Here is a 66,757-nt window from a genome sequence, read left to right as displayed (position 1 = left end):
AGTGCTGGAGACTGAAAAACGGTGGGGGCAACTATACTTCTTTTCTACGTTTAGTATTCATTTCTAGGTTTGGTGTTCCTTTAACCAATACCAAGCCCTAGCCGCTATACAATGAACAGCGCTGTGCTTGGTATGCTGAGGAGGCCACGGTGCTCACTATCCTGAGGATAGGTCATCGATATCTTAATCTCAGAAAACCCCTTTAACTTAAAGGGAACATGTCACCTCGAAGTGCAATGTAATTTGCAGGCAGCGTGTTACAGAACAGCCTTCCCTGTATACTCCCTCATGCAGCTAGGCTACATGCACACGTGAAAATAACATCCATTAAAAACGGATAAACTGTCCAACGGACGATTTTTTTCACTAATGCCTTTCTGTGAAATGGACGTTAAAAACGGATCCATTCAATTGTATGGGGGCAGTCGGTCAGTGAAAAACGGACAAGATAGAACATATTCTATTTTTTGAAGTCCATTGTTCACTGGCCGTCAAAAAAACTGCTGCGTGAATTACCCCATAGACATTGGTCTTAAAATGGCCGTTAAAAAAACGTCTATCACATGTCCGTTTTTCACTGTCGTGTACATGTAGCCTTAGCTGTCAATCACTGAGTAAGACCGCCCTCATGACTCCCATGCATAAAAAGAGCAGAAGTTTAAATGAATAAATTGCAAGCTTTTCACACAAAATTGCATATCAATCTGCTCAGCTCCTCCTGGTTTATAACATGCGCTTTAAAAGGTAGCAGCACTTGCAGTAGCGCCGCTGCCTTCTTTATGCTCATCAAGGACAGCGCTATACATTGTACAGCGGCTGTGCTTGGTATCGCACTCAGCTCTATTCACTTCTATGGGGTTGAGCAGCGCCTAGGCCATGTGTCCAATGAAAAAGTCGTCAAATGGTCTAGGAAAAGCTGGAGGCCGTGGTGCTACTGGGAATGGTTAGGAAGTGTACATACTCTTTAATTTCAAGATCTAAATAAAATAAAGACAACTTTTTAAATAGTATACAGACCTAGGCCTCTCCATGGTTACAGACTACAAACACATTTGTGTAGTCTGATCCATAGAATTTGTTAGCAGTCGTCATAGAGGCACATCTGCATATAAGATGTTGACACTTTCATTATTTTCTTCTTGGAGAAATAGCAAAAAAATATAAATAAAGGTTGCAAAAGTAAACCTAGCTAACTGTAGGCAAATGACAACGCAATACATTAGGAATGGTCAGCACAGCACTACTCAATGGATGATAAATACAAAATAATTTGCATGAGGAGGAAGTGAGGAAAAACAAAAGTGCATTACTGATATAATAGATCACAGGCAATCAATGATCTGTGGGCAGGGAATGTAATGAATGCAAATAATGTGGCTGATCAGACCATGGCAAAATCTTATATAATGTGTCACTTCCTTCACAGACAGATCATTCTGCAGTTTTTAGCTTTGTTTCTACCATATACTAGAGAAAAATGCCTTGTTCTAGACTAGAGCTATCAGTGGTTTTCTTCCTTTTCAAAAAGAACATTCTCTCTGAAATGAATGAGAATTAGGCCTCCTGCACACGAACGTGTGCGCTCCGTGGCCATATTGCGGATCCGCAATACACGGGCACCGTTCCGTGTGCGTTCCGCATCACGGATGCGGACCCATTTACATCAATGGGTCTGCAAATCCGGAGATGCGGAATGGTGCGGAGTGGAAGCACGGAAACGGAACCCTACGGGAGCACTGCAGAGTGCTTCCGTGGGGTTTCGTCCAGGACTTCCGTTCCGCAAAAAGATAGAACATGTCTATCATGTCTTATCTTTCGATTCCTGTCCATTGTGATCTTTCAGCATGCTAAAAAATTATCGCTCCTCATTAATGGATTGGTTTGTATAATATGGAGTCCTTTACTCACTAACGATCTCATACATGCCTTTTGACCAAGTATCTGTTCCCCTCCACCATCTTTATATGTAATAACTAGGAATGATTTAAAAGCGAACGAGCAATGACCGCAAGTACAAACGATTATCTATGAGTATAATAAGCAAAACTTTCGTCGTTAGCGAGTCGCTACATCCTCCATCGTTTTTTGTGATCTGTATGACATCTGCTGGTGTGATAGTACCTTAAGAGGCTGTTTAGACAGTAAAATCTTCGCTTCGCTCATTAATCGGGTAATCAGTAGCACCTTTTGACCAGCAGATAATCACTTACAAGTGTTTCGACAAATGTTTGTTAGCGATTATCTGGCCAATTCTTGGCCAGTGTAAAGGGGCCTTAAGACAGGCTGCCTGCTCACTGAAGAAATACACTACAACATTCTATAGCAGTCTATGGAGAGAGGAGGAGGAGGAGGAGGGAGGTATAGGTACAGAGACCAGGGAGCACAAGCATGACTAGGAGCTGATTCACACGACTCTGCTCAGTCCGGAAAAACATGTCCTGTATCTCCCGGATCGACTGTGGCAACCCTGACCTGAACTGACTGCCTCATAGTTATTTCTGATGTGAGCACAATACAATATATCCACGATAGAATAGAAACTGACCGTATTATAAATCACTACGATGCACTCAGTTAAGGTCTGGGTTGCCGCAGTTGGTCCGGGAGATGCGGCCAACACACGGGTCATGCTTCCCAAACCAAGCACGGTCACGTGAATCAGCCCTCAGCCAGTGTTAGGCCTCTTTTACACGAGCGTGTCCGGATGCGTCCCGATGCATTGCGGCAAACCCGCGCGAGTAGGTACGCAATTGCAGTCAGTTTTGACTGCGGTTGCGTTGTTCAGTTTTTATCGCCTGGGTGCAATGTGTTTTGCACACGCGTGATAAAAAACTTAATGTGGTACCCAGACCCGAAGTTCAGGTTTGGGTTCAAGGTTGTGTAGATTGTATTATTTTCCCTTATAACATGGTTATAAGGGAAAATAATAGCATTCTGAATACAGAATGCATAGTAAAATAGGGCTGGAGGGGTTAAAAAAAAAAAAAAATAATATATATATATATATATATATATATATATATATATATATATAGTTTCCAAAGATGAGGCAGCACTCCAATAGACGTAAAAAATGGATCCTTTATTCCCCTCTGTGCAACGTTTCAACCGTCTCAATGCGGTCTTTCTCAAGCATATATATATTTTAACTCACCTTAATCCACTTGTTCGCGCAGCCGGCATCTCTTCTGTCTTCATCTATGAGGAAAAGGACCTTTGATGACGTCACTACGCTCATCACATGGTCATTCACATGATCCATCACCATGGTGATAGATCATGTGATGAGCGTAGTGACGTCATCAAAGGTCCTTTTCCTCACAGATGAAGACAGAAGAGATGCCCGAACAAGTGGATTAAGGGGAGTTAAAAATAATTTTTTTTTTAACCCCTCCAGCCCTATTTTACTATGCATTCTGTATTCATGTTATAAGGGAAAATAATAATGATCGGGTCCCCAGATCGTCACCTAGCAACTGTGCGTGAAAATCGCACCGCATCCGCACTTGCTTGCGATTTTCACGCAACCCCATTCATTTCTATGGGGCCTGCGTTACGTGAAAAACGCACAAAGAGGAGCATGCTGCGATATTGACGCAACACACAAGTGATGCGTGAAAATCACCGCTCATGTGCACAGTCCTATAGAAAGGAATGGGTCCGGATTCAGTGCGGGTGCAATGCGTTCACCTTACGCATTGCACCAGCGCGGAAATCTTGCCCGTGTGAAAGGGGCTTTAAAAGTAGCTTTATTCACATCTATACTAATCAACACTTCTCTATAATGTCCTACACGGTGCTTCTGACTCTGTAAGAGAGAAAATTAGGGAGCAGAAAATGCTGTCTCTATGTATAGTCTATGGTCAGACATGATAGACTGTCTCCACCCACCAACTCAGAGACAACTGAGAATTATTAATGTAGCCGTCTCAGAAAAAATACCCCAGATACAAGTTATATAATGGTTAGATATAGTGCACTTATATGCATACATTACAGCTTATTCTGAAAAGCTATCTGAAAGTGTATGTGCCCTTTTAAAGGCTATGTACACCTTTGGCTATGCTTTTTTTTTAATCATTGCATTGTACTCATTTTGAGCTAAAAATATCTATTTTTTTCAGTTGGTCTTTATTAAGCATATTGAGCCCCTTTCTCTGTGCAGCCTTGAGTTTCTCTAGTAGCAGGCTCTGTATTTTTATTCTTTCCATCAGGCAGCCCAGCTGATGGCTCCTTATGTCTGACCTTATAAACACTCATTATAGCTCAAATCTTATCTTAATGATAAGAATGTGGTTTAAATAAGTGTTTATGACATTTTAGTAATTTGGAGATAAGATAGATGGGCATAGTGAGTTCATGGAAGTTTTTATTTTTTGTCACAAGTTAGTGGAATATGAGACTTTGTAAGAAAATAAAAAAATAAAAAAATCATCATTTTCCGCTAACTTGTGACAAAAAATAAAATATTCTAAGAACTCGCCATGCCCCTCACGGAATACCTTGGGGTGTCTTCTTTCCAAAATGGGGTCACTTGTGGGGTAGTTATACTGCCCTGGCATTCTAGGGGCCCTAATGTGTGGTAAGTAGTTTGAAATCAAAATGTGTAAAAAATGACCTGTGAAATCCTAAAGGTGCTCTTTGGAATGTGGGCCCCTTTGCCCACCTAGGCTGCAAAAAAGTGTCACACATGTGGTATTACCGTACTCAGGAGAAGTTGGGGAATGTGTTTTGGGGTGTCATTTTACATATACCCATGCTGGGTGAGAGAAATATCTTGGCAAAAGACAACTTTTCCCTTTTTTTATACAAAGTTGGCATTTGACCGAGATATTTATCTCACCCAGCATGGGTATATGTAAAATGACACCCCAAAACACATTCCCCAACTTCTCCTGAGTACGGCAATACCACATGTGTGACACTTTTTTGCAGCCTAGATGCGCAAAGGGGCCCACATTCCTTTTAGGAGGGCAATTTTAGACATTTGGATCCCAGACTTCTTCTCATGCTTTAGGGCCCCTAAAATGCCAGGGCAGTATAAATACCCCACATGTGACCCCATTTTGGAAAGAAGACACCCCAAGGTATTCAATGAGGGGCATGGCGAGTTCATAGAATTATTTTTTTTTTTTGCCACAAGTTAGCGGAAATTGATTTTTTTTTGTTTTTTCTCACAAAGTCTCCCTTTCCGCTAACTTGGGACAAAAATTTCAATCTTTCATGGACTCAATATCCCCCTCAGTGAATACCTTGGGGTGTCTTCTTTCCAAAATGGGGTCATTTGTGGGGTGTTTGTACTGCCCTGGCATTTGAGGGTCTCCGCAATCATTTCATGTATGGCCAGCATTAGGAGTTTCTGCTATTCTCCTTATATTGAGCATACGGGTAATGAGATTTTTTTTTTCCGTTCAGCCTCTGGGCTGAAAGAAAAAATGAACGGCACAGATTTCTTCATTCGCATCGATCAATGTGGATGAAAAAATCTCTGCCAAAAAAAGAAAAGGAGGGGAAAGGCGTCTGCCAGGACATAGGAGCTCCGCCCAACATCCATACCCACTTAGCCCGTAGGCCCTGGCAAACCAGATTTCTCCATTCAATCAATGTGAATGAATAAATCATTGCCGGGATTATTTTTTTATTTTTTTATATACAAAGTGTTTGCCAAAGTATATGAACACCGCCGCCTCCTCAGCTCATATGCCTCGGCAAACTTATCTTTTACTGCAGAGGAGAAATCTCGTCTTGCAGCGCCGCATACACTGACTTTTGTGTAATCTGACAGCAGCGCAATGCTTCTGTCAGAATGCACATCAGTGCTGCAGCTAGTCGATCGGTTGGTCCACCTGAAAGGTAAAAAAAACAAAACAAAAAAGAAAAAACCAGGCCGCAACGCAATAAATTTCTTAACTTTTGAATAGAACATATAAACTTTATTTAACTTTTTGAACTGAACGTTAACTTTTTTGCTTACCGGTGTTTTTTTTTTTTTTTACCTTTATAGGACAAACCTCTCCTTCCCCATGGGACAATGTGCAAAGCGCCCAGAGATGTGGCGAAGTACATTATGCACTTTATCCCAGGTGAAAGGAGAGGTTTGCAGCAGCTGTGAGTAAAAGGGCCCTAATAGCCCTGTGTGCCTGTCCTGTGAAACGCAATCCCTATGCTAAGTGTACCTGTGTGTGGTACTTCCGGAAACACTCCCCTAAGCATAGGGCAGGGTGGTCAGGGCAGTCAGGACAGAAATAGCGGGTGTCACGCCTTATTCCACTCCTGCTACAGACAACATTTTTTTCGGGATGACGGTTGGGTTGAGGTACCAGCAACGACATTGGGGAAATGTCGCTCGTGTAGACGGCTCACTACACTGGTGGTTGGGGCCACGGAACCTCCTGGATACAGGAGGTTCTCGATGATCTCTTCCTGAAATTTGAGTAGGATCCTGTTCTCCCAGCCTTACTGTAGAGAACAAAACTATTATATGCAGCCAATTGAATCAAATATACAGACACCTTCTTATACCAGCGTCTGGTGCGTTGGGAAACTAAATATGGAGCCAACATCTGGTCATTGAAGTCCACCCCTCCCATGAGCGCATTATAGTCGTGGACTAAGAGGGGCTTTTCAATGACACGGGTTGCCCGTTCAATTTGGATAGTCGTGTCTGCGTGAATGGAGGAGAGCATGTAAACGTCACGCTTGTCTCTCCATTTCACCGCGAGCAGTTCTTCGTTACACAAAGCAGCCCTCTCCCCCCTTGCAAGACGGGTGGTAACGAGCCGTTGGGGTAAGCCCTGGCGACTAGGTCGCACGGTGCCACAGCAGCCAATCTGTTCTAGGAACAAATGCCTGAAGAGGGGCACACTTGTGTAAAAATTGTCCACATAAAGATGGTACCCCTTGCCAAATAAGGGTGACACCAAGTCCCAGACTGTCTTCCCACTGGTCTCCAGGTAGTCAGGGCAACCGACCGGCTCCAGGGTCTGATCTTTTCCCTCATAGATCCGAAATTTGTGGGTATAGCCTGTGGCCCTTTCACAGAGCTTATACAATTTGACCCCATACCGGGCGCGCTTGCTTTGGATGTATTGTTTGAAGCCAAGGTGCCCGGTAAAATGTATAAGGGACTCGTCTACGCAGATGTTTTGCTCAGGGGTATACAAATCTGCAAATTTCTGGTTGAAGTGGTCTATGAGGGGCCAAATTTTATGGAACCGGTCAAAAGCTGGGTGGCCTCTGGGACGAGAGGTGCTGTTGTCGCTAAAGTGCAGGAAACGCAGGATGGTCTCAAAACGTGTCCTGGACATAGCAGCAGAGAACATGGGAATGTGATGAATCGGGTTCGTGGACCAATATGACCGCAATTCATGCTTTTTGGTTAGACCCATGTTCAGGAGAAGGCCCAGAAAATTTTTAATTTCGGAAACTTGGACTGGTTTCCACTGGAAAGGCTGGGCATAAAAGCTTCCCGGGTTGGCGGCTATAAATTGAGTGGCATACAGATTTGTTTCTGCCACGACTAAGTCCAAGAGCTCCGCAGTCAAGAACAGCTCAAAAAATCCCAGTGCCGAACCGATCTGAGCTGTTTCAACCCGAACTCCAGACTGGGCGGTGAAAGGGGGACTGCCAATCAGGGTTTGCCAGCACCTCAGGGACTCTAGGGGCTCTACGGGCCTGTCTGTGCGGTGGCTGCGACGGGGTAACTATTGCACGTGCCACCGTACCAGCTTCAACTGCCCTTCTGGTGCTCGCCACTTCACCATGTCATACGGCAGTGCTGGTACTAGGTCCAGTATGGGCTGCGCTGCTGGTGTATGCCTCGCCACGGACTACTGTTAACCTGATGAAGGGGACATTTTGAGCCCCGAAACGCGTTGTTCTATACATTTTATGCAATTAAAGAAGATTCACCTATAAAAGACGGATTGGAGCCTGTGTGTTTGCGCCTGATCAGAAACCTTTTTCTCTCACCGCGTAATCCGACAGCGCCAGCCCCACTCTGCTGCCCTTGAAACGGATCCTGCACAACCTGTGGTCTAGCGACACGGGGCCGGGTACGCCTGGTGCTATCAGGGACCTCAACCTCCTCGTCCGAACTTTGGGTCAGACTGCCACTGCTTCATATTCTGACCCGCTAGATTCGTCAGATGAGGGTTCCCACTCCTCATCCGACTGGGTCAGAATCCTGTAGGCCTCTTCAGAAGAATATCCCCTGTTTGACATTTGGACTACTAAATTTAGGGTTATTCCCTGAGACTACCCAAGAAAAAAAAGCAAGCCTGTCTTACAAATGGGAGGCTAGCCAAGTACCGGAGGCCGCTGCGATTGATAAAAAAATATCAAAACTGATTTTTTTATCGCCGCAGAGCTTGTAAAGTGATTGTGCAGTGATAAAAAAATATATATTTTTTGTCACTGCGGCGGGGCGGGCGTGGGGGAACGCACGTGTGGGCGACCGATCAGGCCTGATCGGGCAAACACTGCGTTTTGGGTGGAGGGCGAGCTAAGGTGACACTAATACTATTATAGATCTGACTGTGATCAGTTTTGATCACTTACAGATACTATAAAAGTACAAATACTGATTAGCGATACGCTAATCAGCGAATAAGTGACTGCGGTGCGGTGGGCTGGGCGCTAACCGACGCTAACTACCTAACGAAGGGACCTAAACTATCCCTAAAACCTAACAGCCAATAGTAGTGAAAAAAAAAAAAAGTGACAGTTTACACTGATCACTTTTTTCCCTTTCACTAGGTGATTGACAGGGGGACGATCAAGGGGTTAATTGGGGTGATGGAGGGTGATCTGGGGCTAAGTGTGGTGTTGGTGGGTACTCACAGTGATGTCTGCTCCTCTGCTGGAACCAACTGACCAAAAGGACCAGCAGAGGAGCAGAGAAGCCATTTAACACCTTATATTTATAAATATATGGTGTTAGGTGGCTTCTGAATCGATTTTTTAAAAATCAGCAACCTGCCAGCACCGATCATTGGCTGGCAGGTTGCTGACGAAATACTTCTTTAACTTTTGCCGGCCCGCGATGCGCATGCGCGGGCCGGCTCTGACCGAAATCTCGCGTCTCGCGAGAGGACGCGTATATGCGTCCAGGAGGAATGGATCGACCGCCTCCAGGACGCGTCCCTGCGTTCGGCGGTTATTTTCCCTTAACATGGTTATAAGGGAAAATAATAGCATTCTGAATACAGAATGCATAGTAAAATAGCGCTGGAGGGGTTAAAAAAATTTTTCAAATAATTTAACTCACCTTAATCCACTTGCTCGCGCAGCCCGGCTTCTCGTCTGTCTCCTTCTTTCCTGAACAAGACCTGTGGTGAGCATTCATTCCAGGACCTGTGGTGACGTCACTCCGGTCATCACATGATCCATCACCATGGTGATGGGTTATGTGATGGATCATGTGATGACCGGAGTGACGTCACCACAGGTCCTGGAATGAATGCTCACCACAGGTCCTGTTCAGCAAAGGAGACAGACGAGATGCCGGCAGCGCCAGCAAGTGGATTAAGGGGAGTTAAATATACATATTTATTTTTAACCCCTCCAGCGCTATTTTACTATGCATTCTGTATTCAGAATGCTATTATTTTCTCTTATAACCATGTTATAAGGGAAAATAATACAATCTACAGAACACCGATCCCAAGCCCGAACTTCTGTGAAGAAGTTCAGGTTTGGGTACCAAACATGCGCGATTGTTCTCACGCGCGTGCAAAATGCATTACAATGTTTTGCACTCGCGCGGAAAAATCGCGGGTGTTCCCGTAACGCACCCGCACATTTTCCCGCAACGCCCGTCTGAAAGAGGCCTTACAGTTCATGCCATACAAAGTCTGTGCACACAGCAATAATTTATGCATGGATCGTAAATTTGATGTAGGCCAATGAAATATCACAAATTAGGCCTCGTTCAGATGGCCATAATGTGGGAACATATTAGGGTCCACATTACAGGTGCAAATCCTGGCCAACTGTGGATCTAATGACCCAAAGTAACAGAATAATATGAATCTGCGATGCTGTAAGCTTGGATCATTAGACTGCGGCCGGGATTTGCAACTGTAATATGGATGCTAAAATGCCATGCATTACGGCCGTCTTACTGAGGCCTAATATCACATGTATGATTGCCTGGGCACTGCAGTATGGCCCCATTTACACGAAAGAGGTGGTTTGCAAGTTCCCTAGAACACCATGTAGATAGGAGCACTTATATACAGGGAATCAGCACTGTGGTCCCTCCATTCTCACAATTAGTGATGGTCCTATAGACTGGAAACCATGATCAAAGTGTGGTATATCCTAGCGATCCAGATCCAGTTTTAGGATGTAATCACATTTTATACTGCGCGTCCTTTTAAAGGCTAGTGATGAGCGGCATAGACAATATTCAAATTCGCAATATATCGCAAATTTTTGCCCGAATATTCGCCATAAATTTGCAAATTCGAGAATTCGCAATCTCCAGTCATTATTTACTTGATTGCGAAAATCGGTAATGTAATATATTCGCGATAAAAATTCGTCATTAGAATATTCGCGATCAACACTAAGGGGTAGGCAACTTTCCTATTGGTTGCTAGGGATGTTTCTAAATGCTGATATTCGCGATAAATTCCTGAAAAATTTGCGATTAGAATATTCACGATCAACACGAATACGAATATATAGCACTATATTCTAAGAATTCGCGAATTCTCGAAGTGGCGATATTCACGCTTAAAATTCGCTATGCGAATATTCACGCTCAACACTATTAAAGGCATGAAACAGAAAAAACAACAAAAAAACATACACTGCTTAAAGCGAAGCCACAAACTGTATCCACTTCAACCATAAGGACCACTGTGAGATACTGCCATAAGGTGTGCTTGTAGGCCACCGCCAGCACCTGCAGGAAAGCCGTGAAAACTTTGATTTCCATGCAGTCATAGTACAGATCTATTCGGAAATTTAGAACTTTATTTCAACAATAAAAAGAGAACTAAAAGAAAAGTTAAAAGGCACTTCCAGAAGACAAGAAATATTACTAAATTACAGTCAAAGTAAAAATAAAGGCACAAGGGGAAAAATATACAAACTTTGGCAGAACAGAAATTTGATCACTTCAATTGGAGAGAACAGTGATAACCTTTAGGCTGGGTTCACACAGTGAATACTTGACGCAGTTTTGATGCGTTTCTTTTTTTAGCCAAATCAGAATTGGATCCCAAAGAAGGAACAGTGCACATATTTCTATTATAAGTTTATTCACTTTAGTATTAAGACACAGAAGTGGTAAAAACCAAAGGCACTGTGTGAACCTGGCCCAAGCTGCGTAAAGGTCCAGGTTAGTGGAAAAGTGACAAAACAATGGAGTGAATGCACTCGGCTTTCTCCGCCAGTCCCATAGAGATGCATAAAGAGTTGCTGTGCATGCTCGACTAACGCTCCCTCCAAATCGGGGTCACGGATTCTGGTGATCGGTGAGGTTGATGGATGGACCCATATAGAGAGGATAATTTACATCTGTTGATTTATCACCCAATATAGGAGTGTGGTCAAAACGTTTAACACTATACGGTATGTTATAATGCACTACTGTGTCTATATACTGCATACTGTATGTCACGTAGAATGCATTGAGCAGCATTTCTAAAGTGTCTTCAGCCCTTCATCTAAGGTCGCATTCGCCCAGACTTAAAGGGGGTTTGCAGGGGCGTAACATTGATGCCCTATCCTCAAGATAGGTCATCAATATCAGATTGGTGGGGGTCCGACTCCTGGCACCCCCACTAATCAGCTGTTTGAAGGGCTCCTGGTGCTCATACGAGCGCTGCATCCTCTTCAAAGTTTACTTGCGCATTGTCTCGTTCGCAGTAGGGGCGCAGGGTAATTATAACCGCTAGTCCCAGTCACTTGAAGATGGAGCAGTTGTATTTACACTGCAGCGCCGTTATAAAAGGAGAAGATATACAGGTAAAGCTTGAAGAGAGCGACGCAGGCCCCTCACCAATCTGATATTGATGAAAGGTCATTAGTGTTTTACGCCACTGCGCAACCCCTTTAACATGGCCTCATTCAGGGATGAGAAGCGGCCAGGAACGGCGGAGTGGTGGGATCGAGGTCAGGTGACTGGGCTTTTTTGTTAAGGGGCACAGATTAGGACCCAGTGGGTTGTTGGCTCCAAGGTTGGGCAACCCTTAGGGCTCATGCACATGACCATATGTATTTTGCCATTACACAGATTCGCAAAAAAAACTGATGACATCTGTGTGACATCCGTTTTGTTTTTGCGGATCCATTGTCACAAAGCCTGTCCTTGTCCACAAAACGGACAATAGGACATGTTCTATTTTTTTGCTGAACGGACTAGCGGACATACGGATACAGAAGGTGCGCAGAGTCATTTCCGTTTTTTTTTGGATGGTCTCGCATATAGGCTGCAAAAAAAAAAAAGGAATGGACAAAAAATAAGTGTGTGCATAAGCCCTTATAAAGGGGTTGTCCAGGATGAGAACATGGTGAATTTCTAAGAAACAGCACCACATCTCTCCATAGGCAGCATGTGGTATTGCAGCTCAGCGTTATTGAAGTGAACAGGACCAAGCTCCAGCACCACACACAACCTGTGAAAAGGTGTGGCGCTGCTAACCTGTCGGCATTGTGTGATGTTCTTTCAGTCACGAGTTCCAATATTTTTCAGATGGAGCAGCAGTTAAAAATAACCAGAACCTTGACAGAGCTCTTAAGAAGTCCAAATGTGGGATCCGTCAGGATACGTTGTAGCTTTTCTCAAAGCATATCCCACCATTATAAATGGAAGCTGCAAGACTAGTGTGAACACAGAGATACCATGCAGTTTTAGAATTTCTTCCTGAAGGTCCTCTACTCTTGGGCCTCATTTGGATGGCCGTGGACATGTATTAGGGTACCTGCACATGTTGCGGATTATGTTCATTTTTCCCACACGGAAAAACTGCAGGGTAATACAGTAGCAGCAAAGTACTATTCTCATGTATCATTTGTGTGGAAATTCACCTGCAGGACGGATTTAGAAATCCGCAGCATGCCGACTGTTATAGCATTCTTAATACAGAATGCTTAGTAAAATAGGGCTGGAGGGGTTAAACAATAAAATAATTTTTTTTAACTCACCTTAATCCACTTGTTCGCGCAGCCCGGATTCTCTTCTTTCTTCTTCGAGGAAAAGGACCTGTGGTGACGTCACTGCGCTCATCACATGGTCAGTCACATGATCCATCACAATGGTGATGGATCATGTGACAGACCATGTGATGGGCGCAGTGACATCACCACAGGTCCTTTTCCTCCTGATCAACAAAGAAGAAGAAAGAAGTTGGGCTGCGTGAACAAGTGGATGAGGCGAGTTAAATATTTTTTTTTTTAACCCCTCCATCCCTATTTTACTAAGCATTCTGTATTAAGAATGCTATTATTTTCCCTTATAACCATGTTATAAGGGAAAATAATAAAGATCGGGACCCCATCCGATCGTCTCCTAGCAACAATGCGTGAAAAATCGCACCGCATCCGCACTTGTTTGCGGATGCTTGCGATTTTCACGCAGCCCCATTCACTTCTATGAGGCCTGCGTTGCGTGAAAAACGCACAAAATAGAACATGCTGCGATTTTCACACAACGCACAAGTGATGCGTGAAAATCACCGCTCATGTGCACAGCCCCATAGAAATGAATAAGTCCGAATTCAGTGCGGGTGCAACACGTTCACCTCATGCATTTCGCCCGTGTGAAAGAGGCCTTAGAGTCCATATTACTGTCACAAATCCTGGCCCGACTGTAGGTCTAATGATCCAGACCGCATCTTAGGGTTCTATGCTACTGTCGGTCCAGATGCTTAGACCTGCAGGGTTAATAGCCGTAACGTGTCCACGTTAAGGCCTTCGCAAAGACAGAGCACACAGACCCTAAATTGCACCCGTCTGAATGAGGCCATCTTCACTAAAGCAGAGCATTGGTATCCATCAGGTCCCACTGACTCTGGATTACGGATCTACACACAGTCACTCTAAATGTCAACCTCAATAAATGGAATGAAAACTATTATCCCGGTAGGGGACATGTGAGGCGCACAGCCGCCTGCGAATGGACTAAAGCTCTGTCCGCTGATATGAAAGGAGTCAGAGAAATGCTAGGAGGACGGCAGAGAGCCGCACTTTCATGCCACCATTGTACAGCGGTATGTAAATGTACTGCACATCTGAATGTGCACAGTTTGCGAGTTCTCCTACATCCAAACTTTTTAATGAGTTTTCCTGCACTTTGCTGCCTTTTAATCTGCAGCTCTCCAGAGAGCATTAATTTAACACCGGGGGAATTCGGCGCATATTCCATTCTTTCCAGACGCGGGAACCTGTGCTGCCCTTGGCTAACAGCATAAAACAATTTCCCAGATGGTAATAAAATCAGAGCGTTGAGATGTGAGCTGCTGAGCCGCCCCTCGGTGCCACATTCCTCCTAGAGGATCTACTGCCTTTTATTCTGACACTAGGGGTTTAAAAGTTCCAATGAAATCCTATCCGAAACGTTATCCAATTTACTGATGAAAACAGAGTCGAGGCACCAACAGTGCACTTAGAGCTGGAAAGGACAGCGAGGCCAAGTGGTAAGAACCGTCATAGCATGTCTCCATAGACCTGCCCGGGACATGATACACATCGGGATGTGGCTGGTCTATACGACGACATTTGTCACACAACAGATAGGGCACAACTACACTGCAACATTTGTCGTGCAACATTTTGTTGTAGCAATGTCGCGCGACAATTTTTATAATGGCAGTCTATGGTGTCGCACTGCAACATGCTGCGACGCTCGCAGAAAAATCCATCTCGAATGGATTTTCTGCGACTGTGGCGTCTCAGTCGCAGCATGTTGCAGTGCGACACCATAGACTGCCATTATAAAAATTGTCGCGTGACATTGGTCGTGTAGACCTAGCCTTAAGGTGCCCATACACATTAGATGGTTTAGCAGGACCACTTGATGGAGGGTGAGGGCTGTGATCTCGACCCTTCCCCAAGGGCATATATATTGGAAAAGAAGGGTCGGGCATGTTGGATGTCAATATGCCTGATGCGTTGTTCTCAGGGCAGATACGTATGAGGGTGTGGGGTCATGAGGAACAGCTTGGAGCTGAGGGAGCATACAGCCAGCAGCTATCTAGTTAAAAGGATTATCCAATATCCTTCTTCCCCAATGCCAGGACCCCTTGTATGGATTATACCTACCTGCTCCCCGGCCACCGCGGTCTGGTACTGGCTGCTGCCCCCGTCGCCGGATGTTTTGATCCGAGCGATGGGGAGATGCAGGTGCTTCCGCATGTAGTTTGTCCCCTTCCGCTTTTCTGCACTGTTGCATTTTTTGCTGCAGAAACACCAGCTTCAGATGTCAGCTGACCGTCTCTGGGAAATATGAAACAACGGACACACAGGCGGTTTTTTTGCTACTGGCGTTTTTGTACATTAGTTGGCATTTTTGGTCTTTCTTGGTTCTTTTCAAATACGCATTTGGCATTTTTCCAGGTGTTTGACAAACCTTCTCTATAGGGGAAAAACAACAACAAAAAAAACATGAAAAACCACGAGGGACATTTATCAAGACTGGCACTCACATATGTCGGTCTTGATCCCTTAGTGGGGTAAATGCCCCTCATAGGGAGAGAGTTATCAAAACTAGTGCAAATGAAAATTGACTTTGTTGCCCCCTAGCAACCAATCAGATTGATTCTTTTATTTTCCAAATGAGCTCTGAAAAATGAAATCTGATTCGTTGTTGGGGGCAACTAAGCCAGGTTTTCCTTTGCACCAGAAATGCACCTGCAAAAATTGCACGAAGCCAAAATAAAAAACGCCAGCGCTTATTCTGGTGGTTATTGTTTTTACAGGTGAAAATGTCAAATTCATATGTGCAGGACCCCTTAGGAAAGGGCGTAGATTTTTCCGCGTTTATGATTTAAAGGGGGTTGTCTTTTTCCTTTTTTTTTTATACAGGTCATCAATATCCGATCGGATGAGCAATCTCATTGAAGTGAATGGGGACGGCGTAGTTGTAATGACACTGCTCACCGTTGCGAGCAGTTAAACCGTGCGGGGAACACAGCGCTCGTATGAGCACTGCGTTCTCTTCAAACCGCTGAGCAGCGGAAGTGCCGGGATCTGGACATCCCCCCCCTATCTGATATTGATGACCTATCCTGAGGATAGGTTATCAATATAGAAAAAAACAGAGAACCCCTTTAAAAGCCTTGGATGAATGCGAGAGCAATATTGGTCAGCAAAGAATCCAGCTGTAATCCAGACATTCAGACTCGATGCTAAGTAAAATCGTCATTTCCAGTTGTACAAAGATTTTTAATGAATAATGAATGGATAAAAATGAAGCTGAATGGATAACAGAGCCAACATCTGAAATGCAGCATTTAACCATTTAGAAGCATACTACTGTTAATAATTACACTGTGATCATTTATGAAGTGTTTACTGGCAAAGTAAAAGATGGGAGATGACTAGGAGTTTTAAGGCTTGTGCTAAAAACAGGTCCAGGTGACAGTGGAGGGAAAGAGATGGAGTTTTTTCGCCCTTTTTGGATCGAAAAAATAAAAATAAACTCTCAGTACGTTTTACTTACTTGTCCTAAAATCTGCCAAAAAAAATAGTCCCTAATAGTCCTCCCTGTCCTCGAATGTCCCCTGTACCTGCTTTAATACACATATGGTATGGAAGCATAAGGATATAATGAGAACAATTCCTTCAAGGGTGTGCTATCAATGTCTGACCGGTGGAGATTCAATTACTGGGACCTCCGCCTCCCAACCAGACAAAGGAGCCACAGCACGAAGCAGAGTGCCGCAGCCTGGAAGGCTAAACCCTCTCCGATTAAACATTGACGATATTGCCTATTCTTATACTATAGTAGTTAAAGGGGTTTCCTTTGATATTGACGACCTATCCACAGGATAGGCAAAAATAAAGCTGAATGACAGGATAGATCATCAATAACAGATTGGTGGGGGCCCAACGCCTAGCACCCACACACCGATCAGATGTTCTGGGTGCCCGCTGATGCTGGAAACTATACAGTGGATGGAAGGATCTGTCTACTGTAGAGTTTGCAGCTCAGTTCCCATCCACTTGAATCAGAGCCGAGCTCCAGTACCCCGGCATGGCCGCTGCACAGTGGACCGAACCTTGTGCTTACAATACCATCCCCGGGGCTGGCCCGAAACAGCGGATCGGTGGGGATCCTTGATTCCCACAGATCTGATATTGAGGACCTATCCTGAGGATAGGCTATCCATAACTAAAAGCCCTTTAAAGAGGTGCCCGGTAAATAAATTATATATATAATTTTATATTATGTCTCAGTAAGGTCAGAATAAAGTATAAAAAAAAAAAGAAAGTTATACACACCTGAATAACCCCTCACTGCTCTTGGAACAGGGGCGGTGAAGGGATCGTGACTAGCTTTTTTTTTTGTTATTTTGACACCCCCCATAGATGATTTTTTTTTATATGTATAATTCCCCTCCCCCCCGGAAAAACCCCTTTAAACCAGAAGAAGGATAAATGATTATATATCATATGAACACACATATACACGAGCGCAGCAGACGCTGCAATTACACCATAAAAGACCAGCTAACTATGGTGCGCGTTGATTTAAATAGTGGGAGCAACTACTTTACCCCAATATAAAATCGGCTGCCTATGGTGTTTGATGAGATTATACATATATCCCCCATCTTCTACGAGTGCAAAATTAAAGAAAAAAAAACAAAAAAAAAAAAATACATTTCGCTCCCCTCTGCCCACGGCGTAAAATATACATGACCAGTCAGGTTCTCTCACTGTATAAATACATTACTTTTGCATTTGGTACATCTAGTCTTGGATTGAGTCTTTAAAATATTGGAAATTCACACAGCTCCGTCTTTAAATAAAAGCAGGCGTTATTTGGAGATATGCAGGGTTGCGATTGTGCTGACAAACCGTATGGTGCCGGTCTTACCCGTCATGTCTGTGCAGAGACTCTGCTTTATTCAGACAGCGGCACACGCACTGGGTTTAGGCAATCGCTATGACAGAGAATTGCCGGGCGCCAGGTGCGTCTCCTATGAATCACTCTAATAATACATCCTATGGTCAGGTTCGGTTATTTGCGGCTTTTTCTTCTGAGCTGCTTTTGATAAAAATAAACTGTTGGCAACGTCCACGGCACTGAACAATTGCTTCACGGGTGTACAAAAATACAGAAATCAAGTCTTGGCAAAGCGGAACATGCCCTTGTGACACTGGTGAGAATAGTGACAATTTCTACAAAAGTGCTTGAGACAGTGCTGCAATCAGATACAGCTAGGCCATTACTGGTATATGGAGAGTACGCGAGTTGTCAGATGGGCCTCAGTTCTAAGACTCCGGCCTATTAGATCCTTAGGTAGGTCAGCCGTCTCCACCAGACTGGTCAATTAGCAGCAAGGACCGCACATCCTTCTCTAGAACTTGATTGTGTAAACTATTTGTGTGGGTCCCCGATAAAGGCCCAGGTATGTAAGGGTCCACAAAACTCAGGCACATCAGACTTCTTCATCGGGGTCTGCCACCTCTGCTACTTCAATCTCCGGCAGGGACTCATTCCAGCAGATCTCATGGTTCTCTTTAAAGGAGCTGAAAACCAGGGTGACAGAAGAGGTCATGGGTTAGATACATACCAACAGAACTTGTCGGCATCCAAAGGTTTCAAGAATTCATCACAATCATACGGCGGAGCACTTCATAGGGAATTTAGCTATGTCCTTTAAACATTAAAAGGTATTGGCCCATCTGGGACACTGATGGCATATCGCTAGGATAGGCCATCAATGTCAGATAGGTGCAAGTCCCAACTCTGGGACCAACACCTATATATAGAACGGGACCAGAAGTGAAGGACAGTGCATCACGCATACACGGCGTCCTCTCCTTTCATCGCTATGGGAGTTCCAAAAATGTGCACAAGCTTGGCTATTTTCGTAAGTCCCATATCGGTGAATGAAGAGTGCACTGTGTAAGCACAGCCATCTCTCCATTCACCGCTATCTCCTTGAAAGTTTATGGCACTACTGAAACACTAGCCTGTCTCAGCAACTCACATAACGCACAATAGCGAGAGAGACACTTTCTGGAGTGCGAAATTAGGAGAAGGGGACCCCAGATGGGAGTCCTGGAGGTGGAGCCACCACCTATCAGTTATTAATGGCATATACTTTACATATGCCATTAATGTAACAGATGGTAAAACCTCTAAGTTTTATCGTGACCCTCCCTTGGGAATGGTTCAATCTGGGAAAGAGGTCCTTGGACAAGAGAAGGTGGTCATTGCCCAACATGAACGATACAGAACTTACATTCTGGTGATACTAATCAGCCCTAACTAATATCCCTGGAGGTACATGTGGCTCCAGAGATTTATAGGATCGCTATGCCTGGAATGTATATAATGGTGTCCATGTAACATGAGCAGGGGGTATAAAAATCTGCATAGGAAAAAGTCAAAAAGTGAAAGCAATCATAAAAAATTCCTCCAAGGTGTCCACAGCCTTTAAATATCCCACATGAAGTCATAAATTCCCCATCAGAAAAATTCCGAATGTGAATAGAATTAGTCCAAAGGTGCAAGACAAGTGCCCATTTTCAAGACAGCTGATCCATAAGTAAACATGATGGATGTGAATCAAGCTTGACCACATGCAGATGCAAAGTTTTGGGATCCAACCGCTTCCTCAAGATGGTGGACTCAGAAAAGTATCTGTGTGCGATCATGCTCGAATTCACCTCCATTGTGCCTTCCTGTGGAATACCAGTCTTTAAAATTGGCACCTGTATAGCACCTTTGTACTCTATTCACATTCAGAATTTTTCCAATGTGGAATTTATAACTTTGTTGTTATGTGGGATATTTAAAGGCTATGGACACCTTTGAGGAATTTTTAGGATTGCATTCTACTAATTTTGGGCTAGAAATGTCCATACAATCCATTGAAAATGTAACAGGACGTTTTGAAATATTTCTTCACTTCTTTATTAAGATGCCGCCCCCCCCCCCCATATGCCCGGGCCCCTCACAGCCGTGTGGGCGTCAGAAGCGACAAGGGTGCTGGGGAGCCAGGCAAGTACAATCTGTGTGAGGGGCCCGGGCGTATGGGGAGGCATTTTAGGGGTTGGATAACCCCTTTAAAGGCTATGGACACCTTGGTGGCAATTTACTCATTTTGGGCTAAAAATCTTTTTTTCAATTGGTCTTTATTAAATATTGTCAGCAGGTTTTGTGATACATGCAGTTTATTAGACTGTCCCTCCTTAGTTCTGTCAGCTGACCTCTCATGTGAAGCCTTATCTCTGATCTCGTTTTTTTTAATAACAGCCAATTGAAAAAAGAATTAGCCCAAGATGAGTAAATTGCTCATAAGGTGTCCATATCTTCACAGCTAAGACGATATCCCGTCAGAGGGAGTGATAACCACAGGTGGTGTATATGTAATAAATTAATCACAGGAAGCAACCTGTTTAAAACGTAGCCTTTAATCTAATATCAACATAAAATAAGAAACTCCCACAGACACACATAGAAACGAACAAAAAAAAAGAAAGATATATCCTTGATGACATAAGAGATAATACTGCAATCGTCCAGTGGCACGGGTCAATGATAGACGAAGTGGACAGTCATGGATACTGATCTGTCCCTAAAGCTGACCCTAGACTTGATAGCCCTGCCTAAAGACGGAATAGCCGTCCTGATAAGGACGATCCCGTACACAGGAACCTCCTTATGATACCTGGATAGACCCTATAATCCCGGTGAGTCTCTATTAAGGGGCCTGCTCTAGGCGCACAGAAAAAAACTAAACGGATATAGATTGACAGTATGGGGAGCAATGAACCACCCACACTCATGGATGCTGCGTCTTGTGGGTGGACAGTTGCTCACACAGATATGTCATTTAAGGTACACAGACAACCACAGGTGTGATCATCTGTGAGTATGCATCATCAAGTAGGCAATATCGGTGCGTGCCCCCCACACATCAGAAATGTGTGATGTTCATACGCCGATAATCGCCGTTCACATTTGTACAAGCAAGTGTATAGTTGAGATGTGTATACACTCTAGGCACCAGGACCACTGCCTGTAGTGGCATGTATTGTCCCCATTCTATTCATGTATATTAAACCGGTTCATGGACTGTGCATCTATACTGCACAAATTGTCTTTTACCCTGAATCATGGCCCAGGTATTCACATTGGGTCCTCACAATTGTATCATAATGATGATGTTTTATCCATCTCACTGGACCCGATTTTGATCACAACATGATCTGTGTATCACAAGCATTTGATTGCTTTAAACTGTACTTGCCGAGCCACGTGATCGGAGGTGACTGGCAACGTCATCAGGCAGCGTCCTGACACTATGCTGATGACGCAACGTCTGCTGGGCCATGTGACCGGGTGCCGCCAGTGACGTCATTAGCGACGTCTGGGATGCCGGCTGCACATTGTAGGACACGAGTAGGATTAGGTCCGCCCATAGCAGTAGGGTACACCCCCTGTGGGTGTAACGGGGCGGCATCGGCACATAATACATAGCAGATGTGGGGGTGGCCTCAGCCACTCAGTATGACAGACACGCCCACTAGAGGCGTGATTGAGTCATAGGCTCACCCCCAACATTACTCACTAAGCGCGGGCTATTTAAACCAGACAGGCTTCCCTGCATGGCGACCTCACACGCAGGACCAGTGAGGCACCGTTACCTGTGAGTTCCACGGAGGGCTTCTCTTCCTACTTACTAAAGGTTGGTGTGCATGGCCTTATCTGGCTATTAACTATGATTTCTTCTGCCCTAAACAGTGTATACACGGGCTATGGTTGGAGTGACAGAGAACTTACTAACTCCATAGACAGCCTGGGGCCTATTAGACTGCATCCGGACACGCAAGTAGTATCTGGTTACTTGTTTGCCATGCTTTTCATACATGTTATCACACATATGTGGCCGCCTCTATAGGTCGTTACTCTGTTTACCTATGTGGGAACTATACTTGCATGAGCCTGTATATCTGTGTGGTAATCTGCAACTCATGCTCTATACACACTAAGGCAAGTGATTTACTCATGTAATGTCCCCATGGTCCTCTAATATGGTCCTTGTATCTGACCGCTTAATAGCTATCTACTAACTGAACTTAATGAGACCAGTAAATGATCTGGTCTAATCGTGTCATCATAATTGAGGACTCTGCTGACTGCTCCGTTACCTCTTATTGATGCCAAAAATAGCATTGTACTTATATATGTCCCCTGAGGAACCCGAAAATCAATTAGGGTGAAACGCGTTGGGACACTGGCACATGATTGCATGCCACTACAGGCAGTGGTCCTGGTGCCTAGAGTGTATACACATCTCAACTATACACTTGCTTGTACAAATGTGAACGGCGATTATCGGCGTATGAACATCACACATTTCTGATGTGTGGGGGGCACGCACCGATATTGCCTACTTGATGATGCATACTCACAGATGATCACACCTGTGGTTGTCTGTGTACCTTAAATGACATATCTGTGTGAGCAACTGTCCACCCACAAGACGCAGCATCCATGAGTGTGGGTGGTTCATTGCTCCCCATACTGTCAATCTATATCCGTTTAGTTTTTTTCTGTGCGCCTAGAGCAGGCCCCTTAATAGAGACTCACCGGGATTATAGGGTCTATCCAGGTATCATAAGGAGGTTCCTGTGTACGGGATCGTCCTTATCAGGACGGCTATTCCGTCTTTAGGCAGGGCTATCAAGTCTAGGGTCAGCTTTAGGGACAGATCAGTATCCATGACTGTCCACTTCGTCTATCATTGACCCGTGCCACTGGACGATTGCAGTATTATCTCTTATGTCATCAAGGATATATCTTTCTTTTTTTTTTTTTGTTCGTTTCTATGTGTGTCTGTGGGAGTTTCTTATTTTATGTTGATATTAGATTAAAGGCTACGTTTTAAACAGGTTGCTTCCTGTGATTAAATCATAAGGTGTCCATAGCCTTTAAAGAAGGACTTAATAAAGAAGTGAAGCAATATTTGGAAGCCTCCTGTTGCATCGTCTTTTATTTAATTTATTGGGGACATGAAAACAGCGCATAAAAAAATCTATGGCATTGTAAGGGTACATTCATAGGTGGAAAGTCTAATGCACAAATGTCTGTCTGTAGCTTGTAAAACAAAACAAAAAAAAAAAAAAAACACAACGACGACGAATAGAACAGATTTTCAGTTGCAGAAATTTCTCAAAAAAAAAAAAAAATCTGACATATGTGAATACACCAAGATGCATTTGACTAAGTGCAGATCTATAAATTCTATTGCCAAGGCTACTTTAATATTAGCGTTTTTTTGCGACCAAGTCGTGGATCTGCAAAAACGCTTCCGTTACCATAATACAACCGCCTGCATCCGTCATGAACGGATGTGGTAGTATTATGTCTTCTATAGCCATGACAGATTCGTCATGAACTCCACTGAAAGTCAATGGGGGACGGATCCGTTTTCTATTGTGTCAGAGAAAACGGATCCGTCCCAATTGACTTACATTGCGTGTCAGGACAGGACAGATCCGTTTTTCTCTGCACCACAACGCGGACAGAAAAACACGGACAAAAAAAGGCATTTTCTATTATAGTGCCGGAGATGTGCGATTCGCAAATTGCCGGTGTCCGTGTTTTGCGGATCCGCAAAACACTTAATGGATGTGCGAATGGACCCCAAGACGGATCTTAATATTGGAATTAAAACCGCTAATGTGAAAGTAGCTTAAACGTACTTGTCTGCAGAGGCGATATAATGCACTTCTTCCTTTATGAGAGCTAGCTGTACAGTTCTCCCTATGAAGGGTCAGGGACCCAGGACAAAAAGCAGCTTAGCAGCAACAGATCTGTTTCTACGCATCAAAACATCTTACCCATTGTCTGCGGAGGCCACCTGATCCGCTTCTATGGCGGAGGACTCCACCTCGCCACTGCACTCGCTCTCTTCTCTTGAAGGTCTGCGCGCCTCACCAGGCCCTGTGCTCGATTCCCTAAGAAGAAACGATTTATGTACTCTATGCGGAATTATTTAGGACAGACAAATCGAGGTAATAGAATATTACAATATTAGGTAGACTCTACTACAAGTATTCTTACTTCCATGAAATATTCAATATGTTTACTAATGGAATTTCTACCATTAAAACCAGAACGGACGCAAAATAAATAATTTCGGCTCCAAGCAGGCTACAGACAACCTAACGGTACATGGACCTAGTAGATTCATTTCTATATGTATGTTTTATAATGGTTGAGGCTCTATTTTCGCATACAAAGGTCTACATTCCCTAAATAGACACAGTTAAATGATGAATAGGAGCTGAAATTCTGGGGAAGCTTACCGTATACGTTTTTTATTATTCAGTTAAATGTATAAACAGTATGCAGTAAGCGCCCTCTAGTGGTCGCAGCAGGCACATCTTATTCCTACTGTCTCTCGAGAACGCGGTGTCCCCGCTATATTCCGCTAAACTCTGCCCCCTCTGTTTTTTTGTTTAAAAGAACAGCAGAATGAGGCAAATATTCACATATATATGTGGAATAAAACATTTGTGCAAAAATTGGCAGCTTTTGTATGGCAAATAAATGACTGTATTTAACAATTTGGGCTTTTCATAGATTAGAAAGACAAATCACTTTTGCATTCAACAAAAGACAGTAGATGGATTTAAAGGGGATATCTAGTTCGTATATCCTGTAGCTACTTATTTTGGGCCACTAATGGCTTTGGGTCCTCATATCAGCAATTCAGTATTAGATTGAAATTTAAAGGGAATGTGTCATCAGAAAATGATCTGCTGTTTAAATCACTTTATGTTTGACATATTTTAAACAATTTTTTATGTTATTTTTAATTTTCCATGTCACTTTTTATATTTAAAACTAAAACCAAAAATCCTGAAGTTTTCGCACTGGCCACTACGTCTAATAATTGGCGCCACTTCTTGGATTGTACAGATCACTTTACTGCAGTTAACTCATTCTAATCCTGCCTGTAATGATATCACCTCTGTGTATAGATAAGAGAGGGTCCTCACAATACAGGTGAAACTCGAAAAACTAGAATATCGTGCAAAGTTCATTTATTTCAGTAATGCAACTTAAAAGGTGAAACTAACATATGAGACTCATTATATGCAAAGTGAGATATTTCAAGCCTTTATTTGTTATAATTTGGATGATTATGGCTTACAGCTTATGAAACCCCAGTCTCAATTTTGAGGTCCCCTTTGCTCAGGGGGTATGGGTTAATTAGCTGACTAGAGTGTGACACTTTGAGCCTAGAATATTGAACCTTTTCACAATATTATAATTTTAAGCTGCATTAATGCAATTCCTTTAATTTGCATTACTGAAATAATTGGACTTTTGCACGATATTCAAATTTTTCAAGTTTCACCTGTAAGTGATTGTCAGAGCTCATCTTTCCTTGTACAATGACCTCTGACAGGTCACAGAGCATGCCCAGAAAACTCTCCATGGAAGTCAGTGAGGTCCCCTCCTGACCATTGTGTCTATGGCCCATGGGGCTGCTGCCATAAAGCAATTTTAATGCTGTGTAAATGCAGCTCAGGCAAGATGGCCGCTCCCATAATCATGTTCAGGAAAGAAAAGTAAAAAAAAACTACAACCAGAAAATAAAAACAGATAAAAAAAAAAAAAAAAAAAAAAAGAGATTTGTTACTATCTGGGTGTAACTGGCATATAACATTTTTGGTGACACATTTCCTTTAAATCAGTCGGTCTTTGTAATGTATTCGCATGCTGGATCCACCACAGAGAGAGCTACTGTACCAAACCTTTTCAGTTTCATTTTCATATTTCCGGCTTGATATGAAATTGCTTACTGATCAGTTGCTGGGGACTCACCATTATACCAGTTTTTAAAGGGATTTCCCGAGTGTTCATAAGGGTTCTCTAGGAATGATTTAAAGTGGCCACCAACGACCTGTCCTACAATGTCAGCAGGGCTGGTTTCCACGACTTGCAGTGCTGTCTAGGGGGGTGAGAAGGCTGGGCCTCACTATAGATGGTAATGGTGTGATCCTGCCTACGATATGCCATCATGGCTGAGCAGCCTGACAGGGCCAGAGCGTGCAGCGAGGCCCTGCCCCCTTACCTCCTAGGCAGGTATGGAAGTGAAGGCAACTAGTCCTGCTCACATTCTAGGATATGTTGCTGGCGGGCATTTTAAATAATTCCAGAAGAACCCCTTTAATATTGACGACCTATCCTCAGGATAGGTTCTCAGTATGTGTTTGGTGGGATTTTGACACCCAGGAACCCCGCCAGTCAGCTGTTTGAAGAGGCCAACCACCGATCAGATACTGGTGACCTAGCATGAAGGCAGACCATCATTATTAAACACTTGAACAACTCCTTTAAGTAATATTTAGATCCAGGGGGCATGTATTTTTCAGACTGCTTCATTTCCAATTCCTCCATACAGGAGGAAAACGGCATGTAAAACTAACTAAGGCTACTGTCACATCTGAGTTGTGCTGTCCGGTTTTGAGATCCGGCAGAGGCTCTCAAGACCGCAGCACAACGCTTCAGTTGTCCCCATTCATTGTCAATGGGGACAAAATGAACAAACCGGAACAGTGTGCACCAGAATGCATACCGTTCCGGTTTGTTGCATTTCCATGCAGCGTTCTTTTTGTGGGGCATGGGAAACGGAAGAAGCGTATCAGACACTAAAAACCATGTAAGTCAATGGTGCCGGATCGGTTTTTTTCGGACATGAAAAAAAAAACTGATCCGGAACCCATTGAGTTACAATGGTTTTAATGCCGGATCCGGTTTTCTTCATTTTCGATATAATACAACCGCATCAGTTTAGAATTAATGCAGCCGGTTGTATTATTATAACAGAAGCGTTTTGCTGTGGTTTTGAGATCCCACGCCGGATGTGAAATCCAGACAGCAAAAGCGCAGTTGAGAAAGTAGCCTGAACATTTTCAAATGTGGGATTGAAAAACTTGCTATACTCACTGGATCCGGCTTTCTAGCGTCTGGATGTGCAGCTGCTTTTCATTTAAAAGCTTTTTCAAGGCTTCAAGCTCCTTCTGCTTCTCAGCAAGATCCCTTTGAAGTCTGTAATTCGTTTCTTCTAAAGTCTCACAAAAAGCCTGGACACAAACAGATACACAAACACATGGTCAAACTTTGCAACGAGCCTCCGGCTGCCTTCACATCTGCGTCAGAGGCCTCCGCTGTAGATTACGCCAAAGAGGTCACAAAAATAGCGCCACATGATGGAAACCCGTGGGACCCCGGTATAGTCAATGGGATACATCAGGTGCTGTTTGTGACATGATGCGTCAAATATTTTCATTGCCGAACCACCAAAATAAGAAAGCAGATGTGAACACAGCCTAAAGCTGATAAAAAAATAAAGTACTTAGAGGAGCTTGTTGCTAATGCCAGGGGGGTAAAAAAAAAAAAGAAGACAAAAACAACTAAGAAGAACAATGGAACACACAAACGTGTATTTTCATTTCCTCACCCTGCTCTCTTCCAGGCTATCAAAAGGTCCAGGCGGCTCATCCAGACACAGAAATAATCTCACAGGGGCGCTGAAATCAAAATATGCTCTTTAAGAAGCTTTCCAGACAGTTCAGACAGTATATATTTATCTCCGAGCTCATTCTTACACTTAACCCCTTCAGGACCGGGCGATTTTCCATTTTTGCGGTTTCGTTTTTTACTCCCTGCCTTCCCAGTGCCACAACTTTTTATTTTTCCGTTCACATAGACCTACGGGCTTGTTTTTTGCAGGACAAGCTGCATAGGATGTAATGGGAAGCTGGACGGAAATGGGGAAAAAAATGCAATTCTGCCACAGTTTTATGGGTTTTGTTTTTTGTTACAACGATAACATTTGCATAGTTTTCCATGCGTTTTAATACTGAAAATAAATAAATAAAAAATTTGGGAAAATATTTTTCTTTTTATTGCCATATTCTGACCATATAACTTTATATTTATGTCTACGGAGCGGTTTGAGTGCATTTTTGCGGGGCGATCTGTACTTTTCAGTGATACCTCTTTGGGATGTGTATGACTTTTTGATCACTTTTTATTACTTTTTTGGGGGAGGTGCAGTGACGGAAAAAAATTGCCAATTCTTTTTTTTCCATTGCGCCATTTGCAATATATATTTTTATAATGCTGTTCTGTCACCTGCAGGCATGTATTGGAAAATACCAGTGATAGACCAGAGCCTGCCTGGCCTATCACTTCAAATTTAACAGATTCCCCGATCTCAGTACACCGGAACATGGCTCCTGCATTTTTGACGACTGACAGTCTGCATTATAGTCCAGAGCTGCATTCACAATTCTGCAGGCTTACAGCAAAAAAAAAAAACCACACCATTCCTTGCTGTAAATAGTCAGCACATATCCTGTTCAAGTAATTTTCATTCTGTTAAAGGGGTTGTCTCACTTCAGTAAGTGGCATTTATTATGTAGAGAAAGTTAATACAAGACACTTTCTAGTGTATTGCGATTGTCCATATTGCCTCCTTTGGTAGCTGGATTAAATTTTTTCCAGCACATTATACAGTGCTGGTTTCCATAGTTACGACCACCCTGCAATCCAGTAGTGGTGGCCATGCTTGCACAATATAAAAAAAAAAAAGCTCCAGCCTATGTGAGCTCCCACGGTCCCGGCCACCAGAGAGGCCGGCGCTTTTTCCTATATTGTTAAAGGGCTTCTGTCACCCCACAAAACTCATTTTTTTTTTTGGGATAGTTATATTCCTTATAGCGCGATATAGGAGAATATAATAGTCTTACTTACTTTCATGCGGCCGATTCTTTAGAAAACAAAGTTTTATAATATGTAAATCAGGGCTCTACCAGCAAGTAGGGCATCTACTTGCTGGTAGCCGCAGCAGAAAACCGCCCCCTCGCCGTGTTGATTGACAGGGCCAGCCGGGATCTCCTCCTCCGGCCAGCCCTGTCAGTATTTCAAAAATCGCGTGCCTCTGGTCATTCGGCGCAGGCGCTCTGAGATGGAGGCTCGTCTCCTCAGCACTCCCTCAGTGCGCCTGCGCCGATGACGTCTTCTCTTTCGGTGATGTCATCGGCGCAGGCGCACTGAGGGAGTTCAGAGGAGACAAGCCTCCTCATCTCAGAGCGCCTGCGCCGAATGAACAGAGGCGCGCAATTTTTGAAATACTGACAGGGCCGGCCGGCGGAGGAGATCACGGCTGGCCCTGTCAATCAACACGGCGAGGGGGCGGATTTCTGCTGCGGCTACCAGCAAGTAGACGCCCTACTTGCTGGTAGAGCCCTGATTTACATATTATAAAACTTCGTTTTCTAAAGAATCGGCCGCATGAAAGTAAGTAAGACTATTATATTCTCCTATATCGCGCTATAAGGAATGTAACTATCCAAAAAAAAAAAAAAAAAGAGTTTTGTGGGGTGACAGAAACCCTTTAAAGCACGGCCGCCGCTGCTGGATTTCACGGTGGCCGTAACCATGGAAACGAGCAGTGTATAATGTGATGGAAAATCGAATCCAGCCAGCAAAGGCGACAATATGGATAATCACAATACATTAGTAAGTGCCTTGGATTAACCTTCTCTACATGATAAAAGCCAAAATACTAAACACAGCCAACTTCTTTTCAAACGATAATGTTCTGTCATTGGTCAGCTAAAATGATTGTTCATTGTTAAGAGTTTTCTGAGACTTTTATCCTCTGTAAAGGTCATCAGTATTTGGTCGGTGGGGGTCCAACACGCAGCATACCCGCCGATCAGCCGTTTGAGAAGGCACCCCCACCGATTAGAAGTGATTACCTATATCTTCAGGATAGGCCATCAGTATCTGAAGTCTCGGAAAACTCCTTTAAATTTCACCTTTGATCAACTTTAGACTAATGTGTATGGCCGCCTTAATGGAGTGCGTGACCACCAGCTTTCTGACAGTCTCCAAAATCAGCCAGCAGAATGGGGAGTGCCTGTCTGCACCTTTAGCAGCAGGTCTGCTCGGTGTTACAATTCAGTCCCATTCACTGATAGCGGGAACAATGACTACTAAGAGTACCGTACATAGCTGTGCCTGGTAGACGGTGAAGGTTGCGCCCCCTTCAAAGGGATGGCAGCTTAAACCCACTGATCTAATATTGATATTGATCCCATATGGACAGACCATAGATTTTAAAGAAATGTAAAATCCCTTTAAGAATAAGGAAGCACAAAGACTATGGGCGCCGGTTTCTAACACATCCATAGTTTAATATGTCCACATTTCCAGACCACGTCTTCACACATCACGGCCTTTATTTTGGGCACTAACGCACAGCGATTATTTTAACCATGTATCTCCGCCTGACTGTCCCCTTTTTAATACAGTAACAGGAGCTGGTGCCACTTTGTAAGTGAACATCCCTGTGAACACTTTTTGGAGGTGCGCTGACGTCCACTTGCTTCCACGGCAGATAAAACTAAACTTCACTTTTCTGCTCGAGCAGTAAACATTCCAGATTCCTGCTCTAAATATAAACCAAACAGCAAAGCCATAAAGGACAGAAGGGATGGGGTCCAGACGTGCAGGCTTTCTGCTGGCGAGGACGGCCGGCACATGTGACGGAGCGGACACTGTACACACATTGTTCAGGGAGAGCGATTCCCACAGAAATCTGCATTTTCTACAATATACGCTGCCAAACGTGTACTGCATCCTTCCCAGTCAGTTACAGAGAGGGAGGCTAGCCCACAGGTCAGGAGAAAGAGCAATTATTCTTAATATAAAGCTCTATTATACCGCCAGGACCACTGAGCGGCATTGTTCTCCACCCAGACAATTCCAAGTGACCTCCTTCACCCTCCGCTGGTGGAGGCCATGCTCCAAACATCAAGCAGGCTGTCGCATAAGCACAGCTAGAAAGACTGGGGCACTGGGCGGCACATGAATCATAGGATCTTCTGATGGGATAGATTGTCAGTGTATTATTTCTTGGTGTTTCTGGTACGTTTTATACTTTTCAGTGCATTTGACCCATGTAGCATCAGGCTGTATGTGATTTCAATGAGGGGTCTGGGTAGCGACACTTATTATGGCATTTACGCCACTGTATATATTTTGGCCACTTTAAGTGTATTTAAAAAGGTCTTTTGTCAGCAGTTTTGTACCTATGACACTGGCTGACCTGTTACATGTGCACTTGGCAGCTGAAGACATCTGTGTTGGTCCCATGTTCATATGTGCCCGCATTGCTGAGAAATATGATGTTTTATTATATGCAAATGAGCCTCTAGGAGCAACGGGGGCGTTACCATTACACCTAGAGGCTCTGCAACTGCCGTGTCCTCTGCACTTTGAATGACATAGCAGGAAGGCGTGATGACTTTTATAATGGCTGGCCCTGTCGATCAAAGTGCAGGGGACATGGCGGTGGCAGGAGTAAAGGCAACGCCCCGGTTGCTCCTAGAGGCTCATTTGCATAAAACATCATTTTTCTCAGCAATGCGGGCACATATGAACATGGGACCAACACAGACGCCTTCAGCTGCCAAGTGCACATGTAACAGGTCAACCAGTGTCTTAGGCACAAAACTGCTGACAGATGCCCTTTAATCTGCCTGTTTTTGTCCATTTGAATAAAGTCATCATTTGCGTTATCTAATTTATTAAAACCGCAGTAGGAGAGAGCAGTGGCCTTGAAATACCAGATGTCGCTCATGGGTAAGAGTATTAAAAAATAAAATAAAAATAAAATAAAAAAAGTCAGCAATGACTACCAGTGGTTAAATGAGGCAGCCTTGTACTGGGTGGATAGGTTTACATTGTTGTGTAGGTCTTATGATCAGCGATTATCCCTAGAGCAGAACCTGTCCAACAACTCCCAAATTAAACAGGATCTGCAAGGCGTGATATGTAATTAAAGTGGCGACAGGAGTAATGGGGGAGAGTTTTCAGTACAGCAGTATATTGTACGGTGTGCTAGTTTCTCTCCAAGGGAACGTTGGGTAAATGGGGCGACTAATTTCTCACCAGGATGCAACGATTGCAATCCTTCTTGATAAATCTGCTGCTATTGTTTTACGACACTCTTCTAGTTTTGTTTACAAAGGGTTTACAATTATTGGGAACAAACTGTTTGTTCCAGATAATTGCGGGCTCGGAGGAGGTGAAAGATGCATCTTTATGCAGCAATCCTCTCCTCTCTAGAGGGACTAGATATGGCTACTGGGATCGCCCATCTCCATAGAGAATCATTGTTTCTGGGTAGCAGAGCGCTCTTCACACAGAAAGATCTCCTGCACCGAAATTATGATTTTGGTGCCATCTGGTGAAACCACGCTTTCACCAGATGAATGAAGGTTTGCTCATTCATCAGGTGGTCGGGGGCACCTTTACACAGGCTAGTTATCAGGACCACCTGTTTGTTCAAAGAATCATAAAATTGTGTCCTTTTGGGCACCCTGGGGGTGGTGTCTGCCGTGAATATTGGTTTTTAACCGTATGGAGCAAAACCATGCAGAGGCATCTAGCAAAGAAATAAAGTCCTCCCGAGGGAAACCTCAGATGGACCCTGCATGTGAAGAACCTTAGATAGTGGAGACAAATTTGGTGCAACTCTGAATCCCTATCCACAAAAAAAAAAAAAAAAAAAAAATTATATATATATATATATATATATATATATATATATATATTAATAAATAATAATAATGGCCTCAGGCGATGAAAAATAAAATGACAGTCAACCTCGTGACCGTCTCATGATGTGCGCTGTCAAGAGAAATAAATGTTTGACAACTCTTATATCGCACAGGAAGGGTGTTCTCACCGAGATCTGTAGGGGGCTACTTTCTGTGCAATGTATGGGTGGCCCATGGGGAGCGGTGTACCGTAGGTGTACTGACCTGAGCAGAGCTATAATGTTTCCACGCAGCTCCTGTACTAACATTATAGTTGTGGTTGTACTGTAAAACACCTATGCCATGAAAGAAGATGGGGGTTAATGTTTTCCTCCCGTCCTCAGAGGTTGAGGGTATCTGCTAGCCCGCCAAACCGATTATGCCATAAATGCCTTCTCTTAGGAGACCAGACGTGACTGGACAATTAAGACGTCTCTAAAAGGGAATTTTAGCATTTGACAAAGTATCAGCGGCATTCTGCCCGTCATTATGAAGAAACGGACACCCTACAATTGCTGGAATGAGGTCCCACATGGCTTCCCTGAGCACTGGATTCATAGGAAGTGACGGCTTCGGTTTCTGACGTGCCTGCTTTTACAAAACATAAGTGCAAAAGGCGGAAAGCAGAGAATGTCATTAAATAAAACGAAGAGCATAATTATACCAGTGGAAAAGTCTGACTTACCAGTTCGAAATGTCCTTGTGGGCGACCAAGTTCTGTAAGAAAGCCTGCAGGCCCAGCTGCCTGTCCTCCAGGAAATCATACTCATAATTGTCCTTAAACCAGCGTTTAGGTGGGAGAGCGAGTCGGAAACCGGGGAACATTTCCTTCAGCTACAGGGATTAAAGTGAAAGTGACCAGTGAATACGGTTTGTCTCAACTCAGTGATACGCCATACACTGCGAGACCCCCACTGGCCTTGTGAATGGGGCAGGTACAGGGCTTTAAAGCGCCAGGTATTCTGTGCCAACAGACCTATGAGATGATACGCACTACTATTCGCGGTAATCTGCAGGCAGCATGTTATAGAGCAGGAGGAGCTGAGCAGATTGATATACAGCTTTGAGGGGGAAGAAAAAAAATAAACAAAAAATAAAATAAATAAAATGTGTAATTTATCGGCTATCATTGATGACTAAAAGCATTTGTGGTGGCTGCACTGCATTTTGTGGTGACAGGGTCGCTTCAAGCAGGTCTAATAATGCTTGATGAATAGTATGCACTCCCAATGCTATTGCAGGTCCGTCTCTTATATCCTCAAGTTGTGAAGAAAAACAATCAAAAAAAAAAACTTGCATTTTGCTCAGCTCACAAAATAATTTAATTGCTGTAAAAACAGATAGAGCGACAAGTGACATTATCCTTACTCCACAGAACTTACCTTGTCATTAAGCCTTGAAAAATCTGTGTATCTCCGGAAGACCACCCAGCTCTCGTCCGGGCTTCTTCTAACTAGAATCTTATATACCTGTCAGTTAAAAAAACAGCCTTGAGGTATTCCAATAGACAAAATGTGACTTTGGTTGCAGCAAAAAAATTTGACTATTTTCACAATCAGTGATGTGTATAGCCCGCTGTACGGGGTCGCGACCTGTAGTCTAGCTTTAGACTGCTGGCCGAATAGTCTCAGTTCCAGCACAAGGAGGCAGCTGTAACTGGGCACTAACGTGAGAAAGGCAAGGGAGCGCAATGTGAGGGTCATCAGTTTTCCAAGACTTTAATACTGATGACCCATCCTCTGCATAGGCCATCAGTATCTGATCTGTGAGGGTCTGACACCCGGACCCCCACCAATCAGCTGTTTGAGAAGACAGCAGGGCTCCTGCAGTTTATCAAGCACAGCGCCGTACATTGTATAGCGGTTGTGCTTGATATTGCACACAGCCTCATTCACTTCTATGGGACGGAGCTGCTCCTAGTCTACGTGACTGATGAACGTGTCGTCACAGGCCTACGAAAAGCTGAGAGAAAGCCACAGCGCTACTGCAAGCACCGGTGCCTTCTCAAACGGCTGATTGGCAGGGGAACCGGGTGTTGGACCCCCACCAATCAGATACTGATTGCCTAACTAGATAGGTCATCAGTATTAAAATCTCGGAAAACCCCTTTAAAAAGGTGGCCATATGCATTAGTCTAAAGTTGATGAAAATGGGCGATTTGAACCAAAACCAATGTGAGTTGGTTGAAATTTAACATTGAACGTGGTTTTTAACTGAAACTGGTGCAGTGACACCAAATTTCCTTCTGCTAAGTACCTGGAAATGGTCCAGGCAGAGACAGGGGTGTGTGATGAAGATGGCCCATGACAAAACTGTGGAAGCTGCTCATGATTGTCGGCAGATGGTGGTTTGTCTCAGGCATCTAAAGCCTATTACCATGTGTGCATGCCCTCACATAACCACTGCTACCAAGACCTCCTGACAGCTAGGTCAGAACAGCCTGGATGGCGGGCAATGCAATTCACTGAAACAACCATCCTGCTTCTCTCAGTCCCACGATGCTTCCCTTCTCAAAGTCCATCAACTGGGCAAAATGCGTTCAAGTGCATGGTAGAGGCATATTTACTGTCACGGACGTTCCCGCGACAGGTGGCAGGAGATCGGCGAGACTAGCAACACGTGGTTTGATCTGACAGGTTTTCCCTGTGGATCAATAGGCGTCTGTTTCTGGTATGGCAACATCTCTTGTCTCAGGTGTGGCTATTAGGGTCATTTAACCTTCCTTATTTATAGTTGCTTCTCCCACTATGCTGTGCGGTTTATAGCTTCTGTTTGTATCTTTGGATTGCTGGTGTGTGGATCTTGGCGGAGTTCCTGGTGCTTCCATTGATACTTTGTAGTTAAGTCTTACCTTTCCCTTCTGGTATTTTGTTTGGGTTCTGTGTGTTGCTTTTCCCTATTGTTTGTATTAGGCCTGAAGGAGACTCCTGTTCTTCCTTCCATTTGGATGAACAGGTAGTCTCGTCCCTGCCATTAGTACCAGGGTCCTATAGGGTTAGATAGGACTATGTATTCCTGTGTATGTACACACCTACCTCTGGGGTCCGTTTATACTGGTAGTCAGTCAGGATCTTGGCTATGTTTTACTAGGAGGTGTCTTTCCTTCCCTCGTTTTCAGGCCTGATTCCCCGTTTCCCTTCCCTCTTATGCTCGGTGTGGTGTATCCCTCCTACACCGAAGCGTGACATCTACCAGTCTAGAGTGTACTTCAGTCTCTTGTGTGCAACAGACTAATGGGTCCTACAGGAGGTGGCCACGCTATTAAAATATATAGCAGAATTTTTCAGGGGTCATGCGACCAAAGCGTGGCTTGAATCACCTACTGACTAACTTTTTATTTTTAATAAATAAAACTTATACTTTTATTATGGCTATTTAAAAGTTAACACTCTAAATTAGGTTTAAAAATCCTCAGGATGAGCGGTGAGAGCTGGTGTATAAATTTTGTATACCTCTACTCCGTATACACCACTGGATGGGATAGCCCCTGATACGTTCTCAGGGCTTACCCAAATTCCTAAACCTTTATAGCAACTTTATGTTTAGTTGCATTTGTGTCTCTGCTATGGAGACTCACTACGCTCATCTGACTCTAAAATGTAAAGTGCTCCTGCTTCCCTACATGTTTCGCCGAACCTTCGGCGTCCTCAGGGGATATGCAGGTTTGCAATGGAGGGGGGCGGTCCCTAGATTATAAGAGGCGCTAGATTATAAGAGTTCGGTTTGGGGGGGGGGGCGGGGGGGTCGGGTGAAAGCGGCCAGTCCGAGCTATACTCTCACTGAATGGCGTGACTATACGCCAATCATATTTGCTTCCGTTATCCACGTCACCTGGTGACGTATTCTCAGACACTCCCATTTTCATGCGTCACTTCCACTTCCGCCCGTGACGTGGACGGGCCTCCGATTGGATTCTTCACCAGTCTCTATGTGATTCCAGTACGGGGGTGTCTGCGTCATCAGTCCTTTGCTGATGACGCCCATCCTCGCATCAGGCGCTTGATGCGAGGATGGGAGTCATCAGCAAAGGACTGATGACGCAGACACCCCCGTACTGGAATCACATAGAGACTGGATTCTTCACCAATCGGAGGCCCGTCCACGTCACGGGCGGAAGTGGAAGTGACGCATGAAAATGGGAGTGTCTGAGAATACGTCACCAGGTGACGTGGATAACGGAAGCAAATATGATTGGCGTATAGTCACGCCATTCAGTGAGAGTATAGCTCGGACTGGCCGCTTTCACCCGACCCCCCCCAAACCGAACTCTTATAATCTAGGGACCGCCCCCCTCCATTGCAAACCTGCATATCCCCTGAGGACGCCGAAGGTTCGGCGAAACATGTAGGGAAGCGGGGGCACTTTACATTTTAGAGTCAGATGAGCGTAGTGAGTCTCCATAGCAGAGACACAAATGCAACTAAACATAAAGTTGCTATAAAGGTTTAGGAATTTGGGTAAGCCCTGAGAACGTATCAGGGGCTATCCCATCCAGTGGTGTATACTGAGTAGAGGTATACAAAATTTATACACCAGCTCTCACCGCTCATCCTGAGGATTTTTAACCCTAATTTAGAGTGTTAACTTTTAAATAGCCATAATAAAAGTATAAGTTTTATTTATTAAAAATAAAAAGTTAGTCAGTAGGTGATTCAAGCCACGCTTTGGTCGCATGACCCCTGAAAAATTCTACTTCAGTCTCTCACTCCAGACCCCATACACAACACAGCAATAAAAACTACATTCAAACAGAAATACACATTAGTGCCGTACGATTCCAAAAAATCCTTATATGAAGTATAAAAAGATGACCAAGATTTTTAAAGCAGGTCTGACAAGTTTACAGCCAGGCTAAACCTTATCCATAGTTCCAACACAATCCACAGATGGGAAGATCATCTACATGTATAAAGGGAAGCATTGTCCCCACAGCCGCCGTGTTAGACTCCTGGAAATTACCTGGAAGTAACAACGTTTTATAACATAGGTAAACCCCTAGAGAAGAGTGAATAAATGGCATTGACTTCTGCCAAGTGACACAGCATAAATTGGATGAAATACATGACTATAAGAACTCCCAAAAAAACTATGCAGGGATGCTCTAGGGCAGTGGTGGCGAACCTATGGCACGGGTGCCAGAGGCGGCACTCAGAGTCCACTCTGTGGGCACCCACACCCTTGAAAATGTCTAAGCCGTATCAATATGCCTTAGACTCTTCCTGCCATTTATCAGCACACAGCGCGCTATGAACAGCACAAGCAGCGCACTAAATGTAGGCAGGCTATTATAGCTAAATGATAGATATACTATACTGGACTGTAGTATTCTGGTTACATTTCGGTGTTGGCACTTTGCGATAAATATGTGGGTTTTATGTTACAGTTTGGGCACTCGGTCTGTAAAAGGTTCGCCATCACTGCTCTAGGGTACCTTGAGGCTTCCAGAGAAAGGGATATGGAGGCTTCCCGATCATTTTATACATGCGCTTGTCACCTTTAAAGGTAATCTGTCACCCCGATTGTGGATCAATATCTACTGCTATACATTAGTACTGCACATAAGGAGCTCAGATCACAATTTTTTATTTTCCTATTGCATCCTATCCATTGAAATACATCATCAGGACTGCCGCGCACAGGAGTCCTCTCCATAATGTTAGAATAGCACAGCAGTCCTGACTGCATATTTCAATGTAGCTTTGTGTAATGACAGCAGGCGAACGGAGGGAGGGGGGGGGGAGGGGGGGAGTGAGACAATAGAAAATGGTGATCTGGACTACTTAGCAGCAATATGCTGTCACGGCGGACAGGATATAGAAACACAGATAAATAAACAAACAAGTTTCTAGGCGAGAAGCTGGGGATCAAGGTCACCTCCTGATAAATCCCTACCAGCTCTCCCTATACTGCTAAGCCCACGTTCAGACCCTTAAGGTGGGAATAACGTGTCCTCGTGCCTGGGCTGAGAATACCCTAAATATCCCTAAGATGATGAAAGGGGAATAGAGGCAGCCTGCTCCCTCCGAACCTGGAGGGGCAGGAGTCTCTCTAACAGCCCAGACAGCAAACCACAAGAGAACTAAAACCAACTTATCTTTTGAGCAGGAACAGCCAATCCTTCCTTCCTTGCAAACACAGAGCCAGACAGAAGCTATAACCCGCAGGGAACACTGGGAGTGGGTGCGATTTAAACTGAAACCAACGACCCCACCCAGTGCACCTGAAGGGAGGCGGATCTAGCTTGACTCCAAAACAAAAGGCTAGACACGTGCTGCTAATCTGGCAGACCTCCGCACATAGCCTGAGCAGGGCATGACATATGCATGTATTACTGTAGAGAACAGTCTGAAATTGGGGTGACAGATCCCCTTTAAGCCTAGGGTTACATAGCGACTGTTATGCAATGTAAGATTTGCTGTTGCGTTTCTTACCAATACTTGGATTAAAATATCAATTTTATTAATGACAAGTTAAAAAACAAAAATACATAAAATCCGGGAATCAATATCCACAGAAAATAACAGGAATGTGGTTGTAAATAAAGAGTACACAAATATGGTACAGAAGGTGACGATTAGTAAGTCACACCCATACAGGTCCTGTCATGCTCCTGAGAAGACACCTGAGACATGGGTTGGGCAGATTTCTGGTCTGCTGTTATGCAATATACTTTTGTGGATTTTATGGCATCTTTAGTCGTGTTTTGTCTACTCTATTAATGTGGATAGGTCATCAATATAAACAGGCTGCACAACCCCCTTAAGAAAAATGACTGGGTCAATTAAAGGGGTCCTCAGCTTCTGCTATACTGATGACCTATGCTGAGGGTCAGTCACCAATACCAGATCAGCAGGGGCCCCACTCCCGGCCCCCCTGCCAATCAGCTGTTTGAAGAGACCGCAGTGCTGTCAGCCGTGAGCGCGGTGTTCTTCTCATCCTTGTCGACATTGCAGCGGTGAGCAGATGTAACTACAGCAAATTGCAGCGAATGGGGATGGCGGAGTTGTAGTTACACCGCTTGCCACTGCGATGTCGAGCAGGTAGACCGTGAAGAGAAGGCAGTGGTTGTACGAATGCCTTGTTCTCTGGAAACAGCTGATCGCAGGGGGTGCCGGCAGTCAGGCCCCCGACGATAGGATATTGATGGATATATCATCAGTACAGCAATAGCTGAGAACCTCTTTAAGAAGTGGCCCAGTGTTTCGCTCAGAGTCCGTCATGTTCATGCTGTGCTCAGAACTGCATAAAACTGGTGGCAAATTCTCTTTAAATCTACTTCCTATAAAACTATCTCAGCCGCGTGTATAGAATAGTATAGAGGTAATTCCTGTATATTCTCTGCATTTAATATGTTGGCTCCATACAAATAAGGAATAATTACTAATTCAGTGTGACGGCTAACCTTCCTTTCTATGACCAATATAACATGAGTGCACTGTATTATTCTCCAGACACAAAGACAAGCACATCGGTCACGTCAGGTATAACTTCCCTTAATCACTAGAATTCCAGTTTCTTCCTCCTAAAAATGCAGAAATCCCAATACAATACAATGTAAAAACCCAGAACAAGCCAGTATTACAAAATAAGTAGCAACCCTATTATTGTCTAAAGGGCTTCTGAAACCTCCAGCAAACAACCAGGGAAGTATTACATGGGGCTATTCAAATACCTGGCCACCCACGAAATCCACTGGCAGATCAGGTTTTCCAGCGCAAGACTCCAACCAAATAATTATATATGTGCTGCTGGGTTGATTTACAGCCAGATGAGGTCAAATACCAGACCGGATTTTAAATGCCGCTCCGGGTTTTGCCAACATCTGGCTGTCCTTAAATAGGCAGCTGGGCTCAGAAGCCATGTCTCTGTTTTGGGATCTGGGAGCCTTGTGTCTGGATGAAGGCTTGCTATCTGTTTGGCGTGAAAACAGGTTGGTGCTGCTATCAGCAAGGACTCTGAGGCAGAATTGCCGCATGGTGTGAATTACCACCAACACCGCAAGGTCACTGCAAGTGACTGTTTTGTCACTTGCCTAAAGTGGAATTAAAACACTGAACTGATCCAAAGAACTTGTTGTTGCCTCTATACTGGGTCCGCTAATCCGGTCTACCAGGGTGAAAATATTATATATATATATATATATATATATACACACACACACACACACAGAGTGGATATAAAAAGTCTACACACCCCTGTTAAAATGTCAGGTTTCTGTGCTGTAAAAAAAAAAAATATATATATATATTTTTTTTTACAGCACAGAAACCTGACATTTTAACAGGGGTGTGTAGACTTTTTATATCCACTCTGTGTGTGTGTGTGTGTGTATATATATATATATATCAAAGATAAATCATTTCAGAACTTTTTCCACCTGTAATGTGACCTATAAACTGAACCACTCAATTGAAAAAACAAACTGAAATCTTTTAGGTGGAGGGAAGAAAACTAAAATAATGTGGTTGCATAAGTGTGCACACCCTCTTATAGTGGCATACAGATTTTTTTTTTTTTGCGGATCTGCAATTTGCGGACCACAAAACACATACGGTCGTGTGCATGTAGCCTTAAGCAATCACATTCAAAATCCTGTTATATAGGAGTCAGCATACATCTGCCATCATTAAAGTGCCTCCGATTAACCCCAAATAAAGCTCAGCTGCTCTAGTTGGTCTTTCCTGAAATTTTCTTAGTCGCATCCCATAGCAAAAGCCATGGTCCACAGAGAGCTTCCAAAGCATCAGAGGGATCCCATTGTTAAAAGGTATCAGTCAGGAGAAGGGTACAAAAGAATTTCCAAGGCATTAGATATACCATGGAACACAGTGAAGACAGTCATCATCAAGTGGAGAAAATATGGCACAACAGTGACATTACCAAGAACTGTCCGTCCCTCCACAATTGATGAAAAGACGAGAAGAAAACTTGTTTGGGAGGCGACCAAGAGGCCTACAGCAACATTAAAGGAGCTGCAGGAATATCTGGCAAGTACTGGCTGCGTGGTACATGTGCCACAATCTCCCGTATTCTTCATATGTCTGGGCTATGGGGTAGTGGCAAGACAAAAGTCTTTTCTTACGAAGAAAAACATCCAAGCCAGGCTACATTTTGCAAAAACACATCTGAAGTCTCCCAAAAGCATGTGGGAAAAGGTCTTATGGTCTGATGAAACCAAGGTTGAACAGATTCCTATACCTTGCCAGAACGCTATACCAGAAGTGACGCGGCCGCACAGGAATCATCTGGAGGAGGGTGTGTTAGACGCTGTGCAAGCACACATCCACTGGATTAGCAAAAAAAATCATTGCAGCTCCGCGGAAGAAGGACTTCATGCGCATGTGCGAAACCATACACCGCGCTTGCGCACTTAGGGGTAGGCAGATTTTCCAGCGCAAAATGTTCCATCAAATCTCCCTACCCCTGAGTGCGCACAAATCATCAGGAGCAGCTCATCCTTACCGCAGAGCTGAGTGCAGAATATCGAGGTCACCACATAGCAGAGCTGAGTGCGGGATAATACCCCAATATCCCGCACTCAGCTCTGCTATGTGGTGACCTCGATATTCTGCACTCAGCTCTGCGGTAAGGATGAGCTGCTCCTGATGATTTGTGCGCACTCAGGGGTAGGGAGATTTGATGGAACATTTTGCGCTGGAAAATCTGCCTACCCTTAAGTGCGCAAGCGCGGTGTATGGTTTCGCACATGCGCATGAAGTCCTTCTTCCGCGGCGCTGCAATGATTTTTTGCTAATCCAGTTGATGTGCGCTTGCACAGCGCCGCACACACCCTCCTCCAGCTGATTCCTGTGCGGCCGCGTCACTTCTGGTATAGCGTTCTGGCAAGGTATAGGAATCTGGCAGAACACCGGCACTCCTTGTATAGATGCACTTATATTTTTATGTATCTATCGTATCTATGTGACAATAAAAATATAAGCGCATCTATACAGTGAGTGCCGGTCTTCTCTTCTATGCATAACGGATGAAGGCGGTTCTATTATCATGACGGATCTAGCAAAAACGCAGATGTGAAAGCCTAACAAAAAGGTGTCACCTGACTATGGCCAATTTCACATGAGATGATTCAGGCCAGGAAACGCACTGTGTGACGGCCGTATTTGCCGGACTGAACACTGCATCATAATGCTGTGTGTTCCTGTCTGACTGTGGCACTGCCTGTGAGTACAGTACAGTAGACCTGCCGTCAGGTGAGTTCACTTCAGTGTTCAGTCTGGGAAATACAGCTGTCACACGAAGCGCGTTTCCCAGGCCAGACTGAATACACGTGTGAAAGTGGCCAAAAAAGACCCCAATTATTGTTAGAGATGCTAACAATAATTAGGGTCCTAGACATGGGGTCTTAAACCATTTGACATTGATGGCATATCCTATGGATATGCAATAAGTCTCTCTTGTTGTGCAATGTGTTCAGAACCTGAACAACTCTTTTAGGCCTCATGCACACGACCGTTTTGCGGTCCTCAAAACACGGGTGGCGTCTGTGTGCGTTACGCAATTTGCAGAACGGCGCGGACAGCCATTAATATAATTGCCTATTCTTGTCTGCAAAACGGACAAGAATAGGACAGCTTATATTTTTTTCGGGGACCACGGAACGGAGCAACGGAGCTGTCCGCATCTTTTGCGGCCCCATTGAAGCGAATGGACAGATATCTTTCAGGCCAATTTTGGAGTCAACCAATCGTGTTGTCTAAATAATTGACACCAATGATTAAGGCCGTAGATTGTGGGTAAGTGTCAGCTATTACTCCTGACCACCACATACACATGCATACTCAGTCTGGTTGAGCGTGAATGCGTTTTCTAAAAGGAGAGGAGAATAAGGCGACTTTCACACTAGCTTTTTACCGGATCTGGTAGGGATCAGCAAAAACGCTTCCGTTTCCGATAATACAACCGGCTGCATCCGTTATAAATGGATCCGGTTGTATTATCTTTAACATACAATGGTTTTAATGCTGGATCCATCATTGCTAAGTCAATGGGGGATGGATCAGTTTTCTATTGTGTCCGAGAAAACAGATGCGTTTCATGCTGGATCTGTTTTGCTCCACATCCCATGCCGGACAGAAAACCACAGCTTACAGCAGTTTTCTGTCCGCGATGGGAGAGCAACCAAACAGAACAGAATGCATTTTGGAGCACTCCGCTCTGGAGTTAAACGCAATTGTGAAAGTAGCCTAAGCCAGTCACAGACCCCAGTCACAGCAATCTATCGCCTCGGAGACCTAAAGGAAATCCAACATGCCCAATCCTTCTCTTTGCTTACATCCATGGCGGGGGGAATTGTGGGACACCCCCATACACATTATATGGTCGCCAGGTCTCGGCTTCGCTGTCATTCATCTAATGTGTATTGTCACCTTTGTACCCGAGCTAGAAAGTCACAAGGCCATCAAACCAGAATGAGCACTGAATAGATCAGAAAGTAGGATATGCTTACGGTAAACTTTGCCCGTTCTTCCATCACTTCATATCCTAAGATGGTGGGTGTTGAAGGCCTCTCTTCCAGCTCTGCCGGGTTAGGAATATGTTCATGGGGTACTGGTCGCGAGCTGTACTCCACAGAGGAGTCAAATTTAGTCCTTACCAGGGGGCTGCTACACACAGAGGAGGTACAGCTCAGCTGATCGGGGGCACTTAGCTTCTTGCGGTTTCTAGGGTTGCCATCTTCAGGTGGCTCTTTAGAGGAGGTCGAACTTGTGGAGCTGCTTCCAAGGGATGAGCTTCTTCGGCTTCTAGTTATGTTGCCCGAAGATGGATTTCCTATTGGCACGGGGACATACGGTGTCGCCATCTTCTTTGCAGCTTATTAGCATTTATCCAACCATAATGTTCCTTCAAACAAGTGGCATCTGTCATGAAGAAAAGGTGCAAACGTTACAATGTTGACAGAAAAGAAGGTAACTAATAAAAAAAAAAGTAAACAAAAGCCGGAAAATAAACAAATAAAACCAACCAGACAAGCAGAGCAGTCTACAGCTACAAAGACGACCACTGGGGTCTTGTGCCGACTCGTACTCCCCCTAATAGTATCTAGCACTACAGACGAGGGCACATAGCCCCCTACACAAAGCCCAGTCCTGGGAAAGAACCAAGGAATGCAACAAAGATGTCACCAGGATAAGCATTAGGGAAGCTGAGGCCACAGACCGCCACAGTAAAGCCAATCTAAAAGCTAAACCAATCCAGCGAGGACTGCGTGAAGATTGTGGTCACATTGCAATTCACAACAATGGTGAATGCAGCCGGACTACTACACCCAACACGATGCGACAGCGACGCCGCGGTCACGGAAAATCCAAGCTGCTGGATTCTGGATGCAAAGTGCAAGCAATGTTTTTCAAAATGGGCACCAAGGCAAGTTGCATGCAACAGTTACTCAGTTTCTTTTATTTTTATTGTCTAACTGGAGCTGCAAATCCAAAATCATCAGCCCCGCCCCCTAAAACAGTCACGTGACTTCACTGCACACAATGTATTGGTCACATGACCAAAGTTGCTGACTACAAGTCTGATCAGCGGTGGATTCAATGTCTGGGACCAACAGCAATCTAACCTTTGGCTGTCCGGGCATGCTGGGAGGTGTAGTTTTGCAACAGCTGGAGGCACGCTGGATGGGAATCACTATTATATCCCCCCCCCTCCCCCTTATTTTATATTCACTGTTTGAACATGAAATAGAGAGAAAGTAACTGAATTTCTCCTCCATTTCATGCACTATACCTACCTGGCCTGCTGTAATCCTTCCCATGTGGATAGAGAGTACTGGGAGGAAGTGGCTTTAACTTCCTCCCAGGGCTAGGCAACCGCATGGGACTTGGGAGCTGCCGCACAGACACGCTGGGACACGATCATCTGGAGCCAGCTGAGAGGTAAGGCGCAAGCGCATTAGGTGGCCCCTTCTTCCCAACTCTGGTGTGAAATTTTCCTACCCCGGTGTTGTGCGCCTGCGCGGCACATCTCCTTCAAAAGCTGGGAACGTCATGTCCGGTGCGGCCGTGTCACAACAGGAAGTGATGAGGGTAGGGAAATTTCTCGGAACACCGCCGCCGTATGTAACCCGACATGGGACCCGCAGCCGCAGCTGACACGGAACCCGCAGCTGCCGTCCCCACCGCTGATCATCTGGGACACAGGACCCACCGCTGCACGGCCATCAGGTATTGGCGACATTTGCACAAGTGAAAGTACTCGTGCAAATGTCCGGTATCGGTCCCGATACCGATACTGGTATCGGGACAGCCCTACTAATTAACATATTAAATACGTGTTTTTCTGAGAAAATCGGCAATGGACAGCAATATGGAAGGCAGCATTCTAATATGGGGAATGTAATGGAGATCCTGATGTTAGAGTTCTATAATGGTGATTTTAGGTGAAAGACCCTCTTTAAAGGGCATCTGTCAGCAGTTTTGTACCTATGACACTGGCTGACCTGTTACATGTGCACTTGGCAGCTGAAGACATCTGTGTTGGTGCCATCTTTTCACCGCCTGGTCCTGTCAATCAAAGTGCAGAGGACGCAGCAGTTGAAGAGACATCAGAACCTCTAGGTGTAAGGCCTAGTTCACACGAACGTGTGTGATCCGTAGCCGTATGGCGGCCCGCAATACACGGCTACAGTTCCGTGTGCATTCCGCATCACGGATGCGAACCCATTCACTTCAATGGGTCCGCAAATTTGGAATTGCGGAACGGCCGCACGGAACGGGACCCCTCGGAAGCACTACGGAGTGCTTCCGTGGGGTTGCGTCCCGTACTTCCGTCCCGCAAAAAGATAGAACATGTCCTATCTTTTTGCGGAACAGGCGGATCCATTAAAGTGAATGGGTCCGCGATCTGATGCGGCTGACCTACGGCCGGCAATCGTGCATTGCGGCCCGCAATTTGCGGGCCACAGCATGGGCACGGGCCACACACTTTCGTGTGAACTCAGCCTAATGGCAACGCGCTCGTTGCTCCTAGAGGCTCATTAGCATATATTAAAACTTTATTTTTCTCAGCAATGCGGGCACATATGAACATGGGACCAACACAGATGCCTTCAGCCTCCAAGTGCTCATGTAACAGCTCAGCCAGTGTCATAGGTACAGATCTCCTGACAGATGCCCTTTAAGTGCTACCATCTATAATTGCCCAGAATCCCAGCCCGGGCTTCACTATACTGCAATTAAATATAAAAAACAAGCAGTCTCTAGTCTTTGTGGTTACTTATCGGCGCTGCAGATCCACCAAGCGTCGTGGGTAAAGTTCGCTTCACAGTCAAAGTTCCAGAAAATGTTGATCGCGCTGCCTTCTGAGTGTAGAGTTCCAATCTCAGACCCTTCTTTCCAATGTTCAGGTTAATCCACCTAGTAGCCAAACAATCGGTAACCAGAGGCGGGTGCACTCACGTACAACAGCACCCTAGAGGGAAGTTATAGCACAAATAGTGAAGTTCCACCAGGTAGTTCCGCAACCAACAGGTTTTATTGTACTTACAAAATATCATAAAATTCAAGCCTAAAATCAAATTGCTTTCATCAGAGATCCGCCCAACCCGGGTTTCGCCAGTCCAGCTTCGTCAGGGGCGATAGTGTGCACCTTCACAGGTGCAGTATTTATTGAGCCATGGTCTCTTCCAAAGACCGCCCATTAATTCAGACTTATTTTTTCTCTTTTTTTGGATGCTCATCAAAACTCAAGCAATAGAAATAATAAACATAATTCCTAAAGCCCACAAGGGCCAGCGGTATTTTGAAACAAAATAAGTTGATGTATTCTTTTCTTTTGTTTCAAAATACCGCTGGCCCTTGCGGGCTTTAGGAATTATGTTTATTATTTCTATTGCTTGAGTTTTGATGAGCATCCAAAAAAAGAGAAAAAATAAGTCTGAATTAATGGGCGGTCTTTGGAAGAGACCATGGCTCAATAAATACTGCACCTGTGAGGGTGCACACTATCGCCCCTGACGAAGCTGGACTGGCGAAACCCGGGTTGGGTGGATCTCTGATGAAAGCAATTTGATTTTAGGCTTGAATTTTAGGATATTCTGTAAGTAGAATAAAACCTGTTGGTTGCGGAACTACCTGGTGGAACTTCACTATTTGTGCTGTAACTTCCCTCTAGGGTGCTGTTGTACGTGAGTGCACCAGCCTCTGGTTACCAATTGTTTGGCTACAAGGTGGATTAACCTGAACATTGGAAAGAAGGGTCTGAGATTGGAACTCTACACTCAGAAGGCAGTGCCGTGTAGACATGATGTACCCCCAGGAGGTAGGTCAGGCCACCACCTCCCGGGACCAGACTCGGCTCATTTCCCCTATTCTCCTGGCAGGGGTCTTCCATCCTGTGAACCCACAATACACCAGGGATGATGGGGGTTGTAGGTCCACACTTTGGAGGTTGGGTTACCATAGCGGTGGAGAGATGGAGCCAACAGTTGTCACTGGGACATTAGTCACAGCTGCCCAAAGACATCCTCAGGAGACCTGGGAGAATAACCGCACCTCACAGTGTGATCAGGGACCTAAGCTGGCCGAATAATAAACATAACAGTACACTCCTCCCCACATGTACACAACAGACACAATGTAGTTACCACAAACAGCCAAAAGATTGACATAAGCCGGAGCCCAGCGCGTGCAGCCTGTTACACCTCCATACACACACAAGGCGGTACCGCCGGACGCGGTCACCCGTGGAGCAGGACTAGTTTCCTCTCTTCCGGTCTTATCTACTTACAGACGCTCGGTGGACGCGGGTGACAGCGCAGTAATGACAGCGGCGCTCCGCACTCTCATACTGCACCGACCAGCACACAGCCAGTCAGCGCAAGGACCTTTGATGATGTCACGGTCATGTGACCAGTCACGTGCATGGGAGGGGTCGCTTCTGTGATTGTAGGAAGTGCTGGGATTCCGGGAAGTGAGCAGGAAGAGGGAGGCTATGTGCTGTGCAATGTATCCTAGGAGGGAGTAATGGGTGTGGATGAGCAGAGCTGTGTGTGTATACGTAGTGTTGGTGAGGCAGAGCTGTGTGTGTATACGTAGTGTTGAGCAGAGCTGTGTGTGTATATGTAGTGTTAGTGAGGCAGAGCTGTGTGTGTATACGTAGTGTTGGTGAGGCAGAGCTGTGTGTGTATATGTAGTGTTAGTGAGGCAGAGCTGTGTGTGTATACGTAGTGTTGAGCAGAGCTGTGTGTGTATATGTAGTGTTAGTGAGGCAGAGCTGTGTGTGTATATGTAGTGTTGGTGAGGCAGGGCTGTGTGTGTATACGTAGTGTTGGTGAGGCAGAGCTGTGTGTGTATATGTAGTGTTGGTGAAGCAGAGCTGTGTGTGTGTGTATATGTAGTGTTAGTGAGGCAGAGCTGTGTGTGTATATGTAGTGTTGGTGAAGCAGAGCTGTGTGTGTATACGTAGTGTTGGTGAGGCAGAGCTGTGTGTGTATATGTAGTGTTGGTGAAGCAGAGCTGTGTGTGTGTGTATATGTAGTGTTGGTGAGGTAGAGCTGTGTGTGTATATGTAGTGTTGGTGAGGTAGAGCTGTGTGTGTATATGTAGTGTTGGTGAGGCAGAGCTGTGTGTGTATACGTAGTGTTGGTGAGGCAGAGCTGTGTGTGTATATGTAGTGTTGGTGAAGCAGAGCTGTGTGTGTGTGTATATGTAGTGTTGGTGAGGCAGAGCTGTGTGTGTATACGTAGTGTTGGTGAGGCAGAGCTGTGTGTGTATACGTAGTGTTGGTGAGGCAGAGCTGTGTGTGTATACGTAGTGTTGGTGAGGCAGAGCTGTGTGTGTATACGTAGTGTTGGTGAGGCAGAGCTGTGTGTGTATATGTAGTGTTGGTGAAGCAGAGCTGTGTGTGTATATGTAGTGTTGGTGAAGCAGAACTGTGTGTGTATATGTAGTGTTGGTGAAGCAGAGCTGTGTGTATGTAGTGTTGGTGAAGCAGAGCTGTGTGTGTATATGCAGTGTTGGTGAGGCAGAGCTGTGTGTGTATATGTAGTGTTGGTGAAGCAGAGCTGTGTGTGTATATGTAGTGTTGGTGAGGCAGAGCTGTGTGTGTATATGTAGTGTCGGTGAGGCAGGGCTGTGTGTGTGTGTATACGTAGTGTTGGTGAGGCAGAGCTGTGTGTGTATATGTAGTGTTGGTGAAGCAGAGCTGTGTGTGTATATGTAGTGTTGTGAGGCAGAGCTGTGTGTGTATATATAGTGTTGGTGAAGCAGAGCTGTGTGTGTATACGTAGTGTTGGTGAGGCAGAGCTGTGTGTGTATACGTAGTGTTGGTGAGGCAGAGCTGTGTGTGTATACGTAGTGTTGGTGAGGCAGAGCTGTGTGTGTATATGTAGTGTTGGTGAAGCAGAGCTGTGTGTGTATATGTAGTGTTGGTGAGGCAGAGCTGTGTGTGTATATGTAGTGTTGATGAAGCAGAGCTGTGTGTGTATATGTAGTGTTGGTGAAGCAGAGCTGTGTGTGTATATGTAGTGTTGGTGAGGCAGAGCTGTGTGTGTATACGTAGTGTTGGTGAGGCAGAGCTGTGTGTGTATATGTAGTGTTGGTGAGGCAGGGCTGTGTGTGTAATGCTAATAAAACAAACCCGCACAGTGGATTTTATTCTGCCTATGGACAGTGTATGTTGCGGTACGTTATGCAGTTGCATACATGTGGCATGGAAAAATGTGATGTGAAAAAGGCCTGACAGATATCAGGTTAATCATTTAATATGACATTAATGATATTACATCAATAAGATATTTCTAAATAAAGTAATTAGTCAGATATTAGTCAGGTGTTCCCTCAGCGTGCTGACAGGTGTTAGTGTTATTTATTTTGTGCACTTACCGTATATAGCGCTACTATATTACCGCAGAGCTATGCAGACATCATCACACTGTCCCCAGTGTCACTATCTAAGGCTGCGTTCACACGGGCGAGTATTCCGCGCGGATGCGATGCGTGAGGTGAACGCATTGCACCCGCACTGAATCCGGACTCATTCACTTCAATGGGGCTGTTCACATGAGTGGTGATTTTCACGCATCACTTGTGCGTTGCGTGAAAATCGCAGCATGTTCTATATTCTGCATTTTTCATGCAACGCAGGCCCCATAGAAGTGAATGGGGTTGCGTGAAAATCGCAAGCAAGTGCGGATGCGGTGCGATTTTCACGCACGGTTGCTAGGAGACGATCGGGATGGAGACCCGATCATTATTATTTTCCCTTATAACATGGTTATAAGGGAAAATAATAGCATTCTGAATACAGAATGCATAGTAAACTAGTGCTGGAGGGGTTAAAAAAAAATAAAAAATAATTTAACTCACCTTAATCCACTTAATCGCGTAGCCCGGCATCTCCTTCTGTCTCCTTTGCTGAACAGGACCTGAGGTGAGCATTAATTACAGGTAAAGGACCTTTGGTGATGTCACTCCGGTCATCACATGATCTTTTACCATGGTGATGGATCATGTGATGACCGGAGTGACGTCACCTCAGGTCCTGTTCAGCAAAGGAGACAGAAGGAGATGCCGGCTACGCGATTAAGGTGAGTTAAATTTTTTTTTTTTTTTTTTAACCCCTCCAGCGCTAGTTTACTATGCATTCTTTATTCAGAATGCTATTATTTTCCCTTATAACCATGTTATAAGGGGAAATAATACAATCTACAGAACACCGATCCCAAGCCCGAACTTCTGTGAAGAAGTTCGGGTTTGGGTAGCAAACATGCGCGATTTTTCTCATGCGAGTGCAAAACGCATTACAATGTTTTGCACTCGCGCAGAAAAATCGCGGGTGTTCCCGCAACGCCCGTGTGAACCCAGCCTAAGTTCCCTATCAGGATGTCTTCGCAGTGTGGGAGGAAACCCGGAGGAAACCGACACAAACACGGGGAGAACAAACAGAGATTCAAACCCAGGACCAAGGAACCAGTGCTGACCACTGAGCCCCCGCGCTGCCAGTAGAAGGCCTTTCTGTACAGTAGGTGACGGTATTTCTAGCCAGTAACATGCACAGAGGTCCAAGCTTAGGTGGTTTTATTAACAAGGCATTTTTTTCTTGAGAAGTATGTTTTTTCCCCCCTGTACTTCATATAGATTTGGTTTGTGTAGTGTGAGGCAGTGACAGGACTCCTATATGAAGAGGGAAGGAAACCTGTCCGAGGAGATGTATGGGGTATGATCCCCCCAAGGTGTTGCACTGGTCACATCTAGGAGGCTGTCTGACCGAAGCCGAATACTGCAGTGTGAACACTGACCTAGAGGTGAGTTAGGGAGACCTCTGTACAGTGAGTGCACGTTGTGATGTGAAGCCGCGACTTCATGGTGCCGAGTGACGCCAAACTTGGAAGTGTGATGAGCTGTGTGACAAATAAAGCACTGCTTGATGAGAAGTCTGTCATTGCCGACCCCCTTACAGTAGGTGCTTATTATTGCTATGATTGGTCCAGTACCAGCGGCGCGGTAGCATGCTCATGGTCAGGAAAGGTGTTGACTCTCATGCTCTTCCTACTTCCAAGGACTCTTTTGGGGTCGGCCACTTTCACCCTGAAGGGCTTGTCTGAGTTGTATAAAAACTTGAAGATTCTCGCCTGTTTTCTTCCTTGTGTCTTTGAGCGCTGTGCTGCAGTCCTCCCGGCTGCAGTGGTGACTTTCCGTGTACCGATCACTGCTGCAGCCGATCGAGTGCAGTGACCTGTGCGCACAGAAAAACAGAGAGCAGCGGCGTAGACTGGAGAGCATCGCGGGAAAGAATAGACATTCACTTGTTATTTCATGCAGTTTGCAGGGGTTACCCGAGTATGCGGACGGGTATTTGGCCTGACTATCTCCCTTGTCATGTTCCAAGGCTTTTTGAAAAGTCAGACTTTGACTCCTAGGGAGTCACTTCTAGAGGGGGGTGCTAGTGAGATGTTTCCCTGGGATATTCCTCTTTTCATAGTATTTTTCCCATGGAGCATTGCCACTAAGGGTCCATTCACACATCCGTATGTGTTTTGCGGATCCGCAAAACACGGACTATCGGCAATGTGCGTTCCGTATTTTGCGGACCACACATTGCTGGCACTCTCATAGAAAATGCATTTTCTTCTCCCCAATTGTCTATTTTTTTGTGGAACGGAAGTACGGATGCGGACAGCACAATCCAGCCCCATTGAAAATGAATGGGTCCGCACCTGTTCCGCAAAATTGCTGAACAGATGCGGACCCATTTTTCGGACGTGTGAATGGACCCTAAGTCTCCCCACATGAGAGCCAGCACCCTGCCTAAGCTGCCTGCTCTTCTATATAGTCTCATAGCCTCTTGGTGTCGTGTTCGTCACAGCCAGTGGTGCTCAAGACTTCCGCACTTGGGGACAGCTTTCACCCAAAATCCGTCATAGATTCTTCCAGTTTTCTGTAGAATAAAGTTTGCCAGGTCCAAGCACCATTCCATCCTTCCAGGAGGCTTCATAGCGATTCTTGTGTTCCTTATCATCCACCATGACGGCTACCATGGAGAGATGACCCTTGACCTCTATAGGGGCAGGAACACAGAGAGTTTAACGCCTTAAGGACCTATTTCACCTTAAGGACCATTTTTTGCAAATCTGACCAGTGTCACTTTAAGTGCTGATAACTTTAAAACGCTTTGACTTCTCCAGGCCATTCTGAGATTGTTTTTTCGTCACATATTGTACTTCATGACACTGGTAAAATGAAGTAAAAAAAATTCATTTTTATCTATAAAAAAAATACCAAAGTTTCAATTTCTCTACTTCTATAATACATAGTAATACCTCCAAAAATAGTTATTACTTTACATTCCCCATATGTCTACTTCATGTTTGGATCATTTTGTGAATGATATTTTATTTTTTGGGGATGTTACAAGGCTTAGAAGTTTAGAAGCAAATCTTGAAATTTTTCAGAAATTTTCAAAAACCCAATTTTTAGGGACCACTACAGGTCTGAAGTCACTTTGCGAGGCTTACATAATAGAAACCACCCAAAAATGACCCCATTCTATAAACTACACCCCTCAAGGTATTCAAAACTGATTTTACAAACTTTGTTAACCCTTTAGGTGTTCCACAAGAATTAATGGAAAATAGAGATACAATTACAAAATTTCACTTTTTTGGCAGATTTTCCATTTTAATATTTTTTTTTACTTTTATAAAGCAAGGGTTAACAGCCAATCAAAACTCAATATTTATGGCCCTGATTCTGTAGTTTACAGAAACACCCCATATGTGGTCGTAAACTACTGTACGGGCACACGGCAGGGCGCAGAAGGAAAGTAATGCCATACGGTTTTTGGAAGGCAGATTTTGCTGGACTGTTTTTTTTGACACCATGTCCCATTTGAAGCCCCCCCTGATACACCCCTAGAGTAGAAACTCCAAAAAAGTGACCCCATTTTAGAAACTACGGGATAGGGTGGCAGTTTTGTTCATACTAGTTTAGGGTACATATGATTTTTGGTTGTTTTATATTACACTTTTTGTGAGGCAAGGTAACAAGAATTAGCTGTTTTGGCACCGTTTTTATTTTTTTTTGTTATTTACAACATTCATCTGACAGGTTAGATCATGTGATATTTTTATAGACCAGGTTGTCACGGATGCGGCGATACCTAATTTGTATACTTTTTTTATTTATGTAAGTTTTACACAATGATCTCTTTTTTGAAACAAAAAAAATCATGTTTTAGTGTTTCCATTGTCTGAGAGCCATAATTTTTTCAGTTTTTGGGCGATTACCTTGGGTAGGGTATGATTTTTGCGGGATGAGATGACGGTTTTAATGGCACTATTTTGGGGTGCATATGACGTTTTGACCGCTTGCTATTACACTTTTTGTGATGTAAGGTTACAAAAAATGGCTTTTTTTAACATCGTTTTTATTTTTTTACGGTATTCACCTGAGGGGTTAGGTCATGTGATATTTTTATAGAATAAGTTATTACGGACGCTGCGATACCTAATATGTATACTTTTTATTTATTTATGTAAGTTTAACACAATAATATCATTTTTGAAACAAAAAAAAATCATGTTTTAGTGTCTCCATATTCTGAGAGCCATAGTTTTTTCAGTTTTTGGGCGATTATCTTAGGTAGAGTCTCATTTTTTGCGGGATGAAATGACGGTTTGATTGGCACTATTTTGGGGTGCATATGACTTTTTGATCGCTTGCTATTACACTTTTTGTGATGTAAGGTGACAAAATTGTTTATTTAGCACAGTTTTTATTTTTTATTTTTTACGGTGTTCATCTGAGGGGTTAGGTCATGTGATATTTTTATAGAGCCGTTCGATACGGACGCAGCGATACCTAATAAGTATACTTTTTTTTATTTATGTAAGGCCTCATGCACACGACCGTTGTTTTATTCTGTGTCCGTTGTGTCGTGATTTTCTGCGGACCCATTGAGTTTGTCATCCGCGTCCGTGATCCGTGGTTGCAGTCCGTCAAACAAATATAACCTGTCCTATTATTTTCGCGGAAAACTGTTCGCGGACCCATTCAAGTCAATGGGACCGCTAAAAAACACGGAGGCACACAAGATTGTCATCCACGTCCGCGCGTCCTTTTTTTTCCCTATCATTTGCATGGCAAACCTGTCTTAGATTTTTTAATTTTTTTTCCTTCATGTCTGGTGATCCTCCAAAAATAAAGGAAGACACACGAAAACGGATCACGGAACCCCATTTTGCGGAACGGAACACAACAACGGTCGTGTGCATGAGGCCTAAGTTTTACACATAACAGCTTTTTTAAAACAAAAAAGTTTTTTTTATTTTTTGGGCGATTGTCTCAGGTAGGGGCTCGTTTTTCGAGAGATGAGGTTACGATTAGATTGGTACTATTTTGGTGGGCAAACGCCTTTTTGATCGGTTGCTGTTGTACTTTTTGTGATGTAAGGTGACAAAAAAATTGTTTATTTAGCACAGTTTTTATTTTTTACGGTGTTAGGTCATGTGATATGTTTATAGAGCCGGTTGATACGGACGCTGCGATACCTAATATGTCAACTCCCCCCCCCCCCTATTTTTTACCAATTTTTTTTAACTTTATTTGGGGAAAATTACGTTTTTATTTTTACTTGAAACTTTTTATTTTTTTGGGGGGGGGGACTTTATTTTTTCAACTTTTTTTTTACTTTATATTTTTTGTCCCACTTTGGGACTTCAACTTTTGGGGGTCTAATCCCTTTTACAATGCATTCCAATACTTCTGTATTGGAATGCATTGGCTGTATGAGTAATACTGTGTGTATTACTCATACAGCTTCCTGACTGTGAGATCCAGGGGGCTGGATCTCACAGGCTCGTCACCGGAAGGCAGCACAGATGCCTAAGGAAGGCATTGCGCTGCCTTCCATGCCTTCGGGTCTCCCCTACAGCCGCCGCCCGCCAGATAAGGTAAAACCGTAGGTCTGAATTGACTTGCGGCAATCGCCGATGCGGCGTTGTGACAGGATGCCCGCTGAATGATTTCAGTGGACATCCTGTTCCGATTATACCCCCCCCGCAATGTAGTTTTAAAGTTAGGACGTACCGGTACGTCCTGGGTCCTTAAGGACTCGGCAAACATGGCGTACCGGTACGTCCTAAGTCCTTAAGGGGTTAAAAGGCCACCACCCACTCTCACCCTCAGTGTTTTCCTGTCCCTATGGAGCACCTACACAGAGCACCTCCGGAAGGAGGTATCGTTAGGGGTACCTGTATACACCTGAGGATTTCATCCTGAACTCCATCGGCCCTCCTGCAGTTCATTCCAAAGCTGGGAAGAGGTGGAGCAACGGGAGGGAACTCGTCCTCAGCTTGGGGGCCTGCTTTCCCTCCACAGAGAACCCGGGGTCTTCCTCATACGAGGAAGCTGACCGCAAATCCAGTGCTGCACGCCGGCATCGCTATTGCCGCTGGCCGCGCGCTTGGATATTTCTGGGTGGGGGTGGAGTTAGATGTCAGTGGAGGGCGTGCATGCCGGGCGCGCTGTGATGACGTCAGACCCCACTAGGCTTGATAAAATGTGGCACTTTCAAATTATGCGGCCTCCACTGTGAGTCCTCCCTGTTGGAGAACATGTCTACTCCGGACACCCCAGCAAGCACCATGGATCAGGCGGAACCCCCCTCGGCCACTCCAACTGTGAATTACCCTGTGGGGGACATGAAACAAATGTATCCTGTCTTTTATATGCAAATACTGGGCTAATGTATTGCTGCTCCTCTTTTATAGGGAGCAAAGGCAAAGATCAAAGCCAGAAACAAGATGTGCTACTTGTGCTAAAAGGCTGCAAGAAGGTTACACTAAAAAACTCTGCCAGCCATGTATTTATGCCCTAATAAAAGAGGAACAGCTGTCCATCCTAATGGAGGTTAAATCGATGATACAAAATGAAATTAAATCCTCGCTAGCCTCTCTTAAATCTGTTTCCGTACCTCCACAAAAAAAACCTAAAATTTAAATTCCATCCTCCTCTGATCCAGAGGACATGGACTTGGGCCCTTCCGAACCTAGACCAATTGATGGTGATGGCAGTCTGTCGGAAGGTGAAATTGTTGAGGATGATAGAAAATTTTTCTTCTCATCCATTGACGACTTATTGGCAGCTGTACGGTCTACTATGGGCATAGAGGACGTCCAGAAACCTAAATCGGTTCAGGACGAAATGTTCGGGGGGCTCAGAGCGAAAAGATCTAAAGTTTTCCCTGTGAACGAGAACATTAGAGATATGATCTTAAACGAATGGAGTGATCCTGAAAGAAGACTAGGAGTCTCCAGAGAATTTAAACAAAGGTTACTGTTTGACCCAACAGAAACACCAGAAATCGACATACAAGTCGCTAAAGTGGTAAAAAAGACTTCCTTGCCATTCGAGGACTCCTCCCAATTGTCTGATCCTATGGAAAGGAAAGCCGATGCCCTGCTGCGCAAATGTTGGGAGGCTGCTATGTATGGTATCAAGAACAACATTGCCGCCACATCTGTCGCCAGAACTATGTATATCTGGCTAAATGAGCTCGAAAACCACATAAAAAATAAAACCCCTAGGGAGGAAATTTTAGGTTCAATTCCCTTACTGAGGTCTGCCACTGCCTTTTTAGCGGACGCCTCCGTAGAATCCATCCGTTTTGCTGCCAAGGATGCAGCTCTATCTAATGCCGCACGTCGCGCCTTATGGGTTAAATCCTGGGGAGGAGACAGAGCATCTAAAGCAAAACTTTGCTCTATTGCCTTCTCCGGCAAATATGTGTTTGGTCCTGTGTTGGACACAATACTGGAAAAGGCAGCAGACACAAAAAAGGTTTTTCCTGAAGAGAAAAAGAAACCCTTTCTTCCCTATTCCTCTCAGTCTAAGTCATATAGAGGCAAAGGTAAAACGGGTCGGTGGAGTTATCCCAAAGGGGGCAAAGGCAGAGGGTTACTCCTCAACCCACAGAATAAACAAACCGACAAACAATGACGCCAAAGTAGGGGGCAAATTGAGGAAATTTCTGTTACCTTGGCAGGAAGTGACCCAGAATCCTTAGGTCATAAACTTAATCCAGAACGGATATTGTAGAGAGCTTTCCTCAATCCCCCCAAGAAGTTTTCAGTTAACTTCTCACAACCCCAAAACATTGCAAAAAATCTGGCAGGGAGTCCTACATTTAAAATCAGCAGGCGTGATAACGGAGGTCCCCAACCCAGAAAGAGGGAGGGGTTTTTACTCAAGTTTATTTCTGGTCCAAAAACCAGACGGATCCTCCCGTACGATAATAAATCTAAAAGGGTTAAATCAACACATATTATACTGGAAATTCAAAATGGAGTCCATTTTCTCCATCATTCCACTAATCAAAAAAGGTTCATACATGACGTCCATAGACCTAAAAGACGCGTATTATCATGTCCCCATACATCAACAGTCTCAGGCCTACTTAAGATTCGCTCTGCAAGACGAAAAAGGCGTAATAAACCACTTTCAGTTTACAGCTTTACCCTTCGGCATCTCCTCCGCCCCCAGGGTATTTACGAAAATTGTGGTAGAAATGACCACTTTTCTCAGACTAAAGAAAGTAAATAATTTTCCCTACCTAGACAACTTTCTCATCGTAGGAGACTCATCAACAGAGACACACAATATAACCGACTACGTCTTACAAGAAATGTCAAAACTGGGCTGGATAATAAACATAAAAAAATCATGTTTAACTCCAAACACCCAAATAAAATTTCTGGGAGTACTTTTGGACTCTGTGACCCAGTCATCATCCCTCCCCATAGAAAAGCTGGTGGCTTTCAGGGAGAGAGTACAAAAATTTCAGGCTCAGAAAAAGTGCTCGATAAGAGAAGCCATGAGCATTCTGGGATCCATGACATCCTGTATCACTACGGTGGCTTGGGCCCAAGCCCACTCCAGAACAATGCAGGCTTGGATCTTAAGAAATTGGGACGGAAAACAGTCCTCACTGGACAGGAAAATATTAATAACACACCACGTCAAATTAGATCTAAACTGGTGGAATGTAAGGAAAAACTTGTTAAATCACGTAACCTGGGAAACAACCCCAGAGGTCCAAATCATAACGGACGCAAGCAGTCAGGGATGGGCTGCCAAAGTAGACTCTTCAAATTGGCAAGGCAAATGGTCAGACGGAGTAGGTACGAAATCGTCAAATTACAGAGAACTGCGTGCAGTGTGGGAAACCTTAAAAGTAGCCCAAAGCCAACTTCTAAAGAAACACCTAAAAGTATTTTCGGACAATACGACAACAGTAGCCTACTTAAAACACCAGGGCGGCACAAAATCCCAAGGTTTAATCCGACTGGCAGAACTAATTTTCCAGTAGGCAGAAGAACATGTCCTATCAATAACGGCGGTCCACTTAAAGGGCTCAGAAAACCCCGAAGCAAACTACCTGAGCAGGAAAACTATAGATCAGGGAGAGTGGTCCCTGTGTCAGGATGCTTTCCTAAAAATTTGCGAAAAATGGGGAACTCCTCAAATAGATTTGTTTGCGTCAAAAGAAAACACAAAAGTCAAACGCTTCTGCTCCCTGAATCCCAGAGACCGACCGTGGGCAATCGATGCGTTCTCAACCAGGTGGACATGGAACCTGGCATACGCTTTTCCTCCCTGGTCCATAATCCCCAGGGTACTTCAAAAAATCGAGAGGGATCCAACAGCAGTAATACTGGTGGTCCCATTCTGGCCGAAAAGAAGCTGGTTCTCCATCCTGAAAGACCTAGCCTCTTTCAGCCTGGATCCTGAGGGCGAAATGCTGAAAAATAAAGGTCTCTCAGGGAAAGTCATCAATACCCTAAAATTGAGCCGTAAAAAAGTAACCACGGCCATATATATGAAAATATGGAAAAGGTACTGTTCCTGGCTAGGGGATACCTGCCCTAACAAATCACCACCCTGCATCTCCAAAAGGGCCTAGACATGGGGCTTAAACCTAACACATTAAAGGTGCAAATATCGGCCCTAGCAGCATTCTATGATTCTGACCTATCAAACTACAGGTGGATTAAACGATTCATGAGAGCGGCTTCCAGAATAAGACCATCCCTTACGAATAAAGTACCACAATGGGACTTAAATCTGGTATTAAGAGGACTGACAAAACCCCCGTTCACTCCTTTGTTAGACATCTCATTAAAACATCTATCATACAAAGCGGCTTTTCTGATCGCCATTACATCAGCCAGACGCCTAGGGGAAATCCAGGCCCTCCCATGTAAAGAACCTTACCTCTCAGTTTTTCCAGATAGGATAGTTCTGAAATTAGATTCTGGTTTTCTCTCCAAGGTCGTATCAAACTTCCACAGAGATCAAGAAATTATTTTACCATCTTTTCCTCCACCACCTCCTTGATGTACGAGACACCATCGTGTTATACTTGGCCGCTACTAAAGAATTTAGGAAAGACAATAACCTCCTAGTCCAGTTCGCCGGTCAGAACAAAGGAAAAAAAGTGTCAAAGGCCTCCATCGGTAGATGGATTAAATCTACCATCTCATGCTGCTACTCCATGGAGGGCCTGAATAGCCCAACCAACATTAGAGCCCATTCCACTAGGGCTATGGCCGCCTCCTGGGCAGAGAAGGCCGGTGTTTCACTGGATACTATATGCAAAGCGGCCACTTGGTCTAATATATAAATACTTTCATAAAACACAATCGTCTGGATGTTTTAGCCAGTGCAGACCTGACCTTCGGTCGTAAAATTCTGCAGGAAGCGATTTCCCCCCTCTACCTTGTAATCTGGTAGTTCTCCATGGTAGCCGTCATGGTGGATGATAAGGAAAACCGTAATTAGACTTACCGGTAATTTTGTTTCCTTGAATCCACCATGACGGCTCAGATATTCCCACCCTGGGTAAACTTTGTCAGAGAGTATGAAGTAATACTCTTTAAAAATATATATATAATAATTTTTATATATACTATTGTCACTGGTGGTTGAATATGCATTTATAATATTCATTAGGCTGCACCCACTTTGGTAATCTGTAAACACTGAGGGTGAGAGTGGATGGTGGCCTTTTAAACTCTCTTTCTTTGTTCCTGCCCTTATAGAGGTCAAGGGTCATCTCTCCATGGTAGCCGTCATGGTGGATTAAAGGAAACAAAATTACCGGTAAGTCTAATTACGGTTTTCTGTTTTGAAATGAAAAAGGGGTTTTCCAGGCATTTAATATTGGTGACCTGTCCTCAGGATAGGTCATCAGTATCAGATCGGCGGGGGTCCGACACACGGCACCTCCATGGTATGAAGAGAAGGCACGTGCCGTCTTCTGTCCCTCTTTCTTCTCGCCGCTGCTATGCAGACATTGAGCAGGTAGAGAAACAGGAGACAGCACACGGCGCCTTCTTTTCATAAGAGCTGATCGGTGGGGGTGCCGGGTCATCAATATTAGCCTGGAAAACCTATTTAAAGGACTTAAAGACACTGCTGCAGAACCTGAATGACTTTGAATAGAATCAGGCCTTGAGTAAACGCCAGGAGACGCGAACCGGCCATAGGCCAATGGTCCTCTGCTATATGTGATTCTTTCCCTATACATTGTACACTTTGTGGTTTTAATAAATGGACTAAATGAAGATGGTGAGTGCCGTGGATTGTTTTTCTTGATATTTGCAATTCTGCTTCCCTCCACCTGCTGTGTAAAGGCAGCAGAGGTAACCGGGCTTTAAATCCAGATGGTGGCTGTTGGTGGGGTTGTTTTTATGCTTCATGTCCGTTCTTACCCATTTCATGCTTCACAGATATCCTAGGAGGAGTCTCCAGTTTCATTTTTCCATCCTTCTAGGTAGACTCACTTCACCATTGCCATTTTAGCTTTAGCTAAACATATAATCAATATGGGCTTTACCCTTGTGTAACCGATGTGTAAACATGGCGCCTGCTCGCACATGCAGCAGGTGTCCTGGTCGGCAGGTCTCTGCCGTTTCAAATAGCAGAGACCTGTGGCTAATTACCGTGACCGGCAATATTGCTGATCGCGGTAATTAAAGGCTTTAGATGCCGTGATCAAGTGAGATCATGGCATCTAATGTGTAAAAACCTGGAAGCTCGCACTTCCGGGCTTCCTACCAACATCCCCTGCGGCCAATGGGGATGTTGGTAGTTGCTCACAGCATTCATGCTGAAATTCTTATTTTGGCCACCAGATGGCAGGCCAACATAAGAAATGAGCAATATACAGTAATAAACAAATTTTAAAAATCCCTGATTGTTCAAAATTAAAAAACAGATTTTATAGGCTCCTATATGAGCTTCAAAATCATTACAAAAAACTATCTGCTGCAGGGAAACAACAAGTCTGTATGGGGAAGAGCGATGGCATTAGCGATCGCTCCTCCCCATACTCTGGAGGCGATCGATGTATGTAAATGCAGTGGTCCCCTCCACTAGCGATCAGATATGTCGGGAATGTGTCAGATGTAACAGCAGTACTGCCTCTTTAAGTAGCAACAGCTTACTCTCCCCCTTGGCTTGCGAAGCAACCAAGTTCCCTTGGTGTCGATACTGGCTCGAGGTGGCAGCAATGAAGATGGCAAAGCTCTAGTTTGCACCATGGCATAACAATATCGTGGCATAGTTCTGCACAGTATGGACAGTCTTAAACATGCCTCTCTGGTTCTGTTACGGTATCTCTGTTTTCACAACCACTGTACACACTCTATACTCTCCCCCTTAGTTGCGATATCCCTCTAATCATGAAACACTGTATTGCAAAAAATTCTACACACAGTATTGCTCACATATGCCTCTGCACAGTGTATTTGGCAACAAGCTGGCCATAGACTTGTCTTCTGTACAAATGGTATAGTTGGGATGGGCTAGGCGCCTTGCTGTGTCTTTGCTCTATCCGTACCTTCAGGAAGTGCACTTTTGTGGATAGCATCACTCACCTCTACTGCTAGCTAGCTACATGCAGGAATTTGCAAATTCTTTCAGCTCACACAGCCACCTCATGCTTTCTCCTACTCCCATCTCTTAACACTTTCACTGCTTCTTCTTACTGCTGGTGATATATCTCCAAATTCTGGTCCTCCTCAGCATATCCCCTCCCACTATTGATCTCATTCTACAAATTTCTGCAACCTCTTAAAACTGAAAACCATCCACCCGACCCCTGCTACCCCATCCCTCTTGCTGGAGCATTATGGAATACTTGCGTTGTCTGCTACAAACTGTTGTGCATTTATGACCTTTTCATCTCTCGCAAACCTTGCTTTCTGGGTTTACCGGAAACATGGCTGACACCCTCTGACACTGCATCCCCTGCCGCACTCTCTTATAGCAGATTTCATTTTACTCACACACCCCGGTAGCAAACATGGTGGAGGAGTTGGTCTTTTCCTGTCAGACACCTGCTCCTACAGCCCAACTCCACTGCCACCCTCCATTATGCTCCCTTCATTTGAAGTACACTCTGTCCGCATCTACTTTCCGTCCAACCTCCAAGTAGGTGTCATCTACTGCCCCCCAGGTCCAGCCACCATATTTTTTGATCACTTCAACACCTGGCTCCTACACTTTCTTTATGATGACATCCGCACTATCATCATAGGTGACTTCAACATCCCCATTGTCACTTGCCACTCAGCTGCATTTAAGCTTTTAGCACTCATTTCATCCTTTTTTCTCTCACAGTGCTCCTCCATACCCACCCATAGAGATGGTCACATACTGGATCTTATCTTTACCCACTTCTGCTCACTATCTAACTTTTCTAACTAGCCTCTCCCCCTTTCCGATCACAACCTACTCACATTCTCTTCACTGGTCTCTTCCACTGCTCACCCAGTCCACACACTAGCACACCCTTGCGGGAACCTTAAACTTCTTGACTTTAGCTTGCTTTCTGACTCTCTTCTGCCACTCTCTACTATATGTTCCCTCCAGGATGCAGATGGTGCTGCCACTCTCTATAACACCACAATAACTACAACTCTCGACTCAATTGCCCCCACACATAAAATTTAAAAAATCAATAGGCAACCCTGGCACACCAGCCTAACCAAAGAACTGAGGCAAGCCTCCAGGGATGCAGAGCGGTGATGGAAGAAATCTAATTCTAAGGAGCACTTCACCACATACAAACCATCCCTCCTCATTTTCAAGTCCTCACTTGCTGCTGCAAAACATACTTCACATCTCTCATATCTTCCCTGTCTCACAACCCTTAACAACATTTTAACACTTTTAATTCTCTTCTCCTCCCCCCAGTGCCCCCACCCTCACCTTTCATTGCAGTTGAGGACTTTGCCACATACCTTAAAGAAAAGATGGACAACATCAGAGAAAGCTTCAGGCTACAGTCCTCACAGCCCCTCTACACAACTACTCAGTCCTCTTGTCCCAAAACCTGCTTCTCCATCATTACAGAGGAAAACCTTTCCACCCCACTCTCCAGATCACAACTCACCACCTGTGCACTTGACTCAATCCCATCTCACCTCCTTCCCAACCTCATTATACTGTTTATTCCAGCCCTAACTCATATCTTCAACCTATCAATAACCACTGGTGTCTACCCCTCTGGTTTTAAGCATGCTATCATTGGACCAATCCTCAAAAAGCCTATCCTTGACCCATCTTTTTTGTCTAGTTATTGCCCCATATCACTTCTCCCATATGCCTCAAAACTACTTGAACAACATGTCCGCCTTGAACTGTCCTCTCACCTTTCTGCCTGCTCCCTCTATGACCGGCTACAATGGTTTCCAACCCCACCACTGAACGGAAACTGCCATTACCAAAGTCACCAACGACTTTCTAACTGCCAAAGTCAAACAACATTATTCTGTCCTCCTCCTTGACTTGTCCTCTCCCTTTGACACCATTGACCACTCGCTTCAGTTACAAACTTTTTAATCTCTTTGCATCACGGACTTGGCCCTCTCCTGGATCACATCATACCTCACAGACTGAAAACTTAGTGTCTCTCACTCTCACACCACATCCTCATCACATCCCCTCTCTGTTGGTGTCCCTCAAGGCTCTGTCCTAGGACCTCGGCTCTTCTCAATCTACAATGTTGGCCTGGGACAGCTCATAGAGTCCCATGGATTTCACTTGTACAGTATGCTGACGACACGCAAATTTACCTCTCTGGTCCAGATATCATCACCGTACTATCCAGAATCCCACAATGCCTGTCTTCCTTATCCTCCTTCTCCTCTCACTTTCTAAAACTCAAAATGGATAAAACAGAATTTATCATCTTTTCCTCTATCTCACTCAACATCCCCCAAGAGACCTATCTATCACGATCAATGGCTGTACACTCTTCCCGGTGAACCAAGTCCGCTGCCTAGAAGTAACCTTGGAATCTGCAATGTCCTCCAAACTGCACATCCAAGCCCTTTCCACCAACTGCCGCCTCCAACTCAAAAATATCTCTCGCTTCCGCGCATTCCTTAGCCAGGAGTCTGCAAAAATGCTTGTACATGCCCTCATTATCTCCCGCCTAGACCACTGCAACATCCTCCTCTGTGGCCTTGCATCTAGCACCCTTGACCCCTCCAATCTATCCTCAACTCTGCTGTCCGACTAATCCATCCCTCCCCCCGTTACTCCCCTGCATCTCCCCTCTGCCAATCTCTTAACTGGCTTCCCATTGCCCAGTGAATTCAGTTTAAAATACTAACAAATACTTACAGTATTAGGCCGTCCACAATCTGTCCCCTCCATACATCTCTGAGCTACTTTTCCAGATACATCCCCATACATAATCTCTGATTCTCACAAGACCTTCTTTTCTCTTCTCCTCTTATCACCGCTTCCCAAAATCGCCTCAAAGATTTCTCCCGTGCATCCCCTATACTCTGGAAGTGTCTAACCCAAAATATCAGACTCTTACCTACAGTGGAAATCTTCAAAAGAAACCTGAAAACCCACCTCTTCAGACAAGCCTACACCCTACTGCTGTTATACCCCTAAGACCAGCTTTACCCTCACCTACTGTGTCCTTCTCCCATACCCTGTAGATTTTAAGCCTTCACAGGCAGGGCCCTCTCTCGGTGTACCAGTTCCTAACTCATCTTGTTCATGCTTATTGTATTTGTTTTGTATTATGTATGTGCACCCCTTTTCATATGTAGATAACTATGGAATGAATGGCGCTTTAATAATAAATAATAATATACCTGTGCACAATGTATTTGGCAGCAATCTTTCTCACTCTGATCACAAGGTCTACCAAATCTTATGTATATCACCTCTGGTGAATGTGCTAGCATCCTTAGAGATGCTAGTTGTATCATCTTTATTTTGACTTCTAACTTCAGCCCAGCCACTGCCATGTTTCGCGGCTGCTTGTGACAACTCTAGTTCACATCCTTGCCACGGTCTCAATACAAACAGGGTGATTCTCTCACAGTAATTCACATCATATCTGGTTACCTTCCTGGCATAAGCCAGGGGAATGGTACATA

At 44.5% G+C, this 66,757-nt stretch overlaps 1 protein-coding gene across 1 annotated transcript; it reads right to left on the bottom strand.

Annotated features, from left to right (window-relative positions):
• Positions 1-15,695: 15,695 nt before the first annotated feature.
• On the bottom strand, positions 15,696-48,680 carry SNX16 (sorting nexin 16). Its single transcript, XM_040432536.1, has 8 exons — positions 48,577-48,680; positions 44,294-44,705; positions 34,209-34,295; positions 33,512-33,660; positions 27,672-27,741; positions 27,158-27,294; positions 24,037-24,153; positions 15,696-18,708 (listed from the first exon to the last, which is right to left on the bottom strand). Exons 2-8 carry the CDS (start codon positions 44,645-44,647, stop codon positions 18,618-18,620), a joined length of 1,005 nt encoding a protein of 334 aa, XP_040288470.1. The 5' UTR covers positions 44,648-44,705; positions 48,577-48,680; the 3' UTR covers positions 15,696-18,617.
• Positions 48,681-66,757: the final 18,077 nt, after the last annotated feature.

Source organism: Bufo bufo, chromosome 5 (assembly GCF_905171765.1).
Source record: "Bufo bufo chromosome 5, aBufBuf1.1, whole genome shotgun sequence".
Taxonomy (NCBI): Eukaryota; Metazoa; Chordata; class Amphibia; order Anura; family Bufonidae; genus Bufo; species Bufo bufo.
The sequence above is the reverse complement of the archived record's forward strand: the minus strand, read 5'-3'. Positions and strand labels throughout refer to the sequence as shown.

Excerpts from the sequence above, each read along its gene's own strand:
- SNX16 (XM_040432536.1), bottom strand. The coding sequence starts at position 44,647 with ATGGCGACACCGTATGTCCCCGTGCCAATAGGAAATCCATCTTCGGGC. Across the intron at positions 27,742-33,511 it reads CACAAGGACATTTCGAACTG|CGCCCCTGTGAGATTATTTC; the intron begins GTAAGTCAGACT and ends TTTTGATTTCAG. Across the intron at positions 24,154-27,157 it reads ACGCTAGAAAGCCGGATCCA|GGAATCGAGCACAGGGCCTG; the intron begins GTGAGTATAGCA and ends GTTTCTTCTTAG.